This window comes from Biomphalaria glabrata, chromosome 8 (assembly GCF_947242115.1).
Source record: "Biomphalaria glabrata chromosome 8, xgBioGlab47.1, whole genome shotgun sequence".
NCBI classification, from domain to species: Eukaryota; Metazoa; Mollusca; class Gastropoda; family Planorbidae; genus Biomphalaria; species Biomphalaria glabrata.
This window is the reverse complement of record NC_074718.1, coordinates 19,231,958-19,297,541: the sequence shown is the minus strand read 5'-3', so window position 1 is coordinate 19,297,541 and position 65,584 is coordinate 19,231,958. Positions and strand designations below refer to the sequence as shown.

Sequence of the window (65,584 nt, the reverse complement as noted above, 5' to 3'; positions counted from 1 at the left end):
ATGCAATCTTGAGTAAATTACAGTGTTTTTTTTTCTTTTCTGGATTTCAAACTTGAAAACTTATCAATCACTAAAAATTAATTTCTTGAAAGATTTCATTTTTAATAAATGTACCCGTTATGAAAGTGTCGTTTGTTCCTTTTTCGGACTTGTTATACTTTTGGTAATGAAAAAGTTTAATTATCCCCCACCTTGTCAATAGTTTAAAGATATAGGCCTATTCTTATGTATCTTGGACCTTCTAGTACATCTTCCCCGCAAAAAAAAAATAAAGCAAAGATAGGTAAAATAAAACATATCTGGCAATAGAGCAGCACCTCTAAAGGCAATGATTTTAGTATGAAAAAAATGTTTTCCATTGCACCAAAATTTTAGGCTAGAACCATTTTCTGAAAAAGAATGACCACATAGATTAAGTGATTATAGATTATACACATCTATTTGAGGAGCGGTAGTTGAAAAGTAAAGCGTTTGGCTTCCCAACCCTGGGTAGTAGGTTTGAATCCTGGTGAAGACTGGGATTTTTTTCAGAAATTTTGGGCGCCTCTGAATCCACCCAGCTCTAATGGGTGCCTGACATTAGTTGGGGAAAGGTAAAGGCGGTTGGTCATTGTGCTGGCCACATGACACCATTGTTAACCATAGGCCACAGAAACAGATGACCTTTACATTATCTGCACTATAGACCACAAGGTCTGAATGGGGAACTTTTATACTCATCTGTTAAATAGCTTTTCTGTTGGTTCTTAAAATTTTCTGTACTCCTTTATGGCTTCATACACCGAAGCTGCATTGTTTATATTCCTGAGCTCGACATATCAGAAATTCAAGCTCACTCCTTTCTAGACATCTGAAGATATTAAGTAGATCTCACCAACTTTTTTCTCCATTAAAATCGTCGTAATATGGTCTCAAAATGTCAAATATTCTGATTTTATAGAAACAGTCTGTGCAATATATCCTTCTGTCACGATCATCAATGGTGTTGATGTCACAATCTAAGATGATGCTACTGTCACGATCAGACTCGAACTATATTGCACCATCAATGATCGTGATTGCCGAGGATCTTGAAATGATCTTCCAATAAGATGATTGTATAGAAGTAGACAGATCTATGTTGATGATACGATCATACAGAATGTTGCCAATTGATAAGAGGATCATCTAGGTCTAGAAGTTACAACTTGACAAATATGATCTAAGTACGATCTAAATTCAATGAAGAAACTTCTCTTCGTTCAAAAACAATTACTTTAATTAATAACTTGAAAACACTATACACAAATAGTTACAATGGTTAAAATGTACTTGAATAACTGATCTATTCAATAATATATCTGAGTCTTGATACGAATAAAATATATATTCTTAACTACATACAAGTTAGATCTTATCTCTACAAATATTTACAACCGACTTTAGTACATCTTTACACTAACACATTCCGTACAAGACTGACTGGGAGCTACACGCTTCATCCGGGCTTTAGAGCGTCATCACGTGATCAACAACCTTCTCTTGCAAAACCAACCAATAAATGCAACATCTACATAATAATTAATATTTTGAAACCAATGAAATTCATTTCGAAAATGAAACTAATACAAGGCTGGTTTTTCCCGAGGTAGTTGACCTTGCTGGCAGACCTTGGCTGATACAGTGTACGTGACATATTACCCCCCGCTATCTTAGCATTTGTATGGTAATAGAAATGCGTTAAAATAATACATGTAAAATGTCATCATTTTGAAATATAAAAAAAAAATTATGACATTATAACTCATTTGGTTAGTACTAATGTGAAAATGTGTACATGGAAAAATATATTGCATATGAAAAATTGACATAGAAAAAATTGATGACAATCTTCTGAATAATGATACTAAATGTAATACAAATCTTAATATGTGTGAAGCAATGAAGAATTTCAATTATAAGTCATGTATCTGTACTATTATAATAGGATATATGCAATAACAATATACCTGAAATAAAATACCTGAAATAAAATGCTCATGATTTAAAAATTAAAATGTCTGATGCATGTCATATGCAAAGATGCTGAAACATAATAAACAAAGTATCTTGAATGAGTGACCTTCCTCAGTGGATTGCTTGGTGCTGAAAAAAATGTAACATAATCTGATATAGAACTCCTGTGAAAAATGAGTAGACAAATTAATTAATTAATTAAATATAACTGGATAATGTTCTTCCTTGACGAGTATGAATGATAATGGATCAAGTGACACTAAATATGGTATAGTACATATATAAAATGTAAGTGTGAAGTTCAGAACCCTTCTGAGTTGCCGTCATGGATGTGTGTACACGTTTTCTAAACTTGAAGAAAAGGTCTTTCAGTTTGTGAAGCTGTTGTCTCCATTTCATATTGATCTCACAGATAATGTCTGATTGAACCGCGTTTGAGTTTGGTGAAAATAAGAACTGTCCGAAACCAAAACTCAATTTTCTGGTTGATGAACTTTGACGCTGTAGAACAATGGTAGCAGAATGCTTTGCATTAGAATGTTCAATAGAGCAATGACTGAACATGTCTGAGTTCAATCGGTCAATACAGCAATGTTGAAGAAGTTCATTTGTTCCTTTCTGAAGAAAAGTTGCCCTTTGAGTGGACGGAGGATGACACTTGGTGTTGTCAATGTTGTTGCTCTCTGAGTTGCTTTCAAATTGCAGGACTGAAAATGTTTCAGAAACACTGGTAAAGAAATCTGCATGGTCTGTAAACACTTTAGTGTCCTTCACTTTCTGTAATGCTATGTCATCCATAGTGATGACCTTGGGAATGTCAAATTGATTTGATGTTGATATATCATCCAGAGTGATGACCTTTGGAATGTCAATTTGATTTGATGCTGGTAATGAAACATCTATCTCAGGAATGGGTGTTGATGATGTTTCTTCTTTTTCCTCAGGAATAGTTGCTAAGCTTGTAAAATTATCAACTTCTGCTTTGATGTCTTCATTATCTGTTTCATGGTAATGTTCAAACATATGAACATGAAATACTCTGGTAACCTTGTTGACATTGATTTCATAAAGCAGGTTGGAAATCTTTCTGGTGATGGTAAATGGACCTTGCCATTTGTAGAATAGCTTGTTACTCCAATCTGGTAACAGTAAATTGACTTGATCTCCTTGAGCAAAATATCTTGATTTCATGTGTTCATGTAATATTCTTTGACTTCCAATGTTCATGGTTGTAATGGCTTCTTGAGTTGACTCACATTCTTTCAAATGAGGAATACTTGTATGAGTGTTAGAGTCAAGTTGCATAGTTTTTCTTTTGTCTGGTATAGCCAAAGTTGATTGAGTATAAGTTTCTTTAGTTTCTGCTTCTGGTTCTTGAGACTTGTCTTGATTGTAGCAAGAATTTTCAATGAATACCATAGTATTGGTAGATAATGATGCAGATGCAGTCTTGTTCAAGTCTTGATGTATGAAGTCATCATCAGTGGTTAGGGATGGGAAAGTACTTGGTAGGGATGGGCTTGTATTGTCAGGTAGGGATGGACATGTAGTGGGTAGGGATGGACATGTAGTAGGCAGTGATGTCCCTGTAGATTTACTTGAGTCATGATGCATAGATTCATTGTTGTCAATTCTGGCTTTGTAGTCTTCTTTGTTCTTTGTTTTAGTTATGTTGCTTTTCTTTTGAGTTTGTTTCTTCTCACAATAATCATGTTGACAATGTGAACAATTATTAATGTATTTCTTGACATCTTTGGTCAAGCTAGGCCAATAATATTCTTTGGCAATTCTCTTCTTAGTACTTGTTACACTCATATGTTTGGTGTCATAAAATTCATGCTTTACTTTGATTATTTGATTTCTGTACTTCTCTGGTACATATATTTGTTCAATTACATTGCACTTGTGAAAAGAAGTCTTCTTGAGAAATCCATCTTCGAGAAGAATCAGAATCATTATTTTAACAATTGGTTTACTTTTACATATGCCTGGAGAATGTCATCATTAGTTAAATGGTGACTATTTGGTTGGCATCCTGATATTACGATGCTAGCTACTATTTCAATAGATTCGATAAAGACCTTGTTAAAAATCAAAGCAACATTTATATACATGCAGCTAATATACATCTAAAAGTAAGGTTTCACATCTGCTTTTAATATAAAGTATGATGTAATGTTTTGGAGGGACTATTTGTAGAATTTCATTTAAAAATTAAAATATGTTTAGACGAAATATTTTTAAAAATATATATAGATCTATTTATCAATTATGAATAACATGTTCCAAAATTAAGCCAACATCTCTGACTTTTTAAAAATTGTCTGTTATTCCAAAAAAGTGCATTTTTTTTTCACTTGGGTGTCACCCGGTGCGGACCACACCCCCCGCACTTCTTAGTGACGCCACTGCTCTAGTCAAATGTGAATATTCGTTTGTTATGAATCTCACTGCTCTATTGTGTGTCTGTTTTCTTAAGTTGAGTGAGTCCCAAACAGAGGATGCATATATTCTATTATTGGCCTAACCAAGTTCGAATTCAGGTGGTTCCCTTTTTTTTAAAAATTATTTTTATATAAAAAAAATTATTGATAGTATAAATCTATTACAAATTAAATTTCATGACTGATCCAAACTAATTGATATAAATACGCTTAATATAAGTTTAAAAAAAATATTTTTAAGTCATTATTGCAAAACTAGTGGCGGACTGGATTAAACTTTTAAGCAGGCCAGAATGGGCCGTAATTTGCCCATTACTGTATTAGGATATCAGAATATAAACAAAGAGCAGACTACTGTATTGTTTAACATAATTTTAGAAATCCTTTCTTGAGTAGGTCATTGTAACCTACGTGTCGTCTATTTTCACGGTATTCGTCGTCCAAAATAGTCTAACTGTAAACCTAGAATCTGGGTATTTTTTAAAATATGTATCATCTAAATATAGATCTACTAGAAATCTAGATCTATAATACAGACTACAGACATATTTCAATACAGCAGAGCTAGATCTATATATGCTCTAATCATCTAGATCTGTTGTCCTTGTAAACTAAACTTATCTAGATCTATTAGATCTAGATCTATATATTATCGTTAAAACTTACATACTTTGGCATAATGATTACTAAAGAAATTAAACAAAAAGAATACCTTAGAGGCACCAAATCTGCACGATTGAGAAACTTCATCGGACTAGGAATGGTTATAATGACCGCAATAATTTCCATTCCAACATAGTAATCTTGTAGATCTAGATTAAGTCTTATTTATTGTGTAAAAATAATAAATCTAGATCTAGACCCTATATAATTATAATATTAAATATTATATTTTATTATATGTATATAATATATTATATAGTATAATTATATAGGGATCTTATCTTATCTTATATAATACAGACGTTACTTCAAAAAAGAAGATGATTACGTCCTACGCGTCATGCATTTAGTCATGCATATTAACCAATGACTTAAATTCTGCCAAGTCACTGGTTTTCCTGGCTAGCTCAGGCAACCCATTCCATGCTCTAATAGCACTAGGGAAGAAGGAGTATTTGTACAAATTTGTCCTAGCATATGGGACGAGGAATGTGCCTTTATCTTTGTGTCTTTCAGAGTATTTTATTAAATTTTGTTTTTGTATTTGAAGATTATGGTTCAGTGTTTTATGTATGATTGCTACTTTACTTTTGAGCCTTCTGTCCTGAAGGCTTTCTAAATTTAGTGATTTTACTAAAGGTGTTACTCTAGTCAAATGTGAATATTCGTTTGTTATGAATCGCACTGCTCTATTTTGTGTCTGTTCCAGTTTCTTAATGTTTTCTTGAGTTGAGGGGTCCCAAACGGAGGATGCATATTCTATTATTGGCCTAACCAAGGTTAAGTAACATTTTAGTTTTATGTTCTTATTTGATTTATAGAAATTTCTTTTAATAAATCCTAATGCTTTGTTTGATTTTTTTGTAGTTTCATCAATATGTGGATTCCATGATAGTTTTTCATTTATTATAACACCTAGGTATTTTGCGTTTTTAGTCTGTGATACTGGTTTGCCATGAATAAGATAAGTGGAATTAATTTGTTTTAGTTTTTTTGTTACTCTTAACAACTGACATTTTTCTGGGTGGAAAGACATGCTCCAGTTTGATTCCCATTTCTGTAATTCATCTAATTCTCTTTGTAAAATATCTGTGTCTTGTGTTGTTTTTATTGTTCTATATATTATGCAATCGTCTGCAAATAATCTGACTTTTGTTCCTGAACTAATGCAATTTGGTAAATCATTTATGTAAATTAAAAATAGTAGTGGACCCAAGACTGTACCTTGAGGTACACCTGAGTTTACTGTTATCGGTGTTGATTTAGAGCCATTTATTATTACAGTTTGTTCTCTCCCTATCAGAAAGTCTTTAATCCACTGATGCAGTGGACCATTAATGCCGAAATATTTTAATTTTTTAAGCAAACTATGGTGGTGAACTTTGTCAAAAGCCTTAGAAAAATCTAGTAAGATAGCATCTATTTGTTCACTATTATCTAAACCTTTTGAAAAATCATCAATTAGTCCTATTAGTTGTGTTTCACATGATCTATATTTCCTAAAGCCATGTTGGTATGGTGTGAGGACATTATGTTTGTCTAAGTGGTTTATGATGTTGCTACATATTATGTGTTCTAGGATTTTACATGTGATGCTGGTAAGTGATACTGGTCTGTAGTTCCCTGGGTCAGATTTTTCTCCTTTTTTAAATAGGGGGGTGACATTAGCTTCTTTCCAGTCCTTTGGTACTCTGCCCTGGTTAAGTGAAGCCTGAAAGAGTATTTTGAACACTGGGGCTAGCTCATTACTTAGTTCTTTGAGTAATCTAGCTGGAATACCATCAGGTCCAGAAGCTTTATTTGGTTTGGTGTTGGCTAATAGTTTTTGAATTCCATTTTCTTGTACTACTATATCTTCTATGTTGTCTACTTGGTTCAAATTCAGTAATATGTCTTTGTCTCCTGGGGCTGAGAATGCTGATGCAAAGTATTTGTTTAGAATGTTTGCTTTAGTTTCATTATCATTATGTATTATGTTATGTTCATCTTTTAATGGCGCTACGCCTGTTGTTTCCATTTTCTTAGACTTAATGTATGACCATAGGTTTTTGTTGTTATCTTTAGATATTACATTGTTTATGTATTCACTCTGCAGCTGTTGTATTATATAATCTAATTACTAGACTTAGAATAAGTTAAGCTAGTCATTCTAGTGTCTAGAATTAGAATCTATCATAATTATAATATCTAGATCTAATCATTTATTAATAATCTAGATAATTAATATAATATCATAGCTAGATCTAGATAATACTAATAATAGAGAGTAGTTATGAGTAGACCAGTATAAAAAAAGTAAAGTCCAATGTCATAGTCATAGGATGACATGATAGATCTGAGTACTAAATTCTAGATCGAGATCTATTGCTATTATTGAAATTGCTATGCTAGTTTAACTAGTTATAGTTTACTAGTATAACTATAACTAGATGGGAAGCGTGGTCGAGAGGCTAAGTACGCTTGCCACTTGGCTACCTATATGGCTATGAAGGAAGGGGGCTCTAGGTTCGACACCCGACTCAAGCAGAGTTGTGTTTACTGAGTGTTTAAAGGCAGCATGGAAAACCTACTCCCAGATACCCCCTCCCCCCACTGGTCCACAAATGAGATTGGACCATAGCGCAAATTTATTTACTCTTGATTGAGTAAATAGATCTCCTCTAGATCTAACTATAGATCTGTTATCTGGACTTAAGATATTAGTCTAAAGTCTATATAATAATAATAATATATCACAATAAAAGTTTTTGATGTTAGATGTATAATAATCTAGTAAATGATGCAAGATTAATGATCAACCAAATACCAACTGTCAAAGCATAGACGACTCAAAAAGATCCAGTTGAGTTTTCCAAAAATTAAAAATAACTCTGTGAAACCATCTTATTAAAACTAAGTTTTTATTTTTTTCTTACGGTACTAAAAAATATTGCAAAATCTTTGATTCAGTTCAGTCAATGTAAGGACAGTTTGTTTGGTTCAGTTCGTACTGATCAGTTTTAAAGTACCGGTTTGGTCGTAAGTGAGGTTTGAGTTCGGTTCATTCGGTTTTGGTAAAAATAAAGAATTTGTATTTGATTTGGTCATCCAGGATGGGATAGAATATTGAACGTTTCTAAATATAAAAGAATAACAGACCATTTGGGTGAATTATAGTTCTAAATAGATTGTTTTTGGGAAAATGAGCCTCTGGCAAAACCAGTATTGTTGAAAGAACTAACTTAGGTATATCTAGTTGGATGTAGAATAACAGACTTGACAGCTGGTGTGATAAAACATAGTTAATTCAACTTATTAAAAAAAAAAAAAAACGTAGAGAAAAGTTATATTGTCTGGAAAATATAATGAAAAGCAAACAACACAGATGAATGAAAGAGACCATCTGGTAGTAAATGGTTTTGGCAGAATATCACTGCTGGATAATTTGCATAAAATGTACAGAGTAGTACCTACATTTCTATTTGTATGTATAAAGTGGACATGGTTCCATTAATGAAATGTATTAACTAGGGGTGCACCGGATAGTCGCTTCGTCTCCGGCCGAATATTCAGCAATTTTTCACTATTTGGCTTCGGCCGAATATCACTGCCGAATAGTTGACCGGATAGTAAAAACTACACCATATTACCATATTTCTAATAATATTGTTAGGCGCCTCCGCGCTCAGTCTTTTCCAAATAAGTCAAACGGAGGTAACATTTAAATACCGAAATAACGCAGGTGAAAAGCCAACAACATAAGAGTAGTCAACGCTGATAAACGATGTCAAATAAAAGAATGTGCTTTTAAAACTATGACTATGCACCAAACATCTTTTAGTACAAAGACAAGGCGTGTTAATCTAAACAGAAATAAAATTTTACATTATAAGTTCGCGTTACATACATAGCAGTGATGGCTGGCACATTTAAAATTTTTGTCTTGACCTTTGAGTGGGCTCGTTAACATGTAATATTCCTAAACTACGTCACGCTGACCAGACATCTGTCTAGATGTGCGGGTATATCTCCAGAGGTAGAGGTGAACAGCCCCCACCTTCTTTTGTTTGTTTAGTCCATAACATTGAGTTCATAGATAGACAGATGACCACATTAAACCAGATGTCAACATGTTGACACTGTCTAGAGTTCACACTTTATGAGGGAACTGAGTTTGTTTACTTGGAGAAGAATCTCTATTAACTCAATAGCTACTAAGCCAATACCTAAGCTGCATCTCTCTAAATACTAAGCAAAGGGAGGTAACTCCAAAACAGAAATAGACTGACTTTACAAAATATATTTTAAAAAACATAAAACAACATCTATCAATAACAAAAAATACTTCTAAAAAAAAGAGAAATGGATGACCTTTAAAATGATGTATAATTTGAATAGGTTTTACAAGATTAAAACAATAAAAACAACAGGTAAGGATGAAAATTTGTTCAAGTGCCTGATTTTTTGAAGACTGGTGGACATCCCCACCCCCATCAGATATGTAATTTTTGGTAACCTTTAACATTTACCCAGACCAGTAATGTTTATAAGTAGGAATTTAGTAGGCCTATACAATAAACATTACGCTTATATATCAAATCTGTATATGTCTTGAGTATTTACTGACTTTCACTAAGTGCGCGTGAGGCCCTTAGTTGCCTGAACATGGTATCATGCTGATGTGGTTCTGCATTTGTCTCAGATTTCATTACTTCTAGCATAACAAAGTTAAAGTAATCAAACCATTGTCCAAACCAACGTTGTGAACACCCCCAACTAGATCTATTTCATCAAAAGTTTTCATGTGGTAAATAAAAACTGTTCAAAATATCAATCAAAGAAGTTGAAGATTCATTGACGCTAGATCCAGAATGGTCTACATCTAGACTAGATGATAGATCTAATGCTTACTTCACTCTCTTTCTGAATCGGACTAGATCTAAGTCTAAATGTAGCGCTAAATTCTAATGATCAATGTCTTGATCAATATCAAGTTCATTATTAGCTGTATTTAGTGTATTATTTGCGATAATGGGTCTAAAAATTGAAAGGTCATTGAGAAAATGGCCTGCACAGCTAAGGAAAATCGAAAAAAAAATCACCGAACTTTGAAGGCCCATAGAAACTGAAGTGAAAGAAGTAAAAACATCTGGGTTTTTTTTAACGAAACGATCTATATTTCTACTTTTTTAAAAAACCCAGCCAGCTCAAAATAACACCACACGTCGCGCAGGAAAACGAGAGCTACGCAGTGTGTGTTTGCTGTGTCGGGTGCATTAGTAGTGAGGGGGGATGGGCGCATTTGGTCACATTAGTAGCTAATGAGTTAAGGAGGCTGGACTTCAAGCCGCACCACTACACAAGTAACAAGGGTAGAGATGAACAACTCCCACCCCCTTTTATTTGTTTTGTCCATCACATTGAGTTCATTGATAGACAGGTACTACAAGTCAAATACAATGGGCGTAGGTACTCTCTAGAGTTCACACGAGGTAACTGAGTTTGTTTACTTAGTAGCTAATCTTAATTAGGGGCTGGACTTCAAGCCACACCTCTTCAGGGGTAACTGGACAATGACTTTGCTTATTTGGAGAAAAGTCTCAATAACGCGGCTGGAATACAGGCCACACCTCTTCACGAATGCTTAGTTTGCTTACTTGGATATAAATCTCAATTAGTAAGCCGGACTAAAGGTCACACAGCTAAACAAAAGACCTTTTGCTATACAGAGAACAAACCGATTTCATAGCCCAGTAAGCCAGTAACTAATTATTTTGTAGAATGGAAAAACACAACGTGCTAAGAAAGCATAGTACACTGTAATTAAATATTATGGTGGATTTACTTTTCCTAACGTGTTAAATTGAATATTACTCTTGCGATAAGTGTCTTGATTTGATAACGATATTCTTAATAATTTGAGATCGTCAAGTAACTCCTCGTTATTACTGTTTTTTTTACTTATGATGCGTACTTCGCCAGTGTGTATCAGATCAGGACAACTTTTTACACATCCATAGGCTTACTACGTACCATTTTATTGCAAAGCGCCACAATAAGATCTAGCAAACAAAGATTAAAATGTGTTGGAGAGTTAAGAAACACTTAACCTCTGTGTACGGTTATAATTTACCTACTTGACTGACCATGCCAATGTGTTATTTTTTAGCCTAACCACTCAACACTTTTGCCTATGCTCAAGGAAAAAAATCATGTGATGGTCAACACCATCAACTATACACACTACACTAGGGCTACATGTGTAGGCCCACTACCTCTATCTGACCAGGTTGTTTAAATGTCAAACACACAGTCTATTTTTTGGGGTGCAGGGAGGGTATGGATGAGTTTTTTTTCTTCTATATTTGGTTTTCCTAATGCTCATAGATCTATATAGCTGTAGATTTAAACATAGATCTCAATAATAGACCAGACTACAATTTAATCTATGCTCCAGCATCATCTAAGGTTCAAACTATAAATAGGTATAATTGATGTTAATAAAATATCATTTACAGCAAATGAATTAATCTAAAACAATAAATATTGACCTAGAACGCTTCAGATTCCAACTATCAAACAACAGCTATTATCAGTATTAAGCACTTGAAGCCAGAACCAGAAGCAGTCCTTGGACTTTAAATTACAAGCCTGATGACCAGTTGTTGGTCTGAAATTCATGAACACATACATTCACCCAAAATACAAGCCAGATTGCACTTTACCTTTGAGAGATTTCTTCTTCTAGCCAGCTTTATTGCTGCTGAGCTGAGAGCTCTTTTGCAGACTGTGCCAAGGAAAAAAAGTGTGCTGTTTTCTTCAGTTGTTCAGCACTGCCGTACAGGGTGTTGGTTATGTTGGGCTGTAGTGGAAGTAGGGTCTGCCTTTAAGAGATTTACATAGTAACTAAATATATATTTACGTACCGGTATTTTACATTGACCATGCTATTTACAAGACATGTAGGTATCCAGCTCCGGACGCATATAATATTTTACTATCCGGTCATATTCGGCTCCGGCCGAATATCGAAAAGTACTATCCGGTGCACCCCTAGTATTAACATTTATATTTAAAACAAAATTTGTTAATGTTTTAATTGATTCATGAGTTGACATTGATTATGAATAATTGTGCGAATTTTCATCTTGATCTGAGAATGGGAAGTTGGGGGGGGGGGGGGATGTAACAGAATTGTAACAAACATACAGACGGAGTGAGTTAATATAAGCTTTGTAAAAATGAAGACAATGATGGTGAAGAAATTAAAGTTTTTGGGACAGTTAACTTAAATATTGAAAATGCTGAAGAAGGCTTTGCTAGATACAATCAAAACTGATAAATTTTTAACCTACTACAGCTGACTTTGTGTGTTTTTTAGTATGTGAAAATAATGTTTATGTGAGACAAAAGTATTATAAAATGTTGAGTACCAGTAAATTAAACTTAATATGGATAAGTCATTAGGCAGCTTTCTGTCCCTACCAGTTTTACAGCTTGTGCCATCACTTTGAAAAACCACCAGTAATTTCTCCAGATAAGAATCTAAGATAAGGCTTGAAACAATATTGTCAAAAGAACCACTTTCAAATAAAAATTCTTGAGTTGGAATCCTGGGATTTTATAATGTTTTTGAATCCAGGAAGACAAAATTAATGTATTTTTAATATTGTTTACCTTAGATTGATAAACATGTAAACTGTAGCCTTCCATTTTTTCTTTTCCTTAAAGTTAGCTACTGTTGGGTTTCATTGCCACTATAGACTGCTTTTGCATAAAATAATCTTCGAGATATGGATTGAGAAAAGCAGTATTGCCATCTGGATCTAACTTTTTAACAAGCAAACTATTAACAAAGCTTATCCAAGGGGAACAACCACAAAGTTACTGTCAGTCACATATCTCACTACTTTATGAATAAGCTCCCTTTTTATATATAAAAAAAATTAATGACCACTAATTAACTAAATGAATAATTTTAAAAAATTGGTCCATGTATTGTCATCGACTACAAATAATTATGCAAAATTTAAACTTAATCTGAGAATGAGGGAGAAAACATGTACATAGCCTTGCAAGGGAAATAACTCCACATATACAGCCACATCTCTCAAGTAGCATTTATTTCCCTTTTCATTACTAATCAAAATAATTAGTTACCAATAATTAATTATCTAATTGGTTTATGTTTTATTGGTTCATGTTTTGTTAAGTACAAAATATAATTATGTATGGGTGTTTGAGAAATGACTTTAAAAACATTGTCAGACAGTGATTTGATATAAGCTTTGTATAAAGCTGTCTCTGTCAATGCATCATTATATAACTGATACTAGAATTAAATAAAAAAATGAACATGCTAATTTTTTTATTTATTTTTTTTTCAGCAAATATCTAAGTAAAACAATTAATTTTGATTTTAGACAGTCTCGAGAGGAAGAGCAAAAGGCTAAAATTAAAGAAATGTTTGAACTTCGTTCTGCTCTTTTGGAAGAAAAAGAAAAAGATGTGACAAAATTGAAAGCACCCACACGATAGAGATCACATAATAATAGTGTGACACTCAAATATTGTTTGTTTTTTTATTATTCTTACTCCTATTATTATTTGAGAAAAATACTTTTCTAGAATGGAAGGAACTGAAGGTAATGATGAAGATTTAATATTTATTAATGAAGGAAATAAAAAATTGTCTTGTTTCAAGCCAACGTTTCAAATCAGGAAAGATTTGATGGAAAAGGCAATAAAACATGTTGAAACTGCTAACTGGTACAAGAAAAAAGCAAATGATAAAAAAGCAGCAATAATTTGTGATGGGAATGACACTTTGGATTTTAAAGATTCTTGTATTCACAACAGAAAAACAAAATTAAAACTCAAAAACTGCTCATCAGTATCTTCAAAAAATATCTGTTCTTCAAAAGATAAACTAAAAACAGGCTTAGATTCAAATAGTAGTAAAAATATAGTTCAATCTGCCTCTCAAAATGAGGTACCAGCAACTTCCAAAACATTTATAAAAGACAATAATGTTGAAACTTTATGTGCTGCTAAAAAACTTTGCTTCATATGTAGCTCTAGCTTTGACATTTTGGAATTTGAAAGTCATTTGGAAAGTTGTCTGAAGTTGAAATTTTCCAAAACATCAGGTAATTACTTATTTTTTTTAGTTTACCATTTTAAATTAATTTGATTAAATATTGTTATGAAGTTTCCATGTAAAAAAATTGTTGCATAAAGCTTTGATTAGTTATTATGTTTTTGTTGTACTTTATCAAGTGTCACACGCATAGCAACGCAGTCTTTTTAAGAGTCATTAGTAAAAATCAACTGGGTTTTTACAAGTCATTTAACTCATACTAAAAGGCAAATTTCAAATCAGTTCAAAAAGCTGTCTTTGTCTCACAAAAATAAGTAAATAAAAAAGTGAGCTAAAGTTACAAAGGGAGGCACGGTTGCTGAGTGGCAAATTGCTTAGCTTCCAACCGGGAAAACCGGGATTTTAAATTTTGGGCACTTCCGAGTCCATCCAGCTCTTATGGGAACCTGATATTATTTGGGGAAAATGTGCATATATATTAAATGGAATGTCAACTGTCAGTAAGAATAATCTATTTCACTGGAGAGATTAAGACTAAGAAGAATATTTATTTTATTAAAAAGAATGTGCAATGTTGTTTTTAAAAAAAAAAAAAAATTAAAAATTTGCCTACCATTGAAGCCAGAAAAAAGTGACAATACCATTTAAGTTAATAATTCTTATATATTTATTATTGTATCATATCTATCATTCTTAATTTTTTTTTTCTCGAAAAAATACTTAATTTAGAATATGGATTAATTTTTTAAAATTTTAATAGAAAAAATTCGAGTTTATAAATAATCAATGTGTTCAGCTAAATAGACCTCATTCACCAATCGTAAACAAACATTTAGTCACGTGATCATATTGATAAAACAACGAAAAAAACTGTCACGTGACAGCCACTGTGTATTAAATTAAATCGTAATTTGTATAGAAGAGATAGAGAACCACGTGGCAAAATGTTATTTGTTTACGATTGGTGAATGAGGTCCATTCTTTGAAAATGCCAAGTATTCCAATAAGGAAAAAGTTTGGGAAACACTGGTCTATGATATCATTAGTTCAAAGTTTTGCAGTCTACTTCAGACTGGACTAAACATATTTATTAAATTCTATTTACTTTAATGACACAGCCATATATTATGTTATAGTAAAATTGAAGATCACTTTATAAATTGTATTCTGCTAAGGCTTAGATGTGGCAGGAACATCCAATTACCAGATATGTGAAAAGAGTATAGCCCCTTTGCAAGAACCCCATACTAATAAATGTATGGAGAAGGTATGTCATTTTTTTATATAATAATATAATTTTAAGAATATAATTCACAATGGCACAAATCACTGATTAAAGTTATTTTTTGAGTACCATTAAAAGAGTCTGCTTTGTGCCTTAGGATGTAAGATGATGATTAATTCTTCTAACTATAATCTTAAATTTTTTTTTGTATTAAGAATCAATTTTGAAAATGACTAGTTAAATGCCAAGTATATATTGTTCAACTCTGAGCTGAACACAGGAAGTCACAATGCATGTAGATGAAACATATTGTTTTGAAAAGGGTTTAATCAATTCTACTGCCAGTGAAAGTTTGGGTGAGCACTAGAAGGGTGGCATTTTTCCTGCTTGGTCCAGCCGTTGAAAGTCTAACAATCTAAGAAGTCCTTTTATAGTGCTGTCAGGAAGGGGAATGATGCAGTTTTGTGGAGATCTGGAAACTGGAAGATGTTCTTGGTATTTTTTTTGTGGCTGCACCCTAGGTTTATAATATCAACCTTACACCTTATTAATGCTAAATCTTTAGCTTTATCTTAGATGTTCCTTCAAAAGGGAAAATCATTACATCCTATGACATAACCATACAATTAGTCTAAAAAGAAAATCAAAACAAATAACAGTAATTTTGCAAGAGTTCAAGGGTCAGCCATCTTTTTGTTATTGTTTAGACTGTAATCTTATATCTTGGGTTTTCTCTCAGATTTGGGTTTTTGTTTGTTTTTATTTTTGTGGCTAAAAAATATGATAGATCTAGCAATCTCCCCCTTTTTTAGCATAAGGCGAAATTCTAATAGGCTTAGATTTACATTTAAAACAAGTTAATAGAAAAATGAGTATTAAAAAATACAAACATTTGTTAAAAAACAACAAAGATAACAACATATTAGATCTATACATATATATAGACTCACACTTCATAAGGAGGCTTTTTCTACTTTTATTGAAAATCTTGTCCATTTACTTACTTAATCACTACCTATAGACTCTATTTTTGATACATCTTTTGTTTTTAATATGGTCACCAAATATGATGCCATAGATTCTACTTGGACATTAATATAATTCATCTAGTTTGTTACAATTAAAGAGTCAATATTTAAAAACCTGTATTATATTGTTTTAAATCTTTTCCTGTCATCTTAGGTGGAAAACTGTCAAGAAAATGATGTGCACACAGAGAGCTTTGGTATTTCCAGTAAAACAGTTTTAAATTGCCCTATGTGTGGAAAAAAGTTTCAAACAACAGCTGTAAGTAAATATGTTAATACTGGTACTGACATTTCATAAGTTAATTATTAAATAAACGTGACATATTTATATTTACAAGGTATGGCCTTACTTACTGTTTTCACCAGTGGCATCAGAAACAAGAACAACTATTTTTTTTACGTAAGAACAGTCTAATGGCCATTCTTTTGAAATCTTTTTCATGACCAAAACAGACCTGTTACAAAGAAAATATTGCTTAACACCAAGATGATCTCACATTGATCAAGTATATAACAGATGTGAATACTTGTACCTCATATGTCTCACACCTCAATATCTTTTGTTGGAGTGTCTGACTTATTATGAAACCTTATAACCAGTGTGATGGGTTTTTGATGGGGAACAGGTGTGTAGATCTTCACCCCCAGTTCTACCTGAAACTTCCGCTATGATAGAGACCAGTCAATATTAGACTTTCTCAGTGCCTTTTTTATTTGACCTGTGCTTTTTTTACTATGTAAAGTGTCCACTGAAGATGCTTTTCCATTTCTGCTGAGAATCCATGAAATTGCTTGACACCAGGACGCCAACTCTGACCCCATTGGGTCAATTAGTTGACCTTGACCCTGACCTAATTAGTATGATTGATTTTTTTTATCAACAAAAAGCTTGTTTGCTGACCTCTGTGAGAAACGTTTTTAGAGCTATAACAAAAGTTTTGATGTAATTGGATAGCCCATTCATTTTCCTTTATAAATATATATAGTTTTGTTCAAAATGGACCATTAGATTTAAAAGAAAATTTTTTTTAGTGAATTGGTTAACCTTTTAATACAAGTAAAAGTGAAGGAAAAAAATAGACAAAAATCTTTTTTTTTTTTTGTTCATTTAAGTTACAAGCATTTAAAAATTGAAGAAATAGAATAATTAAAGCATAAAGGAATCAATAATATCATTTATATGCTTCAATCTATCTTAGAACGTCTTAAATTTCACTAAATTTTGACTAGGTCTAGGTGTAGATCCAGTCTGGTCTCTAGTCTAGATCTAGACTTTAGATCTACGGACATAGATTCATCGGCCACTTCATCAATAGATCTAGATCTTATATGTAAAATATTCTCATTATTCTTAGATCTAAATCTAATTATAATATTAAAAAAGAAACTTTTGAAACTTTATGTTTTGTAATATCTCATGGACCAGGGCTAGCATCGGATATTGCAAGAAAAATTCGCCGGTGAATAATCAGCATGTAAACACAAAAACAGATGGGGAAATGGGCTATTTTTGGATCTGACAGGAAGAAGAATGTCTAATAGCTCTGAAGTTTAAAAATGGTCACTTTACAACGGGGATTGGAATAGAAAATCAGTAATCTAAAGTCGGCCGATTATGACGCTTTGTGGGTTAATGGGGGAAACCAAACTCCAAAGCCTGACCAAAACAATACAAAAATCACGAAATCTTAAGGCTTAAAGAAAGCAGCCTCCCACTAGTACAACTGGGAGGATATTTTACAAAAACAATAAAATAACAACAGTGTATAATATAATTGAAAATGCCAAATGTGCAGATGCATACATCATTGAGAACACTTCCATTTAGGGAACACACTACCCCTTCACTGTCAGCATAGGATTTAATACTTAAATATAAATGTTTTTGAAAAAATTCACATAGCTCGATAGGCTCTTACATGACTCTCCACATGTGACATCTTTATGTCAATTTATACTGCCCCTTTCATTATTTGACAGTTTTTACTATTATGAAGTGTGCATCAGGAAAAATGTACAGCACTTCCCCAGACACATAAGCTGGCTAAGGCAGGCTTGTGGATTCAGCTTTTTTTTTTCGGTTGGAGGTTTCACAAAAAAATTGCTAATGCTCATTAACATCATTTTACAAAACAGTTTTAAACTTTAAATGTCACATTTTCAAAGTTTATGAGATAAATCTTATATTTAAAAATCATCAGACACATTAGAATGTGAAAGGGAGTCCCCTTTTAAAATTACTGACTGCGCTAAATTAATGTACACTAAATTTGCGCATATCTTTCATCTATTCATAGTTATTTGAATCCAACAATAATAATAAAAAAAACTTCTGTTAAACTAAACCCATGCTGAATTATGACTTGCTAGCCTTGGCTGGACATTATACACATGCAGAACATTTAAAATAAGTTTCTCCAATAATTGTAGCTTTAAGGTTTAAATATTTAGTTTACAACAAAAAAGTTTTAACTTGGTGTTCATTCTTTTATTTTTTACCTTTTGGTCATTTTATGTTGTCCCTAAATGTCATTTTTAATTATTTTCCATCTTCCTGAATTTTTAACCTTAAAAAAAGTCTTTTGAATTAGGAAGTTATTTTAAAATGTTAAGCTAAATGTTTACTTTTTGTCAACTATTGTTTTCTACATTCTGAAATGTTTTACACTGATTCTTAAATGCTTATAACTTTCATTCGTAGATTGGCCTGCTTAATAATTATTTCCTGAAGTGCGTAATTTTAAAACAAGTTTCCTTGTTGCCTAAGTGCTTCTGACTTGTTACTTATTTCTTGATGTTTTCTGTACTATTTACACATAATTAATTTTAACTGTTAAAAACGACTAATGCTACGAAAGTTGCAATAAGCCTATTATGGCTTAAAAAGGTCTGATTAATTTAAATCACAGTTTTTTTACTTTGAAATTTGAATGATGCAGTAAAAAAACTTAATGATCAGTTTTAGAAATTTTTCTATAAATACCTAGACAACAAGACAATAAAATATTAACAGTTTAATATAATCCAATTATATCACTACAACATGAAAAGCTGCTGATCTGGAAACTACAGTGCTATTCACCTCAGAAATTGAACCCTCCAAATTAATAATGACAAAGTTTTCAATTTTTTTTTTTTAATCTAGAGTAGACGTTCTCATCTCAAAAAGTGTTCAGCTTCTAATAAGATGTCTGCAGAAATGGTAAAAAATATGTTGAGACAGCAGGATGAAGAATATCAAAGTAAATTACAGGCTGGCTTCTTGTCTGACGAAATTGTGTGAGTATTTATAAAGTCACTTAGGACCTACACATTTTTAGAATGTTTTAGCCTTAATTTATTTATTTAAATTGTTTAAATATACCTTTCTTTTCTAAAAACTTGTAGGTTAAAACCAAAACAGTGTTCAAAAGCAAAGCCTTCACTGTGAGTTTTTGATATTTTAAATTCTTTTTTTTTTAAGATTATTAGTCTAATAATTTTCACATTTCATTTGATTAATTCATTTTAAAATTATTTCTCACATCTTTTAAAATTAGTTCTAAAGATGAAGATTTACAGCTAGCTATGGCATTATCATTATCCATAGTGGAAGAAAATGATTCACATGGGATATATGCTGAAGAATCATTAAATGCAAATCTAGGAAACTGCAAACAAACCAAAGACCAAAAAGGCTCAAATGGGAGGAAAAAAAATGAAAAGAAGGCAAAACAGTAAGTGATTGTTACTTTGGACAAAGCTTATATCAACTCATTCTGTCTGTCTGTACACATTATTTCTCCCACACATAATTTCCGATCAAGCTGAAATTTTGCACAATTATTTCTTTTACCTGACAACATAAGAATCAATTTTTAAAAAATTAAAAAATTAGTTAATTAACTGTTGGTAATTAATTGTTTTCATTGTACTTAACTGATGTGGTGGTATAAGCTGAATTAGTCTCCTTTACAGTTCGCTGCTTTTAAGTTTAAAACTAACAGTAGATAACTATAAAACATTCTTCGCTAATACAGTGGTAGAGTGTCAGCTTGGGAGGCTTAAGCATCCAATTTGAATGTCTAAGAAAATGGAGACAACAGGAGTAGCTACATTAAAAAGTCATGAGCTAGCACCAGTATTCAAAATACTTTTTCAGACATCACTTAATCAGGGCAGGGTACAGAGGGACTGGAAAGAAACTAATGTCACTCGCCTATTTAAAAAGAGAGAAAAATCTGATCCTTGGATAATACAGACCAGTATCATTAACCAGCATCACATGTAAATACTCTCTCAGACCTCCTTCAGTCCTAGAATGACTATGGTTCATCTCAAACAGTTTTCATGTGACTGTGAAGCCCTATTTGGGAGAGACATTCCCATCCACATATATCGCAGGTTAAGATGGCTTTCGCTTTGGTGGTAGAGGAGCCAGACACGCTTTTCTTTCAGAGCTGAGGCACATGTTTATTCACTGTCCATAGCTTTCTTGGTCACTTTCTCTATCTAGTGTGGTCTAAGGCTTTGTATTCCTAGTGGTCAGTATCAATGTTCAGTTTTGAGGTCCCATTTTATTACATCCTCGTAATGGAAATGGGGGCAACCACTTTTTCTTGAGCCAGACGCGAGTTGCCCATAGATAATGAATTTTGGGATGCGAACGTCCTCCATCCTGTGAACATGTCCAAGCCAGCACAGGCACATAACAGAACACATAATCTGAAGCAATATGATAAATCGCTTAGATAAACATAATGTCCTCACTCCATACCATCGTGGCTTTAGGATATATAGTTTGTGTGAAACTCAACTAATAGGGCTAATTGATGATTTTTCAAAGGGCCTAGAGAGGAAGAGGAAGTGCGAGGAGATTGGAACGGTTCTTGTTTTGGTGATCTATGTTGATTAAACTTTGTATTGTCTTTGTTCCCATACCTCGTTGAGTTGCCTCCTTTTTAAGTTATAACATTGGTGTAGAAGTGGGACTATAGGTGACTCAATGAATGGGAGGTAAGTTAGTAATGGCTTCCCCTATTATGAAACAACTAGACCAACTCTTGATTAAAGAACTAAAACAAGAGCTTCGGTATCGAGGTCTAAAGCTTGGTGGTAGCAAGGAGACACTTACAGCTCGTCTCCGGCAAGCCCTGAGGAAGAAGTAGACCCGGACAGTTATCAATTCAAAGTAGGGCCAGATATAACTGAACTCCTAGGTAAGATGCAGGAAAAGATGGAACTCTTAGGTAAGATGCAGGAAAAGATGGATACACTTGATATAGTGATTAGAACCATGCAGGACAAAATAGACACACTGGATTCAGGGATCAGGACTGAATTGGTATCGGTTAACCAGAAAATAACCACAATGGAGGTCACGATGAACCAGAGAGTCGATGTGGTAGAAAAAGACATAGAAGAACTGAAAGTTCAAGTTAGAGAAGGGCTCACCAAGGCGCCGGTGAGTAATACAGGATCAATGTTACCCGAAGGGCTTGTAAAGATGAATACAGGATCAATGTTACCTGAAGGGCTTGTAAAGATGAATACAGGATCAATGTTACCCGAAGGGCTTGTAAAGATGAATACAGGATCAATGTTAACCGAAACCCCCTGTGTTTGATGGGTCCGTCTCCTGGTCACTCTACAGAAGACAGTTTGAGGCAGCTGCTAAGGTCAACAAATGGCAGCGAGGAGGAAAAAGCGACCGCTCTAGTACTGGCCCTTAGAGGAAAGGCTTCTGAAGTACTCCAATCCATTCCAAACCAGCAGGATTATGCTGCTCTCGTCCAGGCTATGGAGCTTCGATATGGGGATGAGCACTTACAGGAAGTTTATAGGGTCCAGTTGAAGACCAGACAACAGCGGGTCAGTGAAACCCTACAAGAGCTAAAGATGGACATTGAACGACTTGCCCATCTGGCATACTCCACAGCAGCACAGGAGTTCCTCGAAGTAATCGTCCCTGATGCCTTCATCGATGCCGTACGAGATCCAGAGCTAAAGAAGGTTATTAGAGTTAGTGGCAAGCGTAAGGCCAGCGAAGCCCTTGTGTACGCTCTGTCCTATGAAGCCGCTAAGAATGCATCCATCAACAGTCATCATGGTCGGAGACTGGAAGTTCAGGAAGAAGATCTAACACAAGTACAAGCAATACCGGAATAGGCGCCATCCTTTCCCAAAAGATTGATGGAACGGAACGAGTCATCGCTTACTTCAGTCGAAGTTTGTCAAAGGCTGAAAGGAACTACTGTGTCACAAGACGTGAACTCCTGGCCGCCGTCGATGCAATAAAACATTTTCATAAGTACCTTTAAGAAAGCTGAGGAAAAGGAAGAGATAATCGATTGTCAACGCTTGGACCTGAATGTTTTAGGACCTTGGTCTGATGAGAATATCCGAGAGGATCAGCTGAAAGATGAGGATCTGGCAACCGTTCTTCTTTGGAAGGAGAGGGGACAACGGCCAGATTGGCAACACATTGCTGAAAAAGGGGCTGCCATGAAGGCATACTGGCCACAATGGGACTCAATGGTAGTGGAAAACGGTGTTCTTAAGCGAATGTGGGAATCTACTGATGGGACAGCAACACGATTACAAATAGTTATCCCAAAAGTTAAAATCCAAGAAGTACTCCAAGAGTTGCACAATGGATCCACGGGTGGTCACTTGGGTATTAACAAGATGTTGGAGAGAGTGAGACTAAGGTTTTATTGGTGTCGGTACAAGGAAGACGTAGAGGATTGGTGCAGAAGATGTTACCGATATGCAGCAACCAAAGGCCCGCAACGTCAAACAAAGGGACCCCTACAACAGTACAACGTAGGTGTTCCATTCGAAAGAATCGCACTGGATATAGCTGGCCTGTTTCCTGAGACACTAAAAGGCAACAGATATATTCTAGTAATAATGGACTATTTTAGACAACCAAGAAACCACAACAATAGTCGATATTTTAGTGGAACACTGGATTAGCCGCTTTGGTGTACCTATGGAACTACATTCAGATCAAGGACGCAACTTTGAATCCAAGCTATTCCAGGAGATTTGCAAAATCTTCAAAATTGAAAAGACTCGAACAACGCCACTTCGCCCTCAGTCAGACGGGATGGTGGAACGCTTTAATCGCACATTGATACAACACTTGGCTAAGATGACAGTAGAACAGCAAAACGATTGGGATGACTACATTTCTCTATTCCTCATGACTTATAGAGGAGCCGTTCAAGCAACCACTGGTTATACGCCAGCCAAATTATTTTATTATTTGGTCGGGAACTTCGGCTGCCAGCAGACCTCTTATTTGGGTTGCCAGGAGAAAAACAAACGACAGCTAGCGAATGCATAACAGAACTTAGGGGGAAACTTGAGAGGGTTCATGCACTTGCACGGAGTAGGATAAAAGACAGTAGCGACCTCATGAAGACCAGATATGATAGAAGAGCCAATTCTACAGGGTTTGTAGAGCATGATCTCGTTTGGCTGTACAACCCAAAGAGAAGGAAGGGAAGATCGCCTAAATTACAAAAGGATTGGGAAGGTCCATATCGGATTGTGAAGAGAATCAACGACGTGGTATACAGTATCCAGAGGGGTCCTCGAACTAAATGCAAGGTGGTACATGTCGATCGGTTGTATCGGTATTGTGGAGAGGAGAGAGGAACAGAGTCAGTTCGGAATGAACAGACATAAGAAGGGGGCAGTGTAATGACCATGTTCTGTAGTGACTCTATGGTTGCGCACCAGCGCACGAGGATGGACTAAATGAACGGGGAGAGAGGAAGAGGAAGTGCGAGGAGATAGGAGCGGTTCTTGTTTTGATGATCTATGTTGATTAAACTTTGTATTGTCTTTGTTCCCATACCTCGTTGAGTTGCCTCCTTTAAATGTTGTAACAATACTTAGCATTACTGGTTCATTACAATCATGGATTCATGATTTCCTAATAGAGAGAGAACAAACTGTAAGTAAATCAACACCAATAATAATAAACTCAGGTGTACCTCAGGTAACAGTCTTAGGCCAACTACTTTTTCTAATTTACATAAATGACCTACCTAATTGCATTAGTTCAAGAACAAAAGTAATATTATTTGCAGATGATTGCAAAAAAAACAACAAAAAAACAACACAAGATGCTGAGCTTTTACTAAAAAAATTAAATGGAATCATATTCGAGCATGTCTTTCCACTCAGAAAAATTCCTGTTGTTAAGAGAAACAAAAAACTAAAATAAAAACAATTATTTTAATGATGGTAAACCAGTTAGACAGCCTTAAAACTCAAAATATCTAAGTGTAATCATAAATGAAATTAAATGAAATGAATGATGAAATTATTTAAAATGAAACAAAACATTAGGGTTTGTTTAAAGAAATGTTTACAAATAAACAGGAACATAAAACTAAAATGCTATTTAACCTAAGTTAGGCCAATATTACATTATGCATCCTCTGTTTGGGACTCCTCAACTTAAGGCAACATAAAGAAACTAGAATAAACACAAAATTGAGCAGTGAGATTTATAACAAATGAATTTTCACATTTGATTAGAGTAACACCATCAGTTAAATCAATAAATTTAGAGACACTTCAAGACAAAGAATAAAAAGTAAAGAAGCAATAATACATAAAACACTGAACCATAATTTACAAATAGAAAAACAAAACTCAAAAAGAGACAAAGATTTCATATGCTAGGACAAAATCGTACAGGTGCTCTTTCTTTTCTAGTGCCTGAAACAGTCAGGAAAACCAACGACTTAGCAGAATTTAAGCCACTGATTAACATGCATGACTAGATTGACACATGAAATGTAAAGAATGTAATTATCTTCTGTTTTGAAGTAAGGTCTGTTATCTATAAGAAAAATAATTAATATATAACAGAACTTGTTTTTCATGGCATTAAGTGTGCATTTCTAATTCTTTGAGCTTTTTTTTTTCATCCTACTTAGTTCATGCTAAAATAAGCTCATTTGAAAAGAAATGAGAATTAAGATTTTTTGGATTTATTTCTAGGCTTGAACCAACACCTTTGTTAATGAGTTTATCTAAGGATCAAGCTTATGAAAGAATATTACAAAGAGTGGATAAATACATTTTCTCCAAGGTAAATATTTGTCTAAACTTATTACTTATACAACATAAGTTTTTCTAAATAGAGCTAAGTTTCAGTTGATTTAAATTAAAATGTCTTTTATTTTACATCATTTAAATTAAACTGACTTTTTTTTTCTAATGTAATGTAGTATTATTATTATTATATTATTGTTCATTGTGTAGCACATTGCAGAAATAAAAAATATCTCATGATTCTCACTGCAAGATGAGACACAGTACAACAAGTCTGTCATCTGGGCTTCCATTTCTCTTCAAGTTTTCAATTTTAGAAATGTACTGAATATTATAATCAAGCTAAATTACCATTACATAAACTGGCAAGAGGGGGCAAATATATGAGGCTGGACACCATACACATGCACTTTTACTGAAAATAGTCCAGACTGTTGTTTACAAAAGACACATTAACAAAAACTTAGTACTGAGCTTAGTATATATACACCCAAAAAAAAACCCAGTCTTACTACATACTATTAAGAATACTCCAGTACATTTTATTTTTGTTTGCAGCATTGTGTAGATGAAAAGCAAGCCCAGTTTTTCAAATCTCACTCAAAGATGATGAGTGATTTAACAGTTTCTGAAGAAATAGACCCAAAACTTTGGTTTCTAACTTCATTAGAGATTGATGAAACAAATTATCATCCCTTGCAGTTTTATGTGATGAAGTTGATGCCTCCGTTAAAAGTTAGTAATGTAGAAACAGGGAGTAAAATACAAAGACTTTCTTTTATCCCTGGACGCAGAAAATCATTGGAAGGACCACTACAAAAAGAACAAAAAAGCTCTGATGTAAGCCCTGATAAATTTTTTTTGAAATAAACTTTTCTTTATTTTCAATCATTAGTACAGGACTGTTAAAATATTATTTTTTTCTGTTAATGATTTCTAATGATGTGTGGCTTAGTGGAATAAGGGAAATTGAGCTAGCATCCTGACTCAATCTGGGTTGTGTTTGTTTAGCCCCTAAGGGCAGCATGGAAACCTAGATTCTCTCTCCCCCCCCCCATTTCCACAAAAGAGATTGGACCATAGCTCTCTGATCATGAAAGATGAAAACTAAATAAACCTTTGGTTGAGTATTAGCATGTATGAAAATTTAAGAGCAGTATTTATTAGGCTGTTAAGTTCCCCTTTCAGACCTTGCTATCCTTAGGGCAGATGATGTAATGGTCATCTGTTTCTGTGGTCCATGGTTAATAAGGGTGTCATGTGGCAAGTACAATGACCATAACCTTTACTTTTTCCAATTATTTTAAGATACCCATTAGAGCTTTAATGGTTGGACTTCAGAGTCACCCAAAGATTCAGAAGTTTAATGTTTTCACCAGGATTTGAACCTGGGACCCCCAGTTTGGAAGCAAAGCACTTTACCGCTCAGCTGCTGCACCAACAATAGGCTGTTTACATTTAAGATTCAAAAAGTTAAAATAGCCATGATATTTGCTTTCGCACTAGATAGATGTTGGTATAAATCTTAGTCTAGTCAGGGTCAATCTGACTATTCCCCACATCTTATTTTTTTCTGAATTGCTTTTCTATTGTGCATCTTTCATGCTTTTAACATCCCCACTTAACAGTCAACAATACCAAATCGTCAATGCTAGTACTATGTACGGGAGCTCGTCAAGGTTGTGTAATTTCTCCAGTACTATTCACTCTTTACACCAAAAACATAAGAAGCCTCTATAAATTCATTAACTCCCTGATGATACTGCCATAGTCTGCCTTGACAAAACTCTGTACAAACTGGTGCTCTGAAACTAAAGAACTCTTAATGAATTTCAGAAGGAACAAACAAGTGATATATGAACCTCAGAAAAATAATATACTGATAAAACAAGCGACCTCATACAAATATCTAGGTGTTATTGTTGGAAGACACCTTGAAAATCTGGCAAAGAAAATGGCATAGCGACTATTTTTCCTATACAAACTTAATAGCTTTAAACTACATAAAAAGATCTTGGATAATTTTTACTGCAAAATTTGCTAACATATGGAATAGCTTGTTGGCAAGGTTTCATCTAAATTCTAAACTGTTGCGCCGCTTAAACAACTTGATAAAAGAGCATCAAAAACCACTTGCACAACACTACCATATTTAAACAAACTTTTTGAACAAAAAAGATCTCGGCAAAATCTAAAATATCTTGAAAGACAACAGCCATCCACTCCATCATAACTATGTCAAGTCATCTCAAAGTGGGCGACTTCTGTCAATCAAGACTAGAATCCGAATGGTACAAAAATTCATTAATTTCTTACTCGGTCAGACTGTATTACCGCTACTCCTTGGCTTGGAAATGTGAAACGAATCAAGATGTTTTGTGTAGTCACTCAATGAACTCTTTATGTTGTATCAGTTCTGTGAATGTTTCTGTTGTGTTGTTTTTATTTGAGAAAAAGAGTCCTTGAAATCACTATGAATTTCCATAAGGATCAATAAAGCGGTCTTAGTCTTGTAGAATACTTAGTGCACTATGGTCTAATCTTTTTTGTGGATCAGTGGGGAACAGGGTATCAGGTCATCAAAAACTCAGCTAGGTCTGGTTTTGAATTTGGCCCCTTAAGAGGTAGTCATGGTTTTGTGCCTCTCAGTTATACATATGGTCAGTTTTAGAATATACATACACTGCATCTGTACGAATCTATTTTTTTCGTATGGAAAATCTTGTTTCTGTGTTCTTATTGTTCTGGAACAAATTATTTTCAAGTACCAAATTAACACTGTATTAAAAAATTACTGACTTTTAAATACAAATATTTTTATTTTTTTCTATCAGGATAAAGGAACTTCATTATCTCAAACTGCTGAAATTTTAGCAAATTTAGTCATGGAAAATGAAATGAGTGACTCACATCAGGAAGTGATTGTAGACGAAAATATTCATATCAATCAAAAGAAGTCTTTACCCAGCTCAGAAGACATTAGTGTACCTGGATTTTTTCCTGAGACCACTAAAGTAGTATTAATGTTATTTGCTTCGCATGTTTAGAAATTTTTTTTTTTTTTAGCTTATGTAGACATTTTTTTATAGGTTTTTACAAGGGTTCTGTAATTTAAAGGCTTGCAGAAGGTTTGGAAAAAGAAAATAATTAAAACACATTTCATGCCTTTCAGCAGATAATGTAAAAGTCATCTATGGACTATGGTTAATGTCGGCCAGCACAACAACCAGATCAAAGAGATTTTTAAAAAAGGGATATGAATTTGAGGGCTAGAAAATTGTGTTGTGGATGGAGAAGCATTTTAATGCAGGCTGTTTTATTGATGGGCTTTAAAGTATTTCAACTGTAGGGTAGGATGGGTATCAGCTAGTCTGTACAATATATTCTACATTCATCTTATGGATCCTTAGACTACAATATCTATCCAGTCTTTTGTTGACACAATTAGTGCATGATCTCATTACCTTATACTATTGAGTAAAAGTGTCATAAGCATCTTTAAATAGTCTGTTAAGGTTGCTAGACTTCTGGCAGTGGGACTAAAAACTAGATACCCAACCTATTACCACTAGCATACATAAACATGCATTAGTATAACAAAATAGCTTATGATGCTTTAAATGAGGTAAATTGTATTCAAAAGATTTTAATTAGAAATTTAAAAAAATAATGTAAACATAGGCAAAAAAAGCACATTTATGTAAACTATTGGAATAGTTCTATACTTTCAGATGTGGCCTATTCCTATATGCATATAATATATAATGATTGAATTGTTTCTTTCAGGATAATGAATGTTTCAATTCAAGTCTGAAAGATTCATACCTTGCATTGGTCAATACAAGTAGTTTTAGTGATGTAGTGGTTTTAGCTGAAGGAGACACACAAATATTTGCACATAAAGTAGTGCTACATGCTAGATGCTCAAAGCTTTTAAATGTAAGAACATTTTTAGTCCATTTTTTTGTTTGTTAAATATTTGTATCTATCACTTAAAAAAGACCTTTTTTTTATAAAACCACATATAAAGTTGATTGTTAGTTTAAAAAGTAAAGAATTTCTTTTTGATGGTTTTAGATGGTATCTAGCCATGATGGGACAAGTATTATTGACTTATCAGTTTACTCAAAAGACAGTGTTCTTTCAACTTTGAAATTTGTGTATGCAGATGTCATTTCTTGCTCAGAATCTACTGCTTCTGATATTGTCAAGCTTTCAGCAATGTAAGTATGAGCTTGTTTTAATGATCTAGTGTTTTGTGAACATTAAATACATTTTAAAAAAGAAAAGAGCAAAGCTGCTTAAGATAATTGCCCCAAACTCCAGAGTAACTCACACTAAATAATGAAGAAAAGTTCCAATTTGTTTTTAATTTTTAAAACACTAAAATCATTGTGGAAATTTATTCTATAGTAGGATTGTAAGCAGTTATTATTAGACCACAGAAACGTTACCATGCATCTGATTTGCACCCCCTCTATGGGATGATGTTGAATATTTTAGTTGAACCAGTACATGCTGGTGCTAAAATAGACTAAAGGAATAAAGGCATTTTTGGTGTCAAACAGTAGCTTAATGTTAACATGAATAAATTTGTCAAGAAATACCATTTTATCTAAGAACACACAGTGAGTTGTTTAAAATTAAATAAATCTTAATAATTTCATAAGTTAAAAAGATTTACTGCAGCAGGGGTGAACAACTTTATAGAAAATACAGTAAACATACATGTAGGTAACCCTGCCAGACCAAGTCAAAACAAAGGATGTTTGGGCCATCAGGACTGCTTCAGCTACAAAACAAACAAAACTTCAATTAAAACAAAATAGGCTTATAGTTAACTTATACAATAGACACTAGGATGATGAATATAAAAGATAAGTTTCAAGATTTCATACAATGAAAATGTGAAATATCCTATTTAAACATTTATTAGCATTATTCAGTACTGTAATGTTTTATCAATCTTGTTTGAAAGTAGTGTCAGGGTTATGTTAAGGCCTTAGCTCGTTTGCCCGGGCCCCTGACATTTAACCAGGCACCTTCGTGCTTACAATAAATAAATGACTCACTGGTAACAATGTAAATATTTAATGATATAAATATAAGTATGATGACAAACTAATGGAGTAATGACATTGAACATTTTAATACTGTGAATTTATTAATTAAATAATAATTCTACCCCTTGCTGTCCCACAACGTACACATTAATGTTCGAAAACACAACACACTCTGACACTACTGTCTTTAGTCACCAGCGTAGACTTCCAATCCCAAGCTAACTCCCTGTAAAGACAAAGTAAAGACAAACTAGAAAGGTCTAGTAGACTATCACTATGGCATCAAAACAACTGCGAAACGCAGTTATGCCTTAGATACTCACCCTAAACAGGGGAACACAGAAGAATCTCAACAAACGTTACACCAGCAGAACAAAAACACTCCATTAACTTACAAGCAAGGCAACAAAAAGAAAGTGCGTTCAAAAATAGTGCACTTATTACACATTGGTGCTAGAATGACATAATCTACGCACCGACATTCCCCCTCTCCCCCCAAACTGGTTCTTACAAAGTATGGACCAGTTTCCGTACCTCAAACTGAAAGAAAAGTAAGAAGATATCATTACAGCTACAAGGTAAGCACATCCATCTAGGAAAATTCATCCGCATTAACATCACTCTTCCAAACATAACAACTTAGAAGAAAAATTACCAATGACACTTTTTACCAAAGTATCCACATTACACTATGAACCATTCACAAAATCACAATCTACCAACCAATCAAATTTAAAATGCATAATCAGCAAATTAATGTCAATAATACTAAATGCAACATAATATCATCTAACATAAAGTGCAAACATTTTCAAACAACAATGTATACATTGGAACCATAAAATGCATAAGACATGTATAAAAACAATACATAAGTATGTAGCTCATGTAGCTGCGTATTTGAAAGTCTATAGCAATCTTGAACACAGATCAGCAAGCAGATTGTCCTCCCCTTTGACATGAACAACATCAAAGGAATAATCCTGCAACATCAGCGCCCATCTTGTAATACGTGCATTGGTAAAGTTAGTGCTCCTAAGGTAAGATAAAGCCTTGTGGTCAGTCTGGAGATGAAATTTTTTTCCGGCCAGATACCTGTCCAATTTTTTTATTGCATATACAATGGCCAATCCTTCCCGTTCAATGATAGAATACTTCTGCTCCCGAGGCAACAACTTACGGCTCACAAATTTTATAGGATGCAACATACCATTCACACACTGGCTAAGAATGCCAGAGATCCCTTTGTCTGAGGCATCAGTCTGGAGATAGAACGGTAGAGAAAAATCAGGCAAACGAAGAATAGGATACTTACACAGACAGGCCTGCACTCTCTTCAATGCCTTCGCACACTCACAGCTCCAGTCGACTCTCATGGATTTTCCACGACGTAATAATTCCGTAAAAGGAAAAACTAAATCCGCATGTTTTGGTATAAACCTACTGTAGTAGTTAATTAACCCAATCAAACCACGAAGTTCCTTTTTTGTACTTGGAGTCTTAAATTCCAAAATCTTTTTCACATTACTATGATCAGGTTTGACAACTCCCTGTCCGACACTATGACCTAGAAATTTTACATTAGTAAAGCCCACCTCCAATTTGGCGGGTTTTAATGTAAATCCATTCTTTCTTAAAGCACTAAATACATTACGAACACTTTCAATGTGTCTGTCCCAGTCCTCACTGAAAATACAAATGTCATCGAAATAAAACAATACATTTTCTAAACCTCTTAACATGCGCTTAACAATCTTGTTAAAGTGATTAGGAGCACCGCTTAATCCAAAGGGTAAATAATGGAACATATAATGTTCTCCCAAAACTCTAAATGCCGTAAATGGTTTGCTTGTTTCACAAATTGGAATTTGCCAGTAACCCTTAGTCAGATCCAGTAACGTAAAGTACCTAGCTTTATATAGCATGTTGAACAAATCTTCTTGTTCGGGAATTACCTCAGCGGGTATTTCAGTAACATTATTTAATTTTCTAAAATCAATACAAGGTCGCAAAGTTCCGTCTTTCTTTTTTATTATAACAACGGGCGCTGCATAGGGGGAGTCTGTTGGCCCTATAATTCCCAAATCCAACATGCTGTCAATCTCTTGCTTAACTTTATCTCTTAAGTGGATAGGTACCGCATATGGTTTTAAAGTCACAGGTTTCGTATCAACCAATTTAATTTTAAACTCTTCGACCTTGGCTCTACCAGGAATATCAGATATTATGTCTTTAAATTCACTCAAAATGTCATCAACTTGCTTCTTTTGTATAGCATTCAAATCGGGATTAATTTTGACCTGCCACTCATCTCTTCCGACCTAATCTCTAGCGTTGGGATGTTAGCCATTACATCTTCATTCTCCCCATCCTGCTCATCAACTTCTTCTTCCCCCACAACTGATACCATGGTAGCTGATATAAGTTCATTTGTATCCTCAGTTTCAACGTTTGAATTGCTTACTTCCTTTACCCTACAGTGATATTTCATGAGTCTGTTTATGTGATACACCTTTATCTTATTTTCTTTCTCAACCACGTAATTGAACTTTGATATTTTATTCACAACCTTATACGGGCCTTGCCAAAACACGGACAGCTTATTGTCTCTGTGTGGCTTGAGGACTAAAACACAGTCACCCTCATTAATGTCTCGTCTAGACGAATATTTGTCATATTGCATCTTGTACTTCTTTTTGTTTGCATCGCTGTTAGATTTAGCAATAGTAGTCACCTCTGATAATCTTTGTTTTAAGTCCACTAAATAAGTGAACACATTCTTATATTCAGTTTCTTCTTCAGCATTTACAAATACTTGCTTCAAAATAGCCAGTGGGCCTCTCATTTGTCTCCCATAGACAAGCTCAAATGGCGACAACCCCGTTGTCTCATTAGGTACCTCTCGGTAGGCGAACAATGCTGCACTAACTTTCCGGTCCCAATCATGAGGGCTATCCTGACATACTTTCCTTAAAAAGGATTTTAAAGTAGAATTGAGCCTTTCTATCATACCATTAGAGCTGGGGTGGTATATAGTGGAGTGCACGGGTTTAACTGAGAAAAATTCGCACACCTGTTTGTACAATTCGGAAGTAAACTGGGGGCCTTGATCACTTAATATTTCTATAGGTAGCCCTATTCTACAAAAAATATTAGTTAGTGCCTCAATAACTGTTTCTGTATTTATATTCCTCAAAGGTATCGCTTCTGGCCATCTGGTAGCGACATCTACCACTGTCAAAATATACCTATTCTTATTGTCAGTTATCTCCAATGGCCCAATAATATCTGTAGCAACTTTGTAAAACGGAGTGGTAACAACATTCATTTGGCCTAGCTCCACTCTGTCACAACGACGCGGCACTCTAGCTTTCTGACAAATATCACACGACCTTACAAACTCTTTTATGTCTCTATCTAAACCTTGCCAGAAAAAATATTTGTAGATTTTACTTTTAGTCTTTCTTAATGACAAATGCCCTGCTAACATACTCTCATGAGCAGTTTTCAACACAATTTCTCTCTTAGCTGAGGGTACAACTAACTGTCTTTCTTCCTCACCAAACTCTCCCCTACACACTCTGTACAATAGTCTATCAAACACTTTATATTCCACACTTCCATTCTTTTTATTATCTACACAATTGTCCACATGTCGCTCCCATAGATCTTTCAAAGACGGATCACTCAATTGTTCACGTAAAAAATCATCACTCGTACCTAAAACATCACGACAATCTTCCAATATTCCACACTCATTTACAGAGCCACTATCATTCTCTCTATCTTTCGCTGACCTAGTTACTGCTGCGCAATCAAACTCCTGACTCACATTAATATCAACATTCCCAAGAATCAAATCTGCAACTGGATCTTTAAAACAAGCAACCACATATTTCCCAACAATGTAATCCGACTCAATATTTACACACGCCAATGGGTAATCCCTGACTGTCCCATCGACAAGCTTTAATTTGTAAGTACCAGGAATCATGTCTTTCTCACCAACTAATGAACTTCTAATTCCTATAACACTCGAACCAGAATCTTTCAAAACAGACACACTTATCCCATTTACTCTTCCCTTTTCAAACTTCAGCTTACCCACAGACTTATCACGTAATGACTTATCAACATATGAAAAAGTTTCTCTCTTACATGGGGAAAAATACTCATCTCCTTTCCCTAAAGTACAATTTCCACAATTTTGAACATTACGAGGACTACTCAGTCACCTATACCTTACTGGTGGACCTTGATCTCTATTTGTGAAACTGGTTCTATTTTGGTACACCCCATTGCCCCCAGTTCTACTGCTCCTGTAATTAGGTGTAACATCACTTTGTCTCACAAAACTGTTACCTCGGATTCTACGACCACTACCATCAAACTGTCTCTGATAACGCCCTGTTGAAACATTTCTACTGGGTCCTTGCTGATTAGAAACGTCGCAGATGATGTCCTAGGTCTATCATCAACATCAGGAACAGAATTAATCATGGACGAACGCTTAGGACATTCTGCCGATTTGTGGCCACTCCTATTACAATTAAAGCAAATAACCACGTTTCTTTCAGCAACTGGATTTGTATTCATCCCAGGCTCATCACACGCTGCCGCAACATACACACTGTCTTCCTTCGCAAGCGACACACCCCCACTAGCGACCTTAAACCCTTCAATAACATCAATCATATCATCAACTGTGCCTTTCTTACTTATTATCAGTTGCTTGTACACATCTCCTGACACATTCTCAAGTATCCTATCTTTTACCAGCAACTCTTTCACTTCTTCCACAGTCTTGCCTACTTCAGCCATTTTCAACCAATTGTCCAACGCGTTTCGCAGCTCGGTGACAAAACCCCTAAAATCGTTCTGTCGTGGTTTCACCCGGTGGAACCTCTTGCGGCAGGTTTCCGCGTTTATATCCGCATGTCGCAGTAATACAGCCCTCACTTCCTCATAATTTTCATTCAAAAACAGACTGTCCCGCAGCATACAGTTTCTTAGAAAGGTAGTTAGTTTATAGGACAAGAGCAATGACCATTCCTTTCTATCGATCTTGCATCTTGTTGCGACGGCCTCAAAGTGTGTTAAATATGCCATCAGGTCATCGTCTTCCTTCATTCCCTGGAAGCTCTTGTCAAGTTTATCTAAAACATTTCTAGGCCGCACCTCTGCCTGTGTTGCCGTCCCAGCCGCTGCTGCTGACTTTTCCTTCATTCTTTCTAGTTCCATCTCCTCCTTCCTCTTGAGTTCCTCCCTGGCATCTCTTTCTTTCCACCTCTCGTGTTCCTCACGCTTGGCCTTATCCTCACGTTCAAATCTGGCCTTCTCCTCTGCCTTCGCCTCTGCTTTCAATCTTTCCTCTCTCTCAAATCTAGCCTTTTCTCGTTCAAAGTCCTCTTTCTTGGCTTTTTCATAGTCTTCTTTCTGCTCAGCCACATACCTCTCCAACCTTTCACCTTCGTACCCCAGAGAACGACCATCACTTATAAACTGGGCAGTAATTGTCAACCTAGTTTCCATGGTAAATACAATGTACACTACTTGGCTGTATTATATTTAAATTATATACAATATGGGAACCAAAAAAATTCTACTAATTGTACAAGAGATCAACTAAAGCCTAGAGCCTGCGGTTAAATGGCAAAGAAAGAAACCTATCTGTGCAGTATCCCACGTCGGAGGAAAGTGCCTCATTCAGGCCACAGCGTCGAAATATAGTTGCCACAGGACAATCCAACACAATACTAGTAGCCTCAGACTTCAGTAGTTACCAACAGCCACTTTACACTTACGTTCGCTTGTTGCCGGGAGCGAGAAGACACTCGTTCGAAGGTGAAGCACAATATAGAAAACAAGAAAATACAAATGCGTTTCAATCTTGCAATACAATAGTTATATAGTATATAGTACAGTATAGTTAAAGTGTTATATCACTTATATCACAAAGGATGTATTTATTGTATTTATCTGCTACTTTCGATATACATCGTTGCCAATGGTACGCAATTCAATATTAGTACAGTAGATTGTGATGCAATACTATGTAAACAATTATTAGATTGTAGACACTGCTGCTACAAAATCAAGTAACTAAAACTTATATAATGATTGAAATTTTAGTTCTGTGACTGGTAGTCACAGCCGGACTCGAGCCCCCAACTGTCAGGGTTATGTTAAGGCCTTAGCTCGTTTGCCCGGGCCCCTGACATTTAACCAGGCACCTTCGTGCTTACAATAAATAAATGACTCACTGGTAACAATGTAAATATTTAATGATATAAATATAAGTATGATGACAAACTAATGGAGTAATGACATTGAACATTTTAATACTGTGAATTTATTAATTAAATAATAATTCTACCCCTTGCTGTCCCACAACGTACACATTAATGTTCGAAAACACAACACACTCTGACACTACTGTCTTTAGTCACCAGCGTAGACTTCCAATCCCAAGCTAACTCCCTGTAAAGACAAAGTAAAGACAAACTAGAAAGGTCTAGTAGACTATCACTATGGCATCGAAACAACTGCGAAACGCAGTTATGCCTTAGATACTCACCCTAAACAGGGGAACACAGAAGAATCTCAACAAACGTTACACCAGCAGAACAAAAACACTCCATTAACTTACAAGCAAGGCAACAAAAAGAAAGTGCGTTCAAAAATAGTGCACTTATTACACATTGGTGCTAGAATGACATAATCTACGCACCGACAAGTAGATTTTTGATCTTATTTATTTACAAACACTGCTTTTGAAGAGGAACTACTTTTACTATAGCAGTTTAAAATTTTTTAGGGTTTGTAAAGAAATATCAAAATCAATAACAACCAAAAATATTAACATTTACTAGTGGATATATTAGTTTATCAAGGCCTAAAAATTGCCTATTACAAATGTGTTTAAAAGAAATAATAACCGATAAAATACTTACAATCATTAATTCAGTGACTGTAATATTTAATTTTAAGTTTTAATGTGTAAATAATCTGCTGTAGTGTCTCAAAAAGTTCTATGGGCTTTCTATTTTCTTTTTGTAGGTTAGGCTTAGAGAAGTTAGGAGCAGCTGCAATGTCTCATTGTGTTTCTACTCAAATCGGAGAAAATCTTGTGGATAGGGAAAATGTTCAAGAATGTGATTCAGAAGAGGAAGAGAATAGACTCAATGAAGATGAATACAATAGACACAATGAGGATGACTACAGTAGACACAATGAGGATGACTACAGTAGACACAATGAGGATGACTACAGTAGACACAATGAGGATGACTACAGTAGACACAATGAGGATGACTACAGTAGACACAATGAGGATGACTACAGTAGACACACTATGCAAAGAAAGGTTCACCACAATCCTATAATAGTTGATTCTGATGTTGGCCATACTAATGATATTCCAATGGAGATAAACCATGACACTGGTGAAGTTAACGAAGAAGATAATGTAGCTATTGAGTTAGACTCTACATCATCAGAAAGCTCCCCAAAAGAGATAACAAGTGACAATCAAAATGATTATGGTGATGGAAATAAAATTGTGGAAGTCCTCGAAAGCTATTATGATCATGAACTCTTAAACATTTTAACACCTGACATTGCATCCACTGAAACTGTTCTTAAAGAATCTGAAATATTGTCCATCACACCTCTAGATGAAACTGAAAAATCTGAAATGTTGTCCATCACACCTCTAGATAAAACTGAAACTGTTTCTAAAAAATCTGAAATGTCCCTCACATCTCTGGATAAAACTGAAACTGTTCCTAAAAAATCTGAAATGTTGTCCATCACATCTCTGGATAAAACTGAAACTGTTCTTAAAATATCTGAAATGTCCATCACATCTCTGGATAAAATTGAAACTGTTCCTAAAAAATCTGAAATGTTGTCCATCACATCTCTGGATAAAACTGAAACTGTTCCTAAAAAATCTGAAATGTTGTCCATCACATCTCTAGATAAAACTGAAACTGTTCCTAGTATTTTACAAAGTGCTAGTTATGATAAAGCTAAAAACTCTAGAACAAAATTAGGCCCATATGTTGATAAATCAATGCAAAGAAATGTATCCAATTCAGTTACTGATGAAGCTAAAAATTCAGAAAACTTGTCTTGCCACTCTGTTGTTAACACAGAATGTTTGAACATTTTATCCAATAGTTTAAGCCCTGAACCAATGATTATGTCTAACAATGCTAAAAACTACTGTGGCACAATGCAACTTGTTCAAAGGATGCCCTTTAGTCATGGTGTGGAGGATAGACTAAAAACAAGTTTATTGTATACTGAAGAGAATGAAGATGTTAGTATTTTATCAGATTCTTTGTCCCAAGAAATAATATTCACCAAAGTAGATAAAGGTTCAGATGGTTTGGATTCAGTGGAAGTAGAAAGCCATAGCAATAATAATAAATCTGCTTTACCTATGACAGAAACATCTAATGTTCAATCAGAAGTTAAAAGTACTGATACTAGTCCTAGAGGTGGTCTAGCAAAAAAAAGGAAACGAAAGAAAATAACATCCAAACATTTCAAAGACATTGTTAAAAAAGTTGTGTCCAAATTGCACAATGATGACCAGCAAAATAGCTCAGAAGTATTATCTACTGATGATGTTGAAAGCATAGCCATCAAAATGGAGCAAGATTTTTCCTCTATTTACAACTTTTCAGTTGCCAATGATAGTGTTTATTTCCCATATATCCTGGATCAGGTGGAGCTGAATACTGAGGAGATCATGATCACTTTTGCTGATATCAAAGTACCATTAGAGAAACAGAGAGGTAAAAGAAAAATCAAGGAAAAAAATCAGAAGGAACTCGGGGTCACATCTAAATCTCATAGCTCTTTACCTAATAACAATGATTCACCAAACAAAATGAATAATAAACAAAAGAGAGATATGCATCTTACATCTCATATGGTCTCTAATCAGTCTAACAAAGATGTAATGAATGCAAAGGAAGATATGTCTATCAACATAAATCTAAACAGCATTTCTCAAGAAACATATGCAAACTTAGGTAAACATTTTGTTAAATGTCAAACATCTTCAGAATCTCAGGTAGAGAAGCCTTTATTTGATACAAGAGATGGGTTATCTACCTTTTGCTCTGAAATGGTTGAATCATCTCATTTGTCTGTACCTTTTTCAAATGATCAAGTAGCCACTAACACTAATACATTAATCAGTGATGATGAACTTTTTAGTGATACTGATCAGGATCTGTCTGCTTCCATTGAAAAAAGTATGTTTATAAATAAAACCCATGTGAGAACTCCATCAGATACCCATTCACCACTACCTAGTTTAAATTCTCACAATTCTAATGTCAGTACTAAACTGAAGGAATCAGAGTATATATCAACATTTCTTTCTACTGAAGGGTCAAGTGGCACTGACAGTTACAACAGTAACAATACTTTCAAAACAAATGAGGTGTTTGTAAAAGAAAAGATCATTTCTGATGTAGTTATCAGTCATATTGCTCCCTGTTTTACAAACCAAGAACCTTGTAAAGTTGCACCGTCAACAGAACATAAAAAAACAAATGATTTTCTTAGTTTGTCTATAGGGCTGCTTCCAGAAAATTGCCAGCTAGGAACAACCACCAAAAATAATGAAAAATCACATTCAGTTGAAAGAAACATTAAACAGACAATTCTTTTTTCAGAAAGTCCAAAAGCTAGTGCTTCCAAAAAAACACTGATTGATAATGAGACTATAACTCCTCCAACAAGTATTCAACCAGAAAGTAAATCTTGCCCTGAACCACCAAAAGTTATTACTTCTCTTAAACCAAGTATTTATTTAGTGACAGATGTAGACACTAATGACACCCAGATAGGTAAAGCGTCATCTTTGATTTCTATTCCTTCAAAAAGTGTTCAAAAAGCAATTAACAGCAGCGATATGCAGCTGACAGATAAATATTTTTCTACACCAAATATTAATAGTACTGGAAATCTAAACAGTTTCAGCAACTTAAATATATCAGACATTTCAACCAGTCCCTTAATCAGCAAATCAAAGTCACCAATAAAAACAAAACGAGGATTAGCAAAGAAAAATTCTCCTCTTTTGCTCTCCTCCGCAGCTCTTCACAAGTCCCATGAGTCATTTCTTACTTCACCAGTAGTCAAAGATTCTTTAACCTCTCCAGCTAGGGAATCTGAATTATTTCCTATCAATACAAGTCAAGGGGCTAGCTCTCTTGAGACCAAAGCATATTTGTCTCAGACCATTCCAGTGGAATCTGACAAAGATGACCTTTTATTAACTAATGAGCTTAAAAAAAAAAGAAAGGTATCCTCAGGAAAACATTGTTTAAGCCAATCTGATGTCAAGTATTTCAAATCAGAAACTAAAGTGAATTTTGTATTAAGTCCTGAACTTGTACATACAATGGCAGCAAATTTAGCCAAAGTCACACAGAAAATTCAGTTAGATGACAGCATAAAATGTAAAGCTGATAATAATAGAAAAAAATTTAATGAAAAAGTTGACAATGAAAAGTCTGTGGCAACAGTAGACAAGCTAGCATCTTCCAATAACATTCAACTTACAGTGCCATTGGTGGCAACAGAAAAAACTAACAATCCTTACCAGCAAGGAAGCTCAAGGGAAGTAAGTAATTTTTTTCTTATTTGTTTATGTTTCAAAATAAGTCTTTCTTGTCATCCACAAAAGTTACAGATTGGTTCATTGTTAAAATTTGCTAGTTATACATTTTTGCAGGTTACACAAAATTTTCTTAGTCAGTTTTGGAGTTGTTGTTTTCCAAGTGTAACCAATAATTTCTATTTTATTTTTCTCTCACAGATCTCATCATTATTTCCTTTAGTTTTCCTACTAAGTACTTGTAAAGGTAGCAAAATAACATTCCCTTTACAAAATAAAAAATATTAAAAAGCCTTTGTTGACTTTTGTAACAATTCTTATATTCTAGTATTCATTTTTGGAATGGTCAATTTTTAGTGTTAACTGTAGCTAAATACTTATAGGCCTCTTGAAATAAAAAAAAAAAAAAAAGATAAAACAGGGTGGACAAGATGTATTGGTTATTGTTGTTGGTCTCTCCACCAATGATTTTATACTTACTGTATGTCCGTACTTGGATAAAAGAAAATTAGGACAAGCAACCATAGCTTTTAAAAAAAACAAACAGTAAGTACAAATTATGAAGTGTTCTTGGTGATAGGAATATGGAATGCAGGTAACTAGCCACTGTACTTGATGTGAGGAGACCAAATCTTTAAGCTAAATGAATCTTCTGACACCATTCTGTAAGAGCCCTAAAATGGAAATACAATTTTAACATTCTTAGAGGGATAAAGGCTTGGACCAAGTTGGTTTATATTATTAAAATATTTTCACCATAAAATGTATTTAAATGACTAGAGTTACTATAAATTATCTAACATTTTGTGTCATTTTAGTACTGCTTTATATTCGACAGATTGATATGTCTCCTTTACCCCTTCATCAGAGGTTAGGGTTACTTAATCCACTTAGTAAGAGTTGTGAACACATTGAATCTGCATTGAACAAAACATCAACAGTCATTGATTTAACCACATTAGATGCACAAGAGAAAAATCAAGACAGTGATTTTGTTTTTGATGACACTTTAAATGTCTCAGAGCTTGAGGAAATTGCTTTGGCATCACCAAATAAGGTATCTGTATTTTGTAAAATAATTTATACTAGGGCACTATTTTTATTTACTTATTGATGGCTGTGCTCAGTAAATAGCCTTCCTTAATCTAGTAGTACTATATTCATGGTAAACCTATTAGTTAAAAGGAAATTTTATTTTTAATGATTATCGTTATTATTATATTTATTATTATTATTACCTATTTTTACTATGCACATCAGCTATCCTATACTGTAAAACAAGCAATTCTTGTATGTGTATTTAAATATATATGTTTCCCATGGAAATGCTTTAAAGACCAGCTTAGGCGCCAACTTGCTTTAACTTACACAGAAGAGAGCACCTGGTTGCATGCTGCCTCAGAACGAGACAGCTGGAGGTCACTCTCAAAGGCCGCGGGATACACATTTAGACCAAAAGAAAATCTTAATCGACCACCGGCGGACAATGGTTATACTTGCCCTGGGTGTGGCAAAATATGTAGGTCACAGCTGGGGCTGCATAGCCATGGGAAATACTGCATTCCTCATTAATCCTCGGGCTCAAAAGACAAGCCCTATTATTATTATTATTATATCTATTTATTTAAATATATATATTTAATATATAAATAAATAATTTTTTTTTTTTTAAACGGTTCTAATGATTTTCTTTAAAATTTTTAGGAGTATGTATTTGAATGAGGAAAAATTTCTCAGCTTGTTGGTCATATTAAATAAATAAATAATCATGAAATAATAAGCTGACTGACCTTTTTTTTTTAAGTGTGCTCTTTAGAAAATGTTATTAATTCATCTAGATATGATTATTATTTTTTCTACAGCTTCCAAACCAGGACATTTTCACTACTAACACAGAAGTTGTTCAAGCTAAAACACCAGCAAATCAAAAAATTAAACAACTAGTGAAGGAAAAAGGATGTAAAGAACCATCACCATTTACACCAATGCCTCAGTATGATGAAATGGCAACACCTGATCTAAAGGTCATTTGATTAACTTAATTAATAGTTAGCAACTAAATTAATTTGTGGTTGTAATAGTCCGTAGTAATCTAAATGGATTTAATTATATTTAATTTTGAACTCCTACAGAAAGCTGCATCCAAAATAGGAGTGAGGCCACAAGTGGGTAAAAAAAGATTGAAAGAACTGCTGAAGCATGTTTATAGTGCTACACATCAATGTAAGCAGATCATTCTAAGTTTTCTAACAAAATTTTCATTCAATTTTCTCTCATTCTGAAATGTATCTTTTGTTTGATAGAAATAGGTGCTCCAATACAATCCGTTGTTTTGTTTAATTTTTCTTTTTTAATCAAAGCAACTATGAGATATCTAAATCTTTCTTAGCTTTGTTTTGTATTGGATTTAGTCATGATTTCACCAGCCCAATCAAAGTGGGCCAAACAAAAATATTAATAAGTAGCAACACTGTGAATGGTACTTCTTATTAGTAAAACCATGCAGAGTTTATAGAGTTATAATGTTCTTAGATTACAAAACATTATCAGAATACTTTTAATCTACAAATCTTTGTTTTGTTCCCTTCTTAAAATTTCTGTTTTAGCTGCTCTCAAAGTATTAGCTTGTATAAAAAAATATGTTTTGTCTATTGGATATATTTCTTTGTATCTCTACTTTACTTTATGATATTTATTTTTGTACATAGTCCAAGATAGGCTGCCCAGTCATATTGTCACAATTGCATGACGCGTAGGACATAATCATCTTCTTTTTTAAAGTAATGTCTGTATTATATAAAGATAAGATCATATAGTCCCAAGTTTGAATCCTGCCACTTCCATTCCCTGCCATCCTTTTGGAGATTTAGACTAGGACTTAACAACAATCTTCATTTCTTAAATAAAGTCTGAAACTTATTAAACAAAACAGACTAAAAACAGAAAATGTTTTTTGGTATTTTACACACAGATGTCCCTCATGCTATCACCTTTGTGGCCTCTTCAAGTACCTACACTATCACCTAATACCTTTGAGTGACCAGAAAATCAGCAGCTTGATCCCCTTGTCCCTCTCTTTTGTTTGGTCCTCTCATTCCCTTTCAGTAGCTTCTTGCTCTACTCACCAATATTCATATGGGTTATTCAAAATAACTTCCCCTTTATTGCACCCGTATCAAACAACTTCATATCGTATCAACCAACCATATAATTAAAATATCTCATTCTTATGAATACATTAAGCAATGTAGCATAGCTCCCTGTTTAAGAAAATTATATATTTATTAGATTGTCTAATCTTTCATTCCTAAATCTAAAACATCTGTTGTACCCTTTGAAAACTAATTTGAAAATAAACACACAGACATTCATGAATTCTTTGATCGACATTATGAAATGAATATCGCACTAAAACATCCTGCTTGAAAAGATTTTGACCCCATTCCTTGATTGCTATGTCACTTGGTTATCACAGTGAGCTCAAAATAGGAATTAAAAAAAAAAAGTCTAAATGTACACATCTTTACACAAAAGCTATTTGAATCATAAGGTTCATAAAAAACTTCATATAAAGCTTGTTGGAAGTTTAAAAAGAAGTTCTCAATTTAATGGCAAATCATATCAGTTTATGGTTAATTTCTTTTATGTTTGTAATATTGACTTACTACATTTGAAGAAGCTATTGTGCATGTTTATATTATACTTTGTGTTTAAAATTTGAAGTTCAAATTAACATTTAATCAACAAGTTACAACAGCATATTCTTCTGTGTCAAATTCAAGTGGAAACAGAAAATTCCCAATCATCTTTTTAGTTTGCCTGGTACTGTGTCTTTGGTTAAAAAGATCTTATTACCTATGTGTCTGGCTTTTTGTCATGTAGGCATGTAGATGGTCTAATCTTTTCATCTTGCTAATTTTTGAACTTGTAAAACCTTATATAAAGTAATGCAATCTGTTATTGATCTTCATGATAATAATGAATCAAATATTTCTGTTTTGTTATTAATTAACATTTTTAAATGAACCTTTTTAATGTACTCTTTTGCTGCAGATGAAACAGATAGTGATTATGAGGGTACACCAGTCAAATACCAACGTAATGATTGGACAACCAAGACTTCAATGCCAAACAATCATAAATTAGCCCAGACTTTCAAGAAAAAAAAAGGAAAAACACAGTATACAAGTGTGAAAACCAAGAATGTTGGCATTGATCCATCAGACTTGGACAAGAATGTTACATCAATGAACTCATCTTTAGTTCAGAAGGATGAGGATACTGATGAACTATTAACAGCATCACAAGATTCTAGTTACAGGTAACATTTTCTGTTTGTTATTTTTGTAGTATTGAGGAAAACTTGATACAATATATAGTCATTACCATTTGCTGGTGTTTGTCTTTTAAGTACCCTATGTTATTGTCAATTTTATACTTTCAGTCTAACTTGATTTAAAGGAACTCATTTTTAGTTGTTTTTTTAGTGAACTCTAGCCTTGCTCTGTAGTTTAGTAGCCATACATACATAAGAATACATTGATAAACCATTCTAAAAAGTTTCTTTATAGGATCAAAAACAAGAATAAAAATAAAATATTTACAATAAAATTCTTAAATAATACTAAATATAGTCATTTACACATGGACAAAAAATAAAATAAATATTATCTGTCTAGCTGAACTTTCTTCATAACAACTTACTACTGTGTCTGCACACATTGGCAATAGTCATGAATTTTTAATATTATGCTGTTTCAACTTAACAGGTGTGTTGTAATAATAAATGGCTCTAAATTAACACCAATAACAGTAAATTCAGGTGTACCTCAAGGAACAGTCAGTCTTAGGTCCACTACTATTTTTAATTTACATAAATGATTTAACAAATTGCATTACTTCAGGAACAAAAGTCAGATTATTTGCAGACGATTGCAAAATTAGAATTAGATGAATTACAGAAATGGGAATCAAATTGGAGCATGTCTTTCCACCCAGAAAAATGTCAGTTATTAAGAGTAACAAAAAAAACAAATAAATTCCACTTGTCTTATTCATGGTAAACCAATAACACAGACTAGAAACGCAAGTTACCTAGGTGTTATACTAAATGAATAACTGTCATGGAATACCCATATTGATGAAACTATAAAAATCAAACAAAGCATTAGGGTTTATGAAAAGAAATTTCTATAAATCAAATATAGAACAAAACTAAAATGTTATTTAACCTTGGTTAGGCCAATAATAGAATATACATCCTCTGTTTGGACCCCTCAGCTCAAACAAAGTAGATTCATAACATACGAATATTCACATTGGACAAAGGTAATACCTATAGTAAAATCACTAAATTTAGAAAGCTTCAAGATAGAAGACTCAAAATTAAAGTAGCAATTATACATCAAACATTGAACAATAATCTTCAAATACAAAAATGAAATCCAATAAAATATTCAGAAAGATAAAGACACATTCCTCGTTCCATGTGCTAGGACAAATTTGTTCAAACGCTATTAGAGCATGAAATGGATTGCCTAAGCCAGCCAGGAAAACCAGTGCTTTGGCAGAATTTAAGTCATTGTTTAACATGCATGACTAGATGCATGATGCCTAGGACATAATCATCTTCTTTTTTGAAGTAACGTCTGTATTTTATAAGATAAGATAAGGAAAAAAGTGTCTTTTTTTATCTGTCATCTACTACATGTGCAAAAAAAACGGAATTAATTGCTGATTTTTGTGTGTATATATATATCTTAGTGATGGTCCAGATTTGCCAGAAGAAAGTATACTTCAAGGTTGGCCTGAAGAAGAAGTTCCCTTAGACTATGATGTAAGTTTCTCTGACACTGCTTTTAAAGTGCTCTGTGACTAAAGATGGTCAGCTTAGTTTGTGTAGGTTGAACCTATCTTGAGAACTGAATTCATTTCAGTGTTCTCCTCAGACTTTTGATTTCACTTTTAAAGTTGTTTAGCAGGTAGGTATTTTAAAGTCCACCAGGACAGAACTATCATATACTTATTGTAACAATGGAAAGAATTTTTAGTACACATTAAAATGAGATCATTTATTGATCTCTTAGATCAAAATGCACATTGGTTTTCACATATGTTTATGTATTTTGCAAGTTTCTTAGCAATTCACATGTAAGGTTTTTGTACAAAGACTCAAAAACGGTGACCGGTCATTTCATCCCCAGTCACTTCATCCCCTGGTCATTTCATCCAGCGGTCATTTCATTCCCAATTAAATATTTTTCTTTTTCATTGTTTAATTGTGCTGTAAAGGCTTTGACTTTAAGCCCTCATTTCATCTAATATATAAATATGATTATGTAGAATGTTTTTTTGACATGTTTCTAATGCGTTTATAGTGTTTCCTCTTCCACTTAGCATTCTTGATGGGAAATCTTATAATATATTGTAAATCTGGATGTGTACTTAGCTATAGCACTTCTATTGGATGTAGGGGATGTAATATTATATTATCCTGCGCATGACGTAATGATCAAAGGCCGAGGTTTGGTGGAAGTAGTGAAAAATCATTTGAGAGATAGAAGTGCGATTAGAATAATTATGATCATGCCGCTGATAACTAATCATCAAAGGCCAAGGTGTGGTGCAAGTAGTGGAAATCTTTTGAGAGATAGAAGTGCGATTAGAATAATTATGACCATGCCGCTGATAACTAATCATCAAAGGCCAAGGTGTGGTGCAAGTAGTGGAAATCTTTTGAGAGATAGAAGTGCGATTAGAATAATTATGACCATGCCGCTGATAACTTATCATCAAAGGCCAAGGTGTGGTGGAAGTACGAACATGTTTCACTATATTTTTAAATCACTCTTTCTTGAAAATGGGCACGTCATTTTTAGCCTTTTCTAATAAAGGCTGACTTCACACATCCTCTGGATATCATGTCGCCTATAATGTTTGCAATATGAATCAATGGATTGTCTTCTGTACTTACAATCGATAGCCATCTTATTGATGTAGATGAACACAAAAACACTTTTTACATGACCTCTATGTTTATACATGTTAAATTTTTATAGTTTTTAATTTTATTCTTATCTAATGTGTTACACTTTTTGTCATTTAATTAAAAAATGAATATATTAAATATTGCTCATTTCACGATGTTTACAATTACTATTTGTTAGACAAAATGGTCAGATGATGAAAATAACTGGGCATGAAATGACCGGGAACCTCAAAAACAAAGATTTACTGCTGCAGGGGTGAATGGCATGCATACATGTGACCATGCCAGACCAAGTAAAAGGCCTTCATCAGTTACTAAACAAACAAAAAAAGACAAACAATTAAAATATGTTTCAGTTCACGTTTTTGTCCAATGTTGTTCTCTATCAAGGCAGAAAAGAAATGGGCTATGCTGGTGTAATCAGAAGGGGGTGGGGATGTCAGGCAAAGATAAATGGAAAAAGGGTAGTAGTGTTAGTGCCCATCTCATAGAGATGGGCAAAAGTTAACTAAAAAGCTAGAAATTTTTAGTTTAACTAAAAAAAATTAGTTAAGGCCATTGTTTAACTAGAAAAAAAAAGTTTAGTTAATGTTGGTCATGTGATATCAATAACTTAAATTATCATAAAAATGATGCAGTGAACAACTATTTAGTCAGTCTGCATTTGAAGAGGGTAAAAGCTTCTATGCAACATTATGAATGGGATTGTTACTAATTTTTTTATGAGCCACGTGGTGGTGTTTAATTTCTGTTTATAGTGGGAGTCTGATTAGTGAGTTAGGTCAATATTATATTTAATGGTTTTGATCAATTCATTGCGGCAAACAATAATTTTTTAACTGCAGGAACATCAACTACACCCTTTTTATAGTCTTAAGACTTATTATTGAGATCTAAGAATCAGCCTATATAAATCTTAAAGCATTAATTAGGATAACCAACTCTAGAAAAAGAAATCTTAATCCACACCCTCTCTTGACCATAAAGTAAATAGACTGTGTCCAACTGAATTTAACAACCTGGTCATCTAGACATAGACATGTAAGCCTAGTGTAGGCCTAGTGTACTGTACGTGTGATACTACAAGACTACCCTGCATTTTTTTCATTACGCGTTATGCAATAGTGTTTGCTTAATGTGGAGTGGTCAGATGAGGCATGGCTAGTCAAGCATGTTCTTTACACTAAAATAGTTACACACCCTCCCAGCTCAGAAAGTAAATAGACGGTGTGTCCGACTGATTTTAACAACCTGGCTAGATAGACGTACACGTGTAGGCCTATATAGCGTACTGAGTGTGCAGTCCATAATGACAAGAACACCCTGTTTTTTTTTCCTTGCGCGTTTAACAGTTATGCAATAGTGTTGTATTTTTAGTGGTCACACAAAAAAAAACATCGGCATGGTTAGTCAAGCATGTACTTTACACTATAAAATAGTTATACAGGTAAAATGTTTCTTAAAACTCCAACAATTTCGATTCTATTTTATTGGTTACTAGATCTAATTTTTAAACTCTAATTGTATGTTATTTAATGAGATTTTAAACTTCACCGGTATAAGTAATTAAAATATCCCGTTAATAATATAATAATTATAATTTAAAAAAAAACAGTAGGCCTACCATTCTTTTCTAAAGGTTTTAATTGAAGGCAAAAATACAAGCACACATATTTATTTAGACATCTTTTTTTTTTTTTTTTTTAATTTTATTGTGTATTAACTTTTATGCAAGAAACATATTTATATAACTGATTTTATTATGGATAAATATTTCTAGTTCAACCCCCCTCCCCAAAAATAAAATAGTTATGAAAAGTTTGTTATAGTTTAGTTTACACTTTATTTTATTTGAAAACTAGTTTTAGTGTTTAACTTTTAAAATTTAGTTTAGTTCCCATCACTACCATCTCATTTGAAATAAAAGTGTGTTGGTTGTTGATCCTGTGAGGTTGAAAGGTGCCTGACATGTAAAAAAGACGGGTGTTTTTGTCATTGCATTGTTGTATAGCAGTGACAAGGAGATCAGTGGTACATCTATGATGTGTGTTGTTGAAATGAATAGAGACAAACTTAGTTGCAAAATTTTAACTGTCTCTAAGGTGTTCTTGGAGTCATGTTTTTTAGGTCATGACTGTGTTTCCAATATAGATCATTTGACATCTTGAGCATATTATACCATATATGACTCCTCTACAATTGCAGTTAAATGTGCCACTGATCTTGATGTTCATTTTAGAACAAGTGATGGTTGGTGTGGCGAGTATGTGTTTGCAGGTCTGACAGTTATGTCGCTAACATGGCCAAGTGCCAGGTTCACTTAAAATGTTGTGCAGTTTAGTATGCACTAATATGTCTTGTAGATTTTGGTCGCGCCTGAATACCACAAGAGTTCCCGAGTATGTACATTGGTTAGGAGAATGTTCAGGTTTTTCATGAAGATGTTTTTGCTTTCACGTTGTGAGGGTGGTAGGTAATTGGTAGGTTAATATCAATATGGGCCTCTCAACATTGCAAGATTTCGTTTTTTTCTTAAAAGCTTGTTCTCTTTTGAGATTTTTCACTCGCAAATGGATTTGTCTAAAATACGTTTTTTGTAGTCTAAATATAAGTGAGAAATCCCTGCTTTGTTTGAATGTTGCTGTATTTTTGCATTCTGCTTTGAGATTTTGAATGTTTTCCATTTAGTTGAAGTTCTTTCTTTTTTTTTTTTTTTTTCTATTAATGAATGCCTTTGAAGCTGAAGGTCTATTTCTCTCTGTTTAATGAACACTTCTCTAATAATGTCTCAAATGGTTCTGATGCTTCATTAGTTATGAAGTTTATTACTGGGTTAACTAAATAGTCTGGCTCTCTCTCTCTTTTTTTTTTCTTTCCTAGTTTCTTATTCTGATGTTGTGCCTCATCATATATCATAATAATAATAATCATCTTTATTGTCCGTAAGGAAATTTGTCTTACAATTTGTGCATTACACCAGACAAAACATTAGAGCTATAAAAAACAAAATGTACATTCACACAAGACTCACTCATAATTTACATGTGAAAAGTTTATATCAGATTTTTTCTATTTAATGATTTGATTGCCAAGGAAACAAAAGAGTGTTTGTGTCTGTTTGTCTTAGCTATCGGTGTCTTGTATATCTTTTGTGATGGTAAAATCACAAAGTCCTGACCCAAAGGTTGATTTTTTATTTCTAGAATCTTTTTAGTTTTTTTAAGGATGTTCGTCTCAAAAAGCTGCCCAAATGGAGTTTGTTTTTTGTCAATGACTTTACCAGCAACATTTAGGATTTTATGAAGTTTACTTTTATTTTTAATGCTCAGATTGCCAGGAACTACCCTGCTTATTTCTTACTTTGGAGACTAGATACCTTACTTTGCAAGAACAAATTTCAGTTGACAAAGAACCTTTTGAAAACATTTCACTGAGTATTTATTGATGACTTGAGTTATGTGATGAAAGATGTAGTAGTCATAGATTGAATCTAGGTCCAATGTCAGTGTTACATTGGTTCTTATAAAGATTTTATCAACTCACACTATCTGTCTGTCTGGTAAAAAGTCTGAACACGCTATTTCTTCCTCACCCAATCTCAGATCAAGCTGAAATTTGCACAATTATTTCTTTTGCCTGACAACAGGTACCTGTCCTAAGGAACAACAAAGCACCAGGCCAGGACTAGACATGGTGTCAGCGAAAATGTTAAAACACAGGGGATAGTGCATTGTTGACAAAATGACTGATCTCTTAAATCTCTGTTGGCAAACTTCTTAAGTCCCTGAGGAAATCTTATGCCAAACTGGGGGGTCGACCACTTAATGAATTTGTTACCAAGTGTTGTATGAGGTTTGCAAGACACCACGTGGGAAGAGGGTCCAGTGACAGATCTTTGTGGAGACAGCTTGCCGCCCAATGCGCCGAACAGCATGGGAGACTCTAAGTCTAAGACAAAACAAGAATCTAAAAAAAATTAACCAATTAGTTAATTTACTACTTTCAAATAAATATTTTGTTTAATATCTGGATCAAGAGAAGAAATTTACTTGACTGATGTGGAGATAATAAGTTGAATTAATCCCCTTTATACTTAGTAGAGAGAAAAGTTTGAAAATAACAATAAAAAACTATTAGACTTTCTATTTTCATAAGCACTTGCCTGGCACAATGGTTAGTGTGTTGGCTTGAGGAGGCTTAACCCTCCAGTTCAAATTTAGGTTGTTCACCTTTTTTTTTTATATAAATTCATATAAAAAGCAATCACCCAGATACCCACTTGTTTCTTCCACCACCTCTTTCCAACTGGTCGAGACAAGTGATAGAATCATTTTGAGAAAGCTAATAAATAGTATGACTTGCCCTAAACAAAAACAATTTTTAAAAATATTTGTAATAGAAAAGATTTATTATTATTAGTCTATATCTATTACAAATTTAATTACATGACTGATCCAAACTAATTGATACAACTACGCTTTAATATAAGCTTTGTTTTCTAAAAAAAAAAAAGTATTTATGTTCTTCTTGTTTAAATGCATGTTTAGAATTGTGTTTTGATCTTCTTATAAAGCTAGGTACCTGTAAGGGTTGTTTTTAAAAAAAAGTCTCATTCAGTTCTATTTTTCTTTTCTCAGAGTCAGACTGGCAGTGAAGACCAAGTACAAAAGCTAATACATTTTCTTTCTGACAACCAAGATATCTATCACAGTATTTTGCTATATGAAGTGAGTTGATTAGCATTACTTGGAACTGCTTTGCGAATATTACAATTCTAATCAATTTTACATATATGTTTTATTGATCTTTATTTTGAGAGTGTTCTTAGTCTAAAAGGCTAGAAAAAATTACACTTAAAGATCTATCTGGATTTTCAAATCCTAAGTCAGTGTGCTTTATGGAGCCCACAAAATGATTTTGGCAAAAAAAAATCCAAATAAAATAGAAAATGATTTTTAACTAGTAACTTATTTTAAAAAAAAACTGAGTACAAATTTCAGTTGTGTTTCAAATAGAGTTTAGTAAGACTCTTCTAGGGTACTTTGAGTTCTACATTTGTACAACTTCTTATCCAACAAATTTTTTTTATCTTTACAGCCTCTGGAGTTAGATGTTTTGAAGAAGAAATTAAGAGATTTTGGAATCAAGCTAGGCTTAGAAAAAATCATGAATTTTCTAGATGAAAGAGTGAGTTAGAAATTACTGTTAGAATAAATCTAGTTGGTCAGTTTTGGTCTGAAATAAATATGTTTTGAAGCTATTACTTTATTTAAATTGCCTTATTTTTTAAATTGTTTTTAACAATATGTTCTATTTTATATAAATTCATTTTATATAATGCTAAATGGCACCTAGCAATCCTATAATGGCATTAGTTTTTTTATCCTATATTAGAACCCTCCAAAAAATGTGATTTTGATTTGTGCCACTGCTCAATAGTGGACAGAATGTTCTACTCTGCTATGCAACTCTCCTGGAACATTTTCTTTTACCTTTAAAAAAAAGCTGATCATTTTAAGCTATTAGTTAGGCGCCTTCTTGCTGTGTCTTGTATAGGTAATTCTAAATGGAGGTAACACATAATAACCAAATCAAATCACACAGTTGAAAGGCCAACAATATAGAAAATACTTGACGCTGATGAATAAGCTATTTAACTCTTTATCTCCTAATCAATAATAGTATCGTTAATTTGACCCCATTAAATGAAATTAATTTTTGTTTATAACCTTTTATCTGTGTTACATAAAAAAAGCATAAATTCTTCTATGATTCTATACCGAAACTAAACGTTTTCTGATTACAAACAAAAATGTTATTGAAATTTAATCAGGACAGGGTAGAATGTACAAATGTGAATAATGAACAATTATGTCAGAAAATAATTATTGAGATAAAGAGTTTAATATGTAATGACCTCTCTCTAAAGCTGCCGTGTATTCTGTGTTTACTTTCATTACACTTCAAAACCTATTCTTGTTTTTAATATTTGTGTCACTGTCACAAAATCAAAACTTGACCCTTGTAATGAAACAAATAACTTTTGCACCTAATTCCTAATCATGTCATAACAATGTGATCACATGCGTCCTATCAATTATAAAAATAATGGCAATGTCTTTAATTCTGAAGATTAAGGATGAATGCAGTGTTTCATATGACTACACAAACCCAATTGCAACCTGTTTCTCATGCAAACAAAGCAGTTGTCCATTTGTCCTGCAGCCTTTGTGAGAGCTCTCCAACTGTCTCTTTGTTTCTCTTGTATTAAAAACAGAATTGACTTTCTTCCTTACTCTAATAAATCACTAGATGTCTTTACATGTGAATCTAATTTTGTTGGACTAGTCCAGCTGTGACATGCTTTGTTTTTCAATCCACAGTGTATTACCTTTACTTTGAAAAATACAAACAAAGGCCAAAATCGATACCAGAGAAGATACCAGACTAAAAAGTCTTCTGGAAAAAAAACAAAACAATCAGAATAAGAATAAAAGAATGAAATTTATTTCTGCACCAAGAATCACTATTAATTTAGGACAATCATACTTTCACAGAATTGTTCAAGAATTGAATTTGAAACAATTGCTGCCCTCATGCCTTGAGTTTGTACAGATTGAACTGCTGTAGTTTATATTAAATGTTATATTGTATATATTAAAATTGGTTAAATTCTGGTACTGGATACGTTTTTATTAGTTATTTTCATGTATGCGAATACAGCACATTGTATAAAAAAAAATTATTGTATAGATCTATGTATTTTTCTCAAATAAATAGTAATTAAACCACATGTTAATAAATAGTTTTTTTGTTATTTTTTTTTACTTCAGAATACTTGTATACAGAGATTCCCTTAGCCCTCTTAATGTTTCCAAAACACTACAGTTCAAGTTGCTTACAGTATTACAGCTATATTCCTTATAGTAGCTCCGTCTTCAGAGAAGGTGGATGTTACTAGAGACCAATTATTATAACGATTGGTCTCAAGTTACCTTATTGTGAGCACAACTCAATGAGTGCCCACTACAACTCCATACTTCCCACTATCTAGCTGTGATGAAATGAAAATGAGAAGCCATCACAATATGTGAGTAGACCTGAGATAAATCCAAGCCCAGTGAGAATTTGTTACATTTTTAGCGGCCCCAGAAAGGGAAAAAGACGCTATTAGTTTTGTGTGAAATGTCTGTCCGTCCCGTTTAGATCTCATAAACTAGAAAAGATAGTGAAAATCTGACATATAATATTTTAGTCCATTCAAAGTTCTGATGCAACTGCTACTTTTTTCTTTTTTAAAAGCGAAAAATCTAATTTTTTAAATCACTTATGCAATTAGTTTTTTCATAAAAACACACCACTGTCACGAGTCGAATGTGACCTATTTCGACCAGTTTCTAGAAGCGAGTTCAAACCAGTGCAAGTGTCCAGCGTAAACAAGTTAATTTTAGGTATCCAATCAAAGACAGAGGTTAAGGGGGAAAAATAGCACACGTCAGCTTCTAGAAGGTCAAAGTTACTAAAATAATTAACGAAGAAGTTTCCATGATTCTGGAATGTACGATCAAACAAAGTATAAATTAGGGGAAAGTCAGTTAGACGGGGTCCAAACATAGTAGTAGTTCTTGTATAGCGATAGTTATCGCTTAAGTCCTCTCTTAGTAAAGGTTTTTTCAAGTTTTGTGATATTAGCGGGTCCATTTAATTAAAGTTTTATTAGTTGAAGTTGAAATTATACTAAGTGAAGTTTCATGTATCTTTAAGTTTTATTTATGAAGTCAAGTTGTTATTGAATTGAGAAGTCATTTTATGTGAAAGTTGAAGAAGTATTATTAAAGAAGTTTTAAGAAAATACAGAGAGATGTTTCTTTCTTCACTTCATATGAATTTATCAACTTATTAATACAATCATCGGTCTGTTCATCACAACCAGTTTTACAACTATTCACTATTAATAGTAACAAATACGCAAGGCTTTTTTTTTTAGTAGGGGAGACTACTATCACTATATTTTCAACATATTTATGCAAATGTTTTTTAGACATTTTGTTATTTTTTTTATTTTTTTTTTACATTTTTATTGCTACTTTGTGTAACTTCTGTCCTACTAACTACTACGTTTACCCAAAAATAATGTTTACTTTTTTTTTCAGGAGAAAAAAAGCTATTTAGTATGCATATAAGTTGGACATAATGTAAAACAACAATTAATAAGTAGGTTTTCATGCAGTGTTTCTCGACAGCGTAAGACGGTATACATCCAATAAGGAAATTTGTATTATTATTTTTTTTTACGAATTTTTTTTTTGTGGACCTGAATAAGACTAAGAGATTGACCCTTTACAAAACAATTAGATCAATTAGATATTTATTATAGGACATATATATCAGTTAGGCAAGGTTCACATTTAATTTCATTCCTTTCACCTATCCTTTGGCTGCTGGGGCACCACCAGGGGCTGACTGGCTATATGGTACACATCAAACAAAATAAATAAATGCTGGTTTAATAATAGACTAAAGAAGCTTTGTAAACAGAAGGAAAACCTATATAGAAAATTTAAAGAAACTAATGCAGAAAGAGTTTACAAAAAGTATATAAAAATTAAACACTTAACCCAAAAAGTAAGCAGACAGCTGCAGAGTGAATACATAAACAATGTAATATCTAAAGACAACAACAAAAACCTATGGTCATACATTAAGTCTAAGAAAATGGAAACAACAGGCGTAGCGCCATTAAAAGATGAACATAACATAATACATAATGATAATGAAACTAAAGCAAACATTCTAAACAAATACTTTGCATCAGCATTCTCAGCCCCAGGAGACAAAGACATATTAGTGAATTTGAACCAAGTAGACAACATAGAAGATATAGTAGTACAAGAAAATGGAATTCAAAAACTATTAGCCAACACCAAACCAAATAAAGCTTCTGGACCTGATGGTATTCCAGCTAGATTACTCAAAGAACTAAGTAATGAGCTAGCCCCAGTGTTCAAAATACTCTTTCAGGCTTCACTTAACCAGGGCAGAGTACCAAAGGACTGGAAAGAAGCTAATGTCACCCCCCTATTTAAAAAAGGAGAAAAATCTGACCCAGGAAACTACAGACCAGTATCACTTACCAGCATCACATGTAAAATCCTAGAACACATAATATGTAGCAACATCATAAACCACTTAGACAAACATAATGTCCTCACACCATACCAACATGGCTTTAGGAAATATAAATCATGTGAAACACAACTAATAGGACTATATGATGATTTTTCAAAAGGTTTAGATAATAGTGAACAAATAGATGCTATCTTACTAGATTTTTCTAAGGCTTTTGACAAAGTTCACCACCATAGTTTGCTTAAAAAATTAAAATATTTCGGCATTAATGGTCCACTGCATCAGTGGATTAAAGACTTTCTGATAGGGAGAGAACAAACTGTAATAATAAATGGCTCTAAATCAACACCGATAACAGTAAACTCAGGTGTACCTCAAGGAACAGTCTTGGGTCCACTACTATTTTTAATTTACATAAATGATTTACCAAATTGCATTAGTTCAGGAACAAAAGTCAGATTATTTGCAGACGATTGCATAATATATAGAACAATAAAAACAACACAAGACACAGATATTTTACAAAGAGAATTAGATGAATTACAGAAATGGGAATCAAATTGGAGCATGTCTTTCCACCCAGAAAAATGTCAGTTGTTAAGAGTAACAAAAAAACTAAAACAAATTAATTCCACTTATCTTATTCATGGCAAACCAGTAACACAGACTAAAAACGCAAAATACCTAGGTGTTATAATAAATGAAAAACTGTCATGGAATCCACATATTGATGAAACTACAAAAAAATCAAACAAAGCATTAGGATTTATTTAAAGAAATTTCTATAAATCAAATAAGAACATAAAACTAAAATGTTATTTAACCTTGGTTAGGCCAATAATAGAATATGCATCCTCTGTTTGGGACCCCTCAACTCAAGAAAACATTAAGAAACTAGAACAGACACAAAATAGAGCAGTGCGATTCATAACAAACGAATATTCACATTTGACTAGAGTAACACCTTTAGTAAAATCACTAAATTTAGAAAGCCTTCAGGACAGAAGGCTCAAAAGTAAAGTAGCAATAATACATAAAACACTGAACCATAATCTTCAAATACAAAAACAAAATTTAATAAAATACTCTGAAAGACACAAAGATAAAGGCACATTCCTCGTCCCATATGCTAGGACAAATTTGTACAAATACTCCTTCTTCCCTAGTGCTATTAGAGCATGGAATAATATGGGTTGCCTGAGCTAGCCAGGAAAACCAGTGACTTGGCAGAATTTAAGTCTTTGGTTAATATGCATGACTAAATGCATGACGCGTAGGACGTAATCATCTTCTTTTTTGAAGTAACGTACGTCTGTATTATATAAGATAAGATAAGATGGGCATTCGGGCAAATGCCCGGTGGGCCGGTACCAAAGTGGGCCGGTAGGTCCACCGAAAGGGCCGCATGAATGCCAGTAAATTGTTTCGAGAATTATATTAGTCTCTTAAAAGGCAACACTTTGAGCGTCATGATTAAATAAAAATATTTTTTGTTTTTTACACTTTTCAAGTCAAATACTAATCTAAAGCATGGTTAGATATCCTTCATCTGTCTATAGTGCTTATAATAGGCGTCTCTACACGATAAAAAAGAAACTTAAGGCATTTATAGAGGACATGTCCAGTCACATACGAATTCTTTTTTTTGTTTGATGGAGTTGGCCCGCTACGAAGTCCTTCACAAATCACAATTATTATCTTGAACAGTGTTGAAATGTGTTGATTGAAATCAAAATACAAAAGAATCTAAATAAGAAGGAACAAAAAATAAGTAATAATAACTATTGCTGGAATGCTGTGCAAAACAATATTACAAAGAGAGTTTATGTTATCACACAAACTCAGAGGCTGCCCTCATCGAATTCACCAATGGACCAGGAATATTCAAGCCATAGTCTTGTTTTTGATCGTTTAAAGTAACAATTTTTTTTTAAATCATTTGGCGTTATATTTCACATAAAAGCAAACAGGACGACACGTCGTCTTTGATAAGACTCTTCTAACTCTTCTGGAATAAGTAGTCGAGTAACGTCACCTAAGAACTTTCTTTTTAATTTCAGGATCTTTGGGCGCCTCTGAGTCCACCCAGCTCTAATGGGTACCTGACATTAGTTGGGGAAAAGCGGTCGGTCTTTGTGCTGACCACATTTCACCCTCGTAAACCGTAGGCCACATAAACAGATGACCTTTACATTATCTGCCATATAGACCACAAAATCTGAAAGGGGAACTTTACTTACTTTACTACTGGGTAATTGAGTAGGCTACTATGCTTTTCGCATCAGATTCACTTCTTAATAATTACATAAAAAATAAATCTGCACCCCCTAAGCAGTAATTTGATAATTTATAGATGTGAATTTTGTTCAAATTGTTTAATACATTTAAATCTAGATCTACGTCTGGCCATCTATTTAGTCTAATTTAGATTGGTGCCATTCACCAACTTTATGATGACAGCATTTACGAATGAACAGGCTTAACGCCATAAGAAACACTAATGCCAAGACGACAAAGTTATTGACTTATGTCGAAATACAAAGAGGCTTTGCTAGAACATGAGATTATCTTGACAACATTTGTTTTACTGAACGTAATGATATTAAAAACAAGTGGATATGTTAATGTTGTGTATGTGTGTAGCCAGCTTTAAGATGCAATCAAACTAGGTTTCCAAGTTAAGGAGAAAGCAGTAGGCCTATATGAGAGTACAGTTCGCTTTCGGACCTTGCGATCTATAGATCAGTTGTTAAGATCATTTGTTTCTTTGCCAATGGCTAACGAGCAGGGTGTCATGTGGCCATCACAATGACCAACAGCCTTTACTTTCTCAACTAAAGTGAGGTACCCGTTAAAGTTGGGTGGACTCAGGGGAGCCCTAAGAATCCCGAAATTCAAAATCCTAGTCTTCAACGAGATTCGAACCCGGGACCCCAGGATCAGAAGCGCTTAACCACTCAGCCACCGAGCCCCCGTGACCTTGTGGGATAGACGGTTAAAATAATGGAGAATGAAGAGTTGTATTTGTAAATTGAAGTTCAAATGTCTGAGAATATGGCGAGGAGAGAAAGTGAATCCTAAACAATGTGTTCGTTAATGGGGGATTTTTAGATGTCTAGAATGTGAATGTTAATGTATATGGTAGCAAGAACTTTTCACAATAAGAGATACTTTATTCATTTAGTATGAGCGCTTATTAGATAGTTTCAAAATCATCTAATAAATTATTCATATACTAACTACTTTCGATACATTATTAAAATTTACACTATGATTTTGAGGTTAGGTATGATTGGACATACATCATGTGGCATACAATTGGTGGGCCGAATCGTATAGAAATGTCCGGGCCGGTTTTGGCGGTAAAACTTTACATCGCAGGACCCTAGTTTTTCAGGTCAATTATTTGGCAGCTGTCTATCCGCACGTATGATGACGTACTGACGTGACCTCACCTGCTCGCGCGCAGAGCGCGCCCGGTCACTGACCTCTCTCTCTCTCTCTCTTCTTTTAGTACGTTAAATCGTAGATGTATGTAATATAGATTTAGATTTTTTTGTACAATTTATTCTTGGAATAACTATTAATGTTTAGATGGTATTTTATGTTTTTAATTGGGGAATTTTTATTAATATATTATTAATTAATTACAGACCTACGTATCTTTGCTAAAAAAATAATATTATAAATCTAATCGTGATAAATCTAATCGTGTGTTAACTGTTTTGTTTCTTTTAAATACGTATTGAAATACATTTTTTTCTGCTCTCGTTTTTTTTTTTTTAGAGTATGTAATCTTATTTTTCTACTTTAAAAATAATTATAATTATTAAATATGCAAGCAAAAAATGTGTATTTTGTATATTTTTATGTTTGCGGAAATATAGGCACAGGGTTGACGTACTGCCGTAAATCCATAACTGGATTTTTATATTACGAGTACGCTTCAAATGGACATTTTGTTAACCATGACGAGGTTGCCGACTTCTGTCTTGAAAGACAAAGGATGTAAATAACGTACTCACATGAAAAACTAGTTTGTGTTTCCTTTTGAGTCCACGAACAATCGGATCCTACTAAGTAAGCCGATTCCGAAGCGGCAAAGTTAGCCACTGTTCGTATGTCTGAATGCTCCTGTTTTAGGGCTATCTAACAGGGCTGCTTTTTTTGTGCATCCCCTTTTTTATGGCAACTTCATTTCTTTCGCTATCGGCGAGGTTCGTACCAGCACGCTCAGTTTGTTCTGTTGTCCATCCTGCGCGATGTTCTCAAACTATTTGTTTATACCTGTAGTCGTCAAGATAGGGACGGCCCAGGAATATATGGTGCCGCAATTTGGAAGCAGATGTCAAGCAGATAGGCAAGACGTGGGGACAGTTGGAGAGAGTCTAACTTGACTCGCTGATTCTTAAGATGAAGGTTTATGTTTCTCATCTTTGCTGCCACTTGCAGTTTTCTCAGTCTCGTAAATGGTCCTGACGTTCCTTGTACTGATGATGGTGAAGGTCGGATAATCCTGGCGCCGAACAGCTGGAGATCCATCTTCTTCCAGGTTCTCTGTTTGGTTTTTCAAGTTCTTTATTGTTTAGGTCAAGTGACCCTAGCATCATATAAGTAGATCAAATTTTTACGGAATAGGCTACTTCCAAATATTTGAGATTTTCTCTACTCCTCGACTAAGCTAAGCCGAAATGAACTAAGATACACGTCCAAAAATCTCTATAAAATGTTTACAAAGCTGTGCGTTTTCTAGTTTGTGAACCTAGTATAAAATGCAAAGGTTTATAGACGCCAACTAAATTAGGTAACTTTTGGAGTGCTTGGAGTGAATGGAAAAATTCAAATCCAGCAGTGCGCGGGGACCTGGGCGGGTGTCTTGTGGGGGGGGGGGGCTGAGCCGTAAGGGTAAACTACAGGGTGCGTCAAAAAAATGGTTCAAAGTTCCTCTAGTCCTGTAGCCCAGATGGCCCGCTCTGAGTCAATCGGCTGGTCGAGCTGAGCTACCAGCATAGGTCATCGACCTAAAGGGTCAATCAGGGAGCTGCTGTATCCAGTTTCAAAGCTCCTGATTTGAAACACGATCCTCCAAGAATGACACATTATGGTATAATACTGTCTAAGTGGGCTCAGAGGGCACTGGTAGGATGAGAAGCGCATGGACCACGGTTAATAATAGCCTCATTCCATTCAGTGAAGAAGAGGATTAACTTAGATATTGTCTTAACAACAAATGACAGTGAAGAGGAAGAGAAGGATAATATTTACAACAGACTGACTATCATCATACTCGACAGACTTAAAAAGAGAGAGATAGGGACGGCCCAGGAATATATGGCGCCGCAATTTGGAAGCAGATGTCAAGCAGATGGGCAAGACGTGGGGACAGTTGGAGAGACACCCCAGAACCGAGACGCCTTGAAGAAGCTGGCTGGTGGCCTATGTCCCATAAGGGACCACAGGCAGAGATGAGATGATGATGGCCAACCATGTACATCTAATAATAGGCTTGCAATTCTTTGCACTATAAAAGGTATATTAGAAAGTTCTTCAACTTCGTACGAGTCAAAACGTTGATTTGGAATAAATAAATAAAAAAATACGAGCAAGAGCATTATGAATCAACTGAATTTGCTGGGTATATTGGTGGTGAAACGCAGATATCTCAGGCCCTGCTCAGTCACGGTGAAAGACAGGGCATTTGAATACTTTTGTCCAAGCATATGGAATAAGAAAAGTGCCTTTATCGGCTTCAACAATCTGTAGATGAGAGGCTCAGAGAAGAACAAGCAGGCTTCCAAAGAGGCAGAACATGTGCAGAGCAGATCTTCGTTCTACGAAATATCATAGAACAAAGTATTGAGAACCAATAATGGCTAACGATCAGTTTCGTAGACTTTAAGAAAGCGTTTGATAGTGTCCACCGAGAATCAGTATGGAAAATAGCACCGGTATAGCCCTGGTGGGTTCATTCTGAACACCCGAATGGCTCGACCCTTGTTGGACTCGATGGCGGGTGGGGAGCACAAGTGATGAACAGCCACAATTGTTTATGGACAACAGAAAAAAAAAAACTACTTGCCCCAGATTTATGTCTGGGCAAGAAAGGAAGAATGGAAGAAAGAAAGAAGGAGGGCACAAGAAACTCTATCAAGCCATCATTTCTGGTGGCCAGGTGTACAGAAGAGGGGAAAAGCCTAACAAAGATGAGACCTTTTCTCATCTACAATGCATTTAAGGCAGTAGCTGGAGAGCCCAAGAGTGTATCAAAGTTGCACGAGTCGTCTGAACTTCTCGTAGAAGTTGATAGCAAGATACACTCTAATGGGCTTCTACGATGCAGAAAAATCTGTGATCTCCATGTGGAAGTCATGCCACACAAGAGTATGAACATTCGATGTCTATGCACCTGAGATGAACCCCAATTGGTAACAAGACTGGAAGGATTAGTCCTCCCGTAGAGCCTTGGCGAGAAACTCTTCTGTTAGGCGTAGTACCTTCAAGCTCCCATACAGGTTAAGTGACTGCAGACAAACTATCCCGCAGCTCTCGGAGCTGCATACACTCTTGCAAGAGACGCGCCACTGTCTCCATCGACTCTCCACAGTGTCGGCAACGGGCATCAAAATTTGGCCGGAACCTGGCAAAGTAGGCACCAACAGGGCAGTGCCCCGTTTTACACTGCGCAATGATAGATTGTTTCGACCTTTTTAGCCTCCACCATGGATCGTCGCGGTCCGGGCGACGCAAATGTTGCCAGACTCCACGGGCTTTGTTGGAGCCATCCCAGGATTTCAACCACTTGCCATGTACCCACTCTCGGATTAATGTCGTAGCTTGGTTAAACGTGTCTATGCACAGTAGCCTATAAAACACTTAGGCTGAAAATATGTAATGATCACGTTTGTGACAATAAAATCTCCGATCGCGCCCCCCCCCCTCAGACGTAGGGCCTGGGGTGCTTGCCCCATTAGCTACACCCTATGGCCGCTATTGCTTCTTATCTCTCTTCCATTTTCTGCTTAGCTCTATTTTAAGAAAAACTTTCTTTTGGAAAATTAAGAATTTATACAAAATTATTCAGTATAAGAGTAAAAATTGAGATGAGTTCTGAACCCTAATATTCTTTATCTAGTCGCCTATTTGCAACCTTTACTCAATCTGATATTTTCTATTGTATTAATACATTTGGGACTATCACTCACAATTTATGCTTGAATCCTAAAAATGCCAAAAATTTAGAGTATAATCTAATTGGTCCACTTAATTTCTCCTCCCACATTTTTTTTTTTTTTGTTTAGAGCTTGGAATTATAGTTCTGTAACAAAACAAAGTTACAAACAGGCCTGTTGAACAAAATGTATCACTTACAAATGAGATTATTACTTAGGTGTCTGTGAGGGTGGGTGTAGGTGGGGGGGGGGGGGCTCCATTCTGTCTAGCGCTATGTCATGTGCCAAACTGTCCAATGGGGAGAAATGGAGGAAAGGAACGACGTAGGTATTAAGAGGATTGACCTTAATTACTGGATGGCATAGATATGTTAAAAAAAAGTGGACTAGATTAGAGGGCGATAGCCACATAGCCGTAGGGAAAGAGCAAACATTCGCATGTATGTAAATAGAATGTACCGGCACTTTTTTCAATTTTGGGAAAAAATATTACTTCTCTTGTATTTTAACGTTTATTATTAATTTATTAGTGAGTACCGGCACCTATTTCTTTAGAAAAAAAAAGCATCGAATAGAAGTAAGTATGATGCTGATACCATCCCCTTACCAGGCTAATTGACCCCACTTTTTATTTGGGGGGGGGGGGGGAGTCAATATGTCCGTGTTTTATGGCCGACCGTCTAGCGAGTTTGATAGCAGACGTGAGAAGAACTTTTGCGCCGGAGAACAGAGATCCTATACGTTGGTTACGGTAAGACACAACGCCGACGGGGCAGTAAAGCACGCGCGTAGCAAATAAATAGGAAATGGTGAAAATGTTTCAAATAAGTATACAACTGGGATTTTTATATAGTTTATTTAAATAAACACACTTTTTATTTAATTATTCTAATAATTAGCTAGAAAAATAAACAAAATCTGCGTATCTCTCTTTCTATGCATCCATTTATCTATCCTCTCTCTGTCTAACTTATCTCTCTCTCTCTATCTATCCCTCTCTCTGTCTAACTTATCTCTATCTATATATCTATATATCTATCTATCCCTCCCTCTCTCTCTCTACCTATCTATCCTCTCTCTGTCTAACTTATCTCTCGCT

At 34.3% G+C, this 65,584-nt stretch overlaps 1 protein-coding gene across 3 annotated transcripts; it reads left to right on the top strand.

Annotated features, from left to right (window-relative positions):
• Positions 1-4,956: 4,956 nt before the first annotated feature.
• LOC106053481 (uncharacterized) lies at positions 4,957-54,990 on the top strand. 3 transcript variants are annotated; one of them, XM_056037180.1, is made up of 21 exons: positions 4,957-5,237; positions 13,469-14,230; positions 15,357-15,448; positions 16,589-16,693; positions 19,580-19,713; positions 19,822-19,860; positions 19,974-20,150; positions 25,438-25,528; positions 26,050-26,331; positions 28,326-28,505; positions 29,278-29,430; positions 29,569-29,714; positions 37,614-41,205; positions 42,038-42,256; positions 43,062-43,223; positions 43,332-43,422; positions 45,253-45,520; positions 46,963-47,035; positions 52,825-52,914; positions 53,285-53,374; positions 54,571-54,990. In XM_056037180.1, the coding sequence occupies exons 2-21, from the start codon at positions 13,711-13,713 to the stop codon at positions 54,673-54,675; spliced, it is 6,609 nt and encodes a 2,202-aa protein (XP_055893155.1). In that variant the 5' UTR covers positions 4,957-5,237; positions 13,469-13,710; the 3' UTR covers positions 54,676-54,990. The 3 variants fall into 3 exon arrangements, with proteins under 3 accessions (XP_055893155.1, XP_055893153.1, XP_055893154.1); XM_056037178.1 differs by having other exon boundaries at positions 28,326-28,508; XM_056037179.1 differs by having other exon boundaries at positions 4,970-5,045; positions 28,326-28,508.
• The last annotated feature ends 10,594 nt before the right edge of the window (positions 54,991-65,584 follow it).

What these genes read in the sequence shown, in the direction of transcription:
- LOC106053481 (XM_056037178.1), top strand. Translation starts at nt 13,711, where the DNA reads ATGGAAGGAACTGAAGGTAATGATGAAGATTTAATATTTATTAATGAA. An exon ending in GATGCTCAAAGCTTTTAAAT is followed by an intron (nt 29,431 to 29,568) that starts GTAAGAACATTT and finishes TGATGGTTTTAG; the next exon opens with ATGGTATCTAGCCATGATGG. An exon ending in TGAATTTTCTAGATGAAAGA is followed by an intron (nt 53,375 to 54,570) that starts GTGAGTTAGAAA and finishes TTCAATCCACAG; the next exon opens with TGTATTACCTTTACTTTGAA.